General features: G+C 41.1%; 5 protein-coding genes across 9 annotated transcripts; 3 read left to right on the top strand and 2 right to left on the bottom strand.

Moving 5' to 3' along the window:
* Nucleotides 1–13,883: 13,883 nt before the first annotated feature.
* LOC4324176 (cytosolic isocitrate dehydrogenase [NADP]) lies at nucleotides 13,884–17,907 on the top strand. Its single transcript, XM_015756921.3, has 15 exons — nucleotides 13,884–14,041; nucleotides 14,767–14,810; nucleotides 14,929–15,038; nucleotides 15,300–15,337; nucleotides 15,433–15,510; nucleotides 15,611–15,664; nucleotides 15,743–15,844; nucleotides 15,935–16,020; nucleotides 16,100–16,203; nucleotides 16,337–16,405; nucleotides 16,482–16,597; nucleotides 16,718–16,752; nucleotides 16,903–17,045; nucleotides 17,254–17,379; nucleotides 17,498–17,907. Exons 1-15 carry the CDS (start codon nucleotides 13,993–13,995, stop codon nucleotides 17,580–17,582), a joined length of 1,239 nt encoding a protein of 412 aa, XP_015612407.1. The 5' UTR covers nucleotides 13,884–13,992; the 3' UTR covers nucleotides 17,583–17,907.
* A 610-nt stretch (nucleotides 17,908–18,517) lies between these two features.
* Nucleotides 18,518–18,995, top strand: LOC4324175 (uncharacterized). The gene has a single exon (XM_015756944.3). It carries the CDS (start codon nucleotides 18,590–18,592, stop codon nucleotides 18,839–18,841), a length of 252 nt encoding a protein of 83 aa, XP_015612430.1. The 5' UTR covers nucleotides 18,518–18,589; the 3' UTR covers nucleotides 18,842–18,995.
* Nucleotides 18,966–23,481, bottom strand: LOC4324174 (actin-related protein 2/3 complex subunit 2A). Its single transcript, XM_015756935.3, has 10 exons — nucleotides 23,244–23,481; nucleotides 23,094–23,160; nucleotides 22,256–22,463; nucleotides 21,550–21,719; nucleotides 21,292–21,369; nucleotides 20,870–21,002; nucleotides 20,695–20,786; nucleotides 20,029–20,085; nucleotides 19,476–19,547; nucleotides 18,966–19,405 (listed from the first exon to the last, which is right to left on the bottom strand). Exons 1-10 carry the CDS (start codon nucleotides 23,303–23,305, stop codon nucleotides 19,382–19,384), a joined length of 963 nt encoding a protein of 320 aa, XP_015612421.1. The 5' UTR covers nucleotides 23,306–23,481; the 3' UTR covers nucleotides 18,966–19,381.
* A 227-nt stretch (nucleotides 23,482–23,708) lies between these two features.
* Nucleotides 23,709–27,920, top strand: LOC4324173 (membrane-bound transcription factor site-2 protease homolog). Of its 4 annotated transcripts, none has more exons than XM_015766884.3 (10): nucleotides 23,709–23,841; nucleotides 24,534–24,599; nucleotides 25,011–25,077; nucleotides 25,360–25,434; nucleotides 25,507–25,610; nucleotides 25,773–25,920; nucleotides 26,214–26,291; nucleotides 26,367–26,798; nucleotides 26,923–27,252; nucleotides 27,710–27,920. In XM_015766884.3, the coding sequence occupies exons 1-10, from the start codon at nucleotides 23,741–23,743 to the stop codon at nucleotides 27,884–27,886; spliced, it is 1,578 nt and encodes a 525-aa protein (XP_015622370.1). In that variant the 5' UTR covers nucleotides 23,709–23,740; the 3' UTR covers nucleotides 27,887–27,920. The 4 variants fall into 4 exon arrangements, with proteins under 4 accessions (XP_015622370.1, XP_015622369.1, XP_015622372.1 ...); XM_015766883.3 differs by having other exon boundaries at nucleotides 25,486–25,610; XM_015766886.3 differs by lacking the exon at nucleotides 25,011–25,077.
* Nucleotides 27,921–29,317: 1,397 nt separating this feature from the next.
* Nucleotides 29,318–36,471, bottom strand: LOC4324172 (uncharacterized). 2 transcript variants are annotated; one of them, XM_015766772.3, is made up of 21 exons: nucleotides 36,167–36,471; nucleotides 34,795–34,874; nucleotides 34,513–34,599; nucleotides 33,776–33,826; nucleotides 33,574–33,691; nucleotides 33,348–33,404; nucleotides 33,193–33,257; nucleotides 32,635–32,718; nucleotides 32,481–32,531; nucleotides 32,336–32,398; nucleotides 32,210–32,256; nucleotides 32,039–32,117; nucleotides 31,845–31,907; nucleotides 31,422–31,511; nucleotides 31,302–31,340; nucleotides 30,991–31,218; nucleotides 30,815–30,900; nucleotides 30,674–30,722; nucleotides 30,506–30,586; nucleotides 30,320–30,413; nucleotides 29,318–29,884 (listed from the first exon to the last, which is right to left on the bottom strand). In XM_015766772.3, the coding sequence occupies exons 1-21, from the start codon at nucleotides 36,282–36,284 to the stop codon at nucleotides 29,706–29,708; spliced, it is 1,809 nt and encodes a 602-aa protein (XP_015622258.1). In that variant the 5' UTR covers nucleotides 36,285–36,471; the 3' UTR covers nucleotides 29,318–29,705. The 2 variants fall into 2 exon arrangements, with proteins under 2 accessions (XP_015622258.1, XP_025883338.1); XM_026027553.2 differs by having other exon boundaries at nucleotides 33,574–33,826.
* Between the last annotated feature and the right edge of the window lie 24,477 nt (nucleotides 36,472–60,948).

The following is a 60,948-nucleotide window of genomic DNA, read 5'->3' as shown; positions in this document are numbered from 1 at the left end:
CCCCGTGAACCGCCGCCCGGTGGGCCCCGCTTGCCAGCCGCGCCCCTCCCGCCTTGTGCCACTGCCCGGTGGGTCCCGCCTGCCAGCCGCCCCCTCTCCCTCTCTTAGTGTCACTGACCCGTGGGTCCCGCATGTCGGCGCCGCCCCACCCCTTGGATGACGTCAGCCCTGGGGCAATATTGCGCAATAATTAATTAAGGACTTTTTCTTTATTAGTAAAAAACACAGTGAATCTTCTAAAATTCATAACTAATTCATCCGAGCTCCGTTTAATCCCATTCAAGTCTCAGTAAATCAAGAAAAATGTGTAGAATCCATTAAAAATGGCTTTGTTATCTGTTTCAGTAGTCTTATAGCATGTTTTGCTTGTGTGCTTTGTTTGTCGCGTAGTTTTCGGCCGTTTCGTCGATTCGTGGTTTCTCGAAGACGTTGCTGTGGTTCCATCAGTGCGAGAGCAAGGCAAGTCATACATTGCAATTGATCATATTGTACCTAATTTACAAATGTCCCGCATTTCTATTAAATATTGCATTGTTTTACAATATCATGTGGGATGGGTCCTATTACTCAGCTATATGTTGTTTCCCTTATGCCATTGATAACTTGGGTATTAAAATGACTAGATGTTGGTTTAGGAGATGCTTAGTCATGCTTAGTTCAACTAGTGCACAAAAGGGGACCACATTAAAGCATAGACTTGATTATTGGCAATAGCTTTGGATTAGTGCCACCGCAATGGTGTTGGCTAATTAAAATACACTACATGGTGGGCTGTGGGTGCATGGTTTTGCTAGACGTGCCCATGGCGATTAAGGACCGGTTCGCGGGATGCCCTGGAAGAATTTATCGTACTTACCACAAGCCAGCGTGGGCAACGGCTGGGCTTGTAGTGTAGCTTTCCTCTAGCCGACGCATCCAGGCAAGGGTGGGCGTGATGGAGTTTGGATGGGCCCTGCGACGGCCTATGCGGCTTCCGGATTCACCTAGGCACGAGAGGGGACTGCCCGCTGCCTTGCGAGGAGTGGGGGTGAAACCTGAGGTGTGGTGTGCTTGGTTAGAGGGGGTTATGCGAATGGTCCTGTCACGGCCTCTTTCCGGTATGTCGTGGTGGCATGTCGGCGCACGGGAACGTGTCGTGGGGCTGTGTCTTGTGGGTACAGTTGTACACCTCTGATCAGAGTAAAACTATTCGAATAGCCGTGCCCGCGGTTATGGGCGGTCGACCAGATTCACCGTGATTAGTTTCACCCTAGTTAGCTTTTGGAACTGGTTAGTTCAGGTGGTGGTTTGGGCCTGTTGCAACGTGGTGTAACGTTGGACAGTGATTGGTTAATATGGATTAATTACTACAACTGTTTTACTGCTTTCAACTACTGCTTTGAAATGCCGGCTTTATGCAAAAGAACCTTTAGCCTCCCTTGGATATATCGTGCATCATACCTCCTCTTCCGGTATGACTTGCTGAGTACAGTGGGTAGTACTCAGTCTTGCTCTCTTTTCCCCCACATCAGAGTTGAAGTCCTTCTCAGTTGAAGATGTCTCGGAGAGGTTGGTTTCGTCGCTGCCGTCAAGGTTTGCCTGTGGAATGGAGTCGCCCGCTGCAGGAGTCAAGTCTTCAGGCTTAGCTCGCTTTTATCTTTTTCCGCTGCATTTGTAATCTTTTATATTTTTGTAAGACGTGGATCTGTATGTCAACAATTGTCGTTTGTGTACCCTGGCTGGTCCTGGACAGGGGTTTAATGCACATTCAGCTTAGAAATTCTGGTTCGTGAATTTCTGGGCGTGACAGAAGCCCCGACGCGTGAAGGTTGTCCCTGCCCAGAATAACTCTGCTGTACTAGCATCCAAGGCTCGTGTAAATCATGTCGCTGCTGCAGAAGCTCAAGATGCTCCAGATGTGATTTTGGGTACGTACCTTGTTAACTCAGTTCCTGCAACAGTACTTTTCGATTCTGGTGCTACACATTCATTCTTATCTATGAGTTTTGCGGGAAATCATGGGATGGAAGTAGAAGATCTTAGACGTCCTTTGATGGTTAGTACCCCAAGTAATCAAGCACTCTCTTTGCAACGTAGCCCCTCTGTCAGAATAGAAATTCAAGGAGTACCATTTCTGGCCAATCTTATCTTGTTAAAATCCAAAGACCTTGATGTCATCCTAGGGATGGACTGGTTAGCCAGACATAAAGGTGTGATAGACTGTGCCAACAGAAAAGTAACTCTCAACAGCTATGATGGTCGAGTTGTAACTGTTCATGCATTGTCATCTGAGTCTTTAAGGTCAAGACTGAACCAGATAACTTTGGAAGAGATTCCTATAGTCCGGGAGTATCCTGATGTGTTCCCAGATGATTTACCTGGTATGCCGCCTAAAAGGGATATAGAGTTCAGAATAGATTTGGTACCTGGAACAGCTCCGATCCATAAGAGACCTTATCGAATGGCAGCCAATGAGTTGGCAGAAGTTAAGAGGCAAGTAGATGATTTGCTACAGAAAGGATACATCAGACCGAGTTCATCACCATGGGGAGCTCCGGTTATTTTTGTGGAAAAGAAAGACCATACTCAGAGAATGTGTGTGGACTATCGTGCACTAAACGATGTGACTATCAAGAATAAGTATCCACTACCCAGGATTGATGATTTGTTTGATCAACTTAAAGGTGCCACTGTTTTCTCCAAGATAGATCTTCGATCAGGGTATCATCAGTTGAGAATCAAAGAGGAAGATATACCTAAGACAGCTTTTACCACTAGGTATGGGTTGTTCGAATGTACTGTTATGTCTTTTGGACTTACCAATGCCCCTGCTTTCTTCATGAACTTGATGAATAAGGTGTTTATGGAATACTTAGACAAGTTCGTGGTGGTCTTTATTGATGATATTCTTATCTACTCTCGAACCAAAGAAGAGCATGAAGAACATCTTCGCCTTGCACTAGAGAAGCTACGAGAACATCAACTGTATGCTAAGTTTAGCAAGTGTGAATTTTGGTTGTCTGAAGTGAAATTCCTTGGTCACGTCATCTCAGCCGGAGGAGTTGCCGTCGATCCTAGTAACGTGGAATCCGTAACCAATTGGAAGCAACCAAAGACAGTTTCAGAGATTCGCAGTTTCCTAGGCCTTTGCAGGATATTATCGGAGGTTTATAGAGAATTTTTCCAAGATTGCTAAGCCCATGACACGACTGCTTCAGAAAGATGTGAAGTACAAGTGGTCGGAAGAATGTGAACAGAGTTTTCAAGAATTGAAAAGTCGCTTAATATCAGCTCCTATTTTGATTTTGCCTGATCCAAAGAAGGGTTTTCAAGTGTATTGTGATGCATCCAAACTTGGGTTAGGTTGTGTTCTGATGCAAGATGGGAAGGTGGTTGCCTATGCATCTCGTCAGTTACGTCCGCATGAGAAGAACTACCCTACTCATGATATTGAGTTAGCTGCAGTCGTTCATGCATTGAAGATTTGGCGTCATTATCTTTTCGGTACTCGTACAGAAGTGTACACCGATCACAAGAGTTTAAAGTATATCTTTACTCAGCCGGATCTGAACATGAGACAACGGAGATGGTTGGAATTAATTAAGGATTATGACATGGGAATTCATTATCATCCGGGAAAGGCTAATGTTGTAGCAGACGCTCTTAGCAGAAAAGGCTATTGCAATGCTACAGAAGGACGACAGTTGCCATTGGAATTATGCAAGGAATTTGAAAGATTAAATTTGGGAATTGTCGATAGAGGTTTCGTTGCAGCCTTAGAAGCGAAGCCCACTCTAATTGATCAAGTTAGAGAAGCCCAAATTAATGATCCTGATATTCAAGAGATCAAGAAGAATATGAGAAGAGGAAAAGCTATTGGTTTCTTGGAGGATGAGCACGGAACTGTATGGTTGGGTGAGAGAATCTGTGTCCCCGACAACAAAGATTTAAAGGATGCAATTCTGAAAGAAGCTCATGATACTTTATACTCCATTCACCCTGGTAGTACTAAGATGTACCAGGATCTTAAGGAAAGATTTTGGTGGGCAAGTATGAAGCGTGAAATCGCAGAATACGTAGCAGTATGTGATGTTTGTCAGCGAGTCAAGGCAGAACATCAGAAACCCGCCGGTTTGTTGCAACCTTTGAAGATTCCTGAATGGAAATGGGAAGAAATTGGTATGGATTTTATTACTGGTTTACCCAGAACGTCATCAGGCCATGACTCTATTTGGGTGATAGTCGACAGACTTACCAAAGTGGCTCATTTCATTCCGGTAAAGACAACTTATTCCGGAAGTCGCTTAGCGGAATTGTATATGGCAAGGATTGTGTGTTTGCATGGCGTCCCTAAGAAGATAGTGTCTGATCGAGGCAGTCAGTTTACTTCAAATTTTTGGAAGAAACTTCAGGAAGAGATGGGTTCTAAGCTGAACTTTAGCACTGCTTATCATCCGCAGACAGACGGGCAAACCGAAAGGGTGAATCAGATTTTGGAAGACATGTTGAGAGCTTGTGCTCTAGATTTCGGTGGAAGTTGGGATAAGAATCTACCCTATGCAGAATTTTCGTACAACAACAGTTATCAAGCTAGTCTACAGATGGCTCCGTACGAAGCACTGTATGGTCGGAAGTGCCGCACTCCGCTTTTGTGGGATCAAACGGGAGAACGTCAGGTTTTTGGGACGGATATCCTAAGGGAAGCAGAAGAAAAGGTAAAGATCATTCAAGAAAGATTGCGAGTGGCTCAGTCTCGTCATAAGAGTTATGCCGACAATCGCTGCAGAGATTTGAGTTTTGAAGAGGGAGATTATGTGTATCTTCGTGTCACGCCTTTTCGAGGAGTTCATCGTTTTCATACCAAGGGAAAATTGGCACCGCGTTTTGTGGGACCTTATAAGATTGTCAGTAGAAGAGGAGAGGTTGCTTATCAGTTGGAGTTACCTCAATCTTTGGCAGGAGTACATAATGTGTTCCATGTGTCACAATTGAAAAAATGTTTAAGGGTACCTACCGAAGAAGCTAATATTGAGCAGATAGAAGTCCAAGAGGATTTGACTTATGTTGAGAAACCAATCCGTATCCTGGAAACAAGTGAGAGAAGAACCAGGAATCGAGTTATCCGTTTTTGCAAAGTCCAGTGGAGTAATCACTCGGAAGAAGAATCAACTTGGGAACGAGAAGATGAATTGAAGTCAGCTCATCCGCACCTGTTCGCCAGTTCTTCCGAATCTCGAGGACGAGATTCTGTTTAAGGGGGGTAGGTTTGTCACACCCCGAAAATTCAAAATATATAAATTGTTGTTTAAATGGAATTTCTAGAATTTATTTTTAAAAGTCTTGAAAAGAAAATCTAAGTTTAATTAATAAATTCCAATATAAAATTGGGCCAGATAAAATTTCATTAAATACTTTGCTTAATTCTATAATTCCTAGATTTTTCTGGGATTTATTTGAGCTAAGGAAGTATTTTTAATAAATAGAATTGCATTTAAGAAATAATTTTAATTGAAAAAGGTTTTAAAAAGTCTCTTTTGGCTTTGGGCCGAAAGTCGGCCCAAAACCGTTCTCTCTCTCCTCGGCCCAGTCCGGCCCAGTCCGCAGCCGCCCGCGCGAGCGCGCTGTCGCTGACAGGTGGGTCCCACCTGTCAGTCGTCGTCTACCTTCGGCCGCCGCCGCCCGAAACCCTAGTTTCGCGCCGCCGCCGTTTCCTTTCCAATCCGGCCGCTCCTTTCCTTCTCCGGCCGAATCAATAGAGGGGAAATGATCTCCGGGATCTCCTCTACCTTTTCTCCTTTGGAATCTTTGGCTAAATCGTTTTGGAAAGAGTTGGATTCGAGTTCGTCTCGGATTCGTTCTTCCCGATCTTTCCTTCGCCGTTGCCGTCGCCGTGGGCCTTCGCCGCCGCCTCCGAGCCCCTTTAAAAGGACCCCCGGTGTCTCCTCTACCCGTCGCAGCCCTCGCCTTCGCCTCTCGTCGTCGGAAGAGCTCTAGCGCCGTGTGCCCTAGCTTTGCCGTCGCCGCCGCCGCTTCAGCCGTGCTCCGCCGTCGCTCCAGCTGTCGCCGCCGCTCGGGAAGACCGCCGTCGTCATCGCCAAGTCGCCGCCGTCCTCGTCCGCCCCTTCGCAGCCGTCGAAACCCGCCGGAGCTTCGTCGCCGTCGACAACCCGAAGGTAGCCGCCGCTTCCTTCTCGTCGCCGTCGTCGTCCGTTCCTTTTCCGCCGCCGTTTTGGTCACCGGTGTGTTCGCCGCGTTGTCCTCTACGTGCTGGTGCCCTCCGTTGGTGCCGTGGTGCCGCCGTTCGCCGGCGAGTGTCCGCCGCCCGAGCCGTCTTCTTCGTCGAGCCGCCGCCGTCGTCGGTGATGTCATCGTTGACGTCATCGAGATCCTCTCCCGTGAGCCGGTCGTGGACCGATCAATCTCGGCCATCCGATTTGGATCGGATCAATCTCGGCCGTCCGTTCGCGTGAACCGCCGCCCGTGCGCCGGTCCACCCAAACCCTAGCCGCTGACGCAATAAATCCCCTTTTCCTTTTCAAAAATAATTCATTATTGCGTCATAATTCAATTTAAACCGATTTAAGTGTTTTAATCCGATTTAATCTTTAAAAATTCATAACTAATTCATCTTAGCTCCGATTTAGTTGGTTCAAGTCTCTAAATTTTTCTAAAATTGAGATCTACACATTAAAAATATCCACATGTACTGTTCATGCTTGTTTATGTGCTGTTTTGGTGATTTTTGCTCTTTTCTGCTTAGATTCCGTCGTTTCCGGAGAGTCCGTTTTCGCAGAAGAAGAGTTTGAAGAGTTCCAAGGCCAGCAAGGCAAGTCACACAGATCCCAAACAACCCTTTGAGCATGTTGATCCTATTTAAAGCTATTGTTTCTATTCAACTATTGCATCTATTTTCGAATGTCATTGGGTGGAATTGACCTATTCTTTGTTATGGCCCTTTTGTACATTGATTACCTTATTCCTTGATACCTTGGGTTATTACAATTTGACTAGTTGAGCTTTATTTATATTGATTCAACTAGATATTAGATATAATTGCTTAGCCCTGCTTAGAAACATTAGTACACTTATGGGATAACTAATGACTCACTATTATTTCATGATGGCTTATTGATAGTTCACGATGGTCAATCGTGATTAGTTAATTAATTAATGTGCCAACTAAAACCTGATAATGGTGGGTTGTGGGCACATGGTTTTGATGGTCGTGCTCATGACAATTAAGGACCGGTTCACGAGTTTCGGTTGTGAAACATTTATCGTGCCAACCACAAGCCAGCATGGGCAACGGCTTTATCTTTTGTATAGCATGGTTCATTGCGGGGCACCAGACTGAGAAGTGGCGGAGATAAGCCCACGGGGGTCGCTGGGGAGTCCATGCCTTGTTTATAAGGGGGTGATTATGATCCAGGAAGGTGCGCTGCAGTGGATTGTGTTATGCGAGGGGTATCGTCACAACTCCTTTCCGAGATACCGTGGTGGTATTGAGGCACATGGTGACATGATGTGGGGTTGTGTCTTGTGGGTACAGTGGTACACCTCTGGCCAGAGTAAAACTATTCGAATAGCCGTGCCCGCGGTTATGGGCGGGTCTAACAATGTCTTTCGTGATTAGTCTCACACCTCTCATCATAGTAAAAGATGCTATAACTGGTAATAATTTGATTAGCTCCTGGTTTGGAATGGTACATTCCTGGTTTGGAGATAGAACTGTGCAGCCGGGGTGGTTGTTCAGAATGGTTGGGCCTATACAACAGGGTATGTTGTATAGCGTTGGATTAATATTGTTTAATTATTACTTAACTGTTTTGTTAAAATTCTCAAATGTTTGCTAAATGCTGCTTTTGCAAATGGAACCCTATTATGCCATCCTTTGTTATCCTGTGCACTTGCATATTTGCTGCGTGGCTTGCTGAGTATGTCATATACTCACCTTGCAATCATTCATCAGAGGAAGAGTTCTACAATGAGGCTGATGGTGTGGAGGATTAGGTGTAGCCTTGGTCAAGCTGCCTGTGGAGTGGAGCCGTCTGCGCCGTTTATTTAATTTCCGCTGCTAGAACTTTATTGATTGAGAGGAACTATCTACCTCTGTAATGACATTTTATTCGTTTATTAATTAGAGTAATATTTGTACTCTATTATCAATTTGTTATTGTGTGCCTCGGCTGATTCCTGGACGAGGGTTCACACACATGTAAGCGTTTGGAATTTTGGATAGAAATTCCGGGCGTGACAAGCCCCAACCAGCTTAGAGTTGAAAAGACATAGACAAGACACCGACGCTGAGTCATTAGCGTTGGTGCTGCCCTGGACGTGTGTCCAACATGCCCAGTGCCACCTGGTTTAGCTAAACGGGTAAGAGTGAGACCAAACGTTGTCTCTCTCTAGCGGCGGCTCGTCTAGCGGGTCCATCAGAGTGTTGATGTTGGCTGTCGAGGACCACGCCGTTGGCTCACACTCCGCCGCCTTCGACTCGCCGACCGCCGGCGTCATCGCACTCCACTTAGCTTGGATTGTCTCCACCGCGTTCTTCGCTCTATCCACCATTGTGTCGCCCCGAACGCCCAGTGGGAGCAGAGAGGGGAAGACTAGGCTACACTAGTACCTAACCCTTCTGCCCTAAATGGTCTGCAAAAATCCGATTTTTCACGTGCGGGTGCTTATGTCGTCCGCGCATAAAAATAAAAATAAAAAAAATCAAACCACTAGGAATCTCGGCGGCGGTGGCACGGATCCGGCCATCGTGCATGTGGGGCGATGGATTCGGCTGCTGCGGGGCCGGCGACGCCTGTCCCAGCCGAGTCCTCATTGTCGTCGGCGGCGGCGGCACCGGGCGGGGACAGGGATGGTGCCGCTCCCGGCTGCCTCCCATCGAAGTCGCGTTGAGCCGTTGAGTAGACGCCTGCCCGAAGCTACGCCGCCACTTGCTGCCCACTCCCGACCGTCGTCCGAAGTTGCGCCGATCGCCTGCCCGCTCTCAGCCGCCGCCCGCCTACTCTTGGCCACCGCCTCGTCGGTGGTGGCGCCGAGCTAGCCGCCTCCCGCGCGCCACTTGCTCGGAGGAGAGGAGAGGAGAGGAGAGGAGAGGATAAGAAGAGATAGAGGAGAGAGAAATAGAGAAGAGGTGAGTGGAAATAAAAGGGAAAGGAAGAGAGAACAAAATTGAAGTGAGTGAGAGGGAAAAGAGAGAGGAGGAGAGAAAAAATATGTAAAGGAGAGAATATTTTTACATGCGGGCTACTTAAAGGGGCCCGCATACGAAAATAGGCTCATCTTCGTGTGCGGCTTCTCAAGAGGTCCACTTGAGAAAATAGATTTTTGCGTGCAGGCCACTTAAGTAGCCATATGCGAAAATGAAGTTCGATTTTGCAGACGCAACCAATTACAGAAAAATCGTTTTCGTAATAGTGCTACCACATATATGCCACATAAGCCAAAATCACCCTTATTGAGAAAGTTATTTTACACTGGTTTTAATAGTTTGAGGAGTTGTTATAACTTATAACCAGTTTTAACGGTTGAGGGCTGTGAATCCTATATTTTTATTAAGGGAGTCATGTTAGACTTTTTACTTGGACAACCCTGGCCTGCCAAGAGTCTTTATGACCTACCAGAGACTCTGCCCCGGAACCAGAAGCTATATAAACACTCCCCGCGATCGTTTAACTGCTCCAAAAAAATATAATACTAGTTAGTTAATTGTGGCCCTTGCCAACTGTCGGCCTGATCGATCTCGCCTCTATCTGTAGATGGGAACAGACAAGGTTGATCCTCCGCGCCGGCGCTTTCGTGACAAGATGCGCGAGATCCGCCTCAACGCCTGCGATATCGCAACGATCTTCTACACAGGTATTTTGAGATGCAATAGTGCAGTGAAAAGAGGCGCATGGTTTCAATTCCGATGTTCCGTGTTTAATCCATAATACGTTTGTAGATGTTCCGTGTTTAATCCATAATACGCTCATAATTATTTTTTAAGAAAATGTTTGGAGGGATGTCTCTCCTCTAAATCTCGTATTTTTTTCTACACATGTATTCTCACCGGGGTCATCTTTGTCATCGTGTTACGGGCGTACGTGACCAGCCGCACCACGCCAAACCTCTACCTCCGTATCGTCGGAGTTGAGGGGCTTGACCCCGGCGCCTCCTCGCCGCCGGGCCACGGAGCACCGCCACCAGCGTTCCACCTCGCCGTCGACGTGAGCGGGGTCCGCGAGGGGTACACGGCCTGCGTCGGGGGCATGCACGGCTGGCGGTCGTCCTTGCTGCGCGTCTCGTACCATGGCATGGTCCTGGCCTGGGGCATCGTGCCCTCGTTCTGCATCGACGGCCAGCGGCTGCGACCGGGCGGCGGCGCCGCCAGTAACGTGGCCGCGGTGTATGCCGTAGCGGCAGAGAGCGCGGTGCTACGTGAGGAGGAGCTGCACGGTATGGTGCGGACCGAGCAACACGTGACGGGGAAGGTGGATTTCGACGTGGAGGGTCATGTGGCGGGGCTCGGATATCTGAAGTGCAAGACCCCGTTCTTCGAGGGAGAGCACAAGAGTGTTGTGTATTCATGTGGAGTCTATCAACTCCTGGAAAAATGTACATAGAGTATAGGGAAAATATTATCTACTCCTACTATATAATAATTTATGATGCACCAAGTATAGGAAAAATATTAATATTTGCTCCTACTATATAATGATTTATTATGGTTTGGTACCTTTTTATATTTAGGATTTAACTTTTTGCCATGTATAGCAGTATGTTTTAGCGAAAAAAAAATCGAACAATCGTACTTCTAATTGATTCACGAAAAAATGTCACATGAACACTGCGGTTAGTGAACCGGACATATTTGATTAGAAGAACAGCGAAACTGGACAGATATTAATTGGAACAACGAAATTGAACTAATTTGTTGGTTCGAATCATCAAGTAAAAAGATTACTATCGCTATAGAAAACAAGTAAATACATATTATAGTGTGGTGTTGGGTGCTGTTTTTTTTTAAAGTACAAATGCATGCGTCCATAATGCTTGCACACTTCTCCCGGTGAACGTGCGCGCACACCCTACCTCTCTGAGCATCTTCGGAAGACTGGACCGGCATATCTTGAGATTGACGAAGTCACAACGGGCACCTCGCTGTCGATGGGTACATTGCCTACTCCTGAAAGAATAATTAGCCGTAAATGCGAGCATATGAATTTAAAATATGTTATTTGTATATGTCTGATTTTGGGCTTTCGATGATACACATTTTTTTAAGAATACATTTCAACAAAACCGTGTATGCTTTTTTTAATGAAATAAATCCCGACATCTGCTTCAAAGAAGTTACAACCATTTATTACAATATTATCTCAAAGAGATCAAACAATCAGACAACATTAAAAAGACTGAAATAAAAACCAACACATAAAGAGAAAGCAATTATTGAAATCCATTTGTAAACCTAATTTATTTATTTTTCTCTCAGTGGCACCGGTTGGTATATTGACAATAAATTTCTACTAGATCTACCACTTGCACCATCACCTCACTGGCCATCTACTAGCTTTGCCATTGCCATCTCTACCACTGCTGTCGTCAGCACCATCTGAGGGAGGCCGGATCTAACTATGGGAGACTAGACCCAGCTGTTCCCTACACCTCTTGCCTCTGCCTTTGCAGTCGCCTACAACTCATCACGCCGCTGTCATCGTCGACTCCAGCTTGCCTCGGACAACGACCATTGCTAGACCTTCTGCCGTATGAAACTTCAAGAGCTCGGGGAAAAGAGGAGGCCTTGGCGCCACCATCCTCGTCGCTGCATGGATTCCGGCAACCAGTTCCGGCGATAGTGAGTAGTGAAGGGAGGGTCGTGGTTGCCGCCCGAGTTGCCTGCTTAGGAGCGATGTGGGGGACCATGAGTTTCTTTCCTTTAGATAATATCTGATATGTGTTGCTAGATTCTGTTAGTCCATCTTCTGTTATAAGGCTATAAATTCTATTGTTGTCCTTTTCTTTTCTGAGGGAATGGTGCCTTGCTGAGTGTTGATCGTTCAAAAATCCAATTTCCAAATGTCATTGCCATGTTGGCTCTTCGGGCTGCCATTGGGCAGTGGCCAACACTAGCTGCTTGTCATGAAAAGGGCAGGTGATCTTTTCATGATTTTGACATTGCTTTAGCCGTTTGTAGATATTTTGTCCACGACGAATACACGATTCTATAGTAAAACCCTTTTAGCACAAATTAAAACCTGAAAGAATCAGAGAATGACATTCGACTATAAGAAAGCTACGCTTAACTAAACGGCATGATGTTGCTGAAAAGAGCTTCTGAAACACACATTTAGAGTTTGTTCGATTAATTTCCAAAAAGAAGGAGTCGAAAAGAATTGAGAAGAAATAATTTCACAACACAATAAAAGTAGAATAATTCCCTTCAAATCTCTCTAACCGAATAAGTCCTTATAGTATGTTTTATACTAAGTAGTTTAAAAGAGAAATAAGTTAAGATATGTGACAAATGTTTCTTTCATTCTATCTTTTTTTTTTGAGAGGTTTCATTCTATCGTTTTCCCCTTTGAGTTTGAGAGGAGAGCAGTGTTTTTGTTTTACACGTAGGAATGGGCTATGGAGTATGGAGTATGGAGTTGGTAACGTGGCAACTGGGAAGGAAATAGTAGGAGTAGGTGGGAAATTTGCTTTGCGCTGCATGACTGCATCCCACTTGATAGAGATGTTAATTGACTTGATGTTGTTTGCACATGAATACTGACACATGGGGCCACTACCTTGTGGGCCTACTTCTCAGTTCTCAGTCCCACCTAAACTGATTTTACGAACGGATTTCACGTAGGATTAGGGGCCCAAAAAGGTCGTTTTTACGATTTTATTTCTGATCAGAGGCTTTCAGCTAATAAAATTAAATTGCTGAGAGGTTTAGTAGAGTCTATACATATTCTTTTGCAGTTTGTTGTAACAGCAATGCAGAGGATCCTCGTTGATAGTACTACACACAAACACATTTTGTGAGCTGTGTGACGATAATTAGGGGCCTGTTCACTTTGATGCTATTTTTAACCTTACCAAATTTTGGTAAAGATAAAAAAAAGTGGCTATATTTAATTTGCTGCCAAATTTTAATTACTATATAAAAAATCCTGTTAAAATTTAGACAAGTTGTCAAAATTTTGACACCTATACCAAGTGAACAGGCCCTAGGTGCAGACAATAACCTACCTCCCCGGCCCAAAATGCTCGTGGAGTCGTTGTGTTCATGTCATTTGAGAATCTCATACCCGTGACGTGCTAATGCTAGGGTTAAACGCCTAAACTACGGCGCGGCCATGCATGTGCGCGGCGGATTGGTCACGCGCTGCGTGTCGGGTGCTATCAATTTTGTTGGATTTGATTGCAATCTCACACTCTCACAGGGTCACACCGTTTTTGGATTTGGGAAGAAAAATACTGAGGATTAGAGAGAGAGAGATTAATTTCGAGGTGTCACGAGAGAGAGACTACTATTTCTCCAGATAGTAGTAGTAACTCTTACGTCATGGACACTCCAATACACCAAATGGAGTTTCTACTAGTACCACCTAATCCAAATGATTGGTCAAACAAGAGACATCTACCAAAACTAATCGCTGCAAAAATCACCACTCCTCGAATAATACTCGCCGTGCCAAACGCTTTGGCCGCCGGAGTCCATCGCCCTACATTGCCCACCAACCGCACGCACCCAGATTCACATTCAAGTGGGCCCCACGCTCTGATCCCATAACCAACAATTATGCAGGCGAAAAATATTACTAACAAATGTAGTGTCTCAATGACAGGTGGGACCCATACCTCCCACCCGTCTGTTCTTTAAATGCGCTCGCCCAACTGCTCGCATCTTTCTCTCTGCCCGTGCCAATCTTCCTTTCCCACATCCTCCTCCGCCGCCGGCTGCTTCCCACCGGCTCCCGATCTCCGAGGCAAGCAGCGCCGCACCCGGCCGCTGCCGCCGCCGCCATGGCGTTCGAGAAGATCAAGGTCGCCAACCCCATCGTCGAGATGGACGGTTAGATCCCCCGCTTCCCTCTCCGCACCAGCAGATCTGTCCCGCGGACGAGGCGCCGTTCGCATGCGCTGGGTTTTGATATTTTTTGGTTCGTGGGTGTCGCGGAGAGATCCGCGTGATCCGGCAAATCGCTGTTGTTTTCCCGTCGAGGTTGCTTTTGTTTAGGCTAGGCGATGGTGCGTCGAGTTCGTGCGCGTAGGATTTTAGCGCGTAATCACTCTGTGGAGCCGAGCTGCCGCTGTATTAGTTTGTGGACACGCGGGAGACGATTTGCTGCCGTGTTAGAGGCCGGATTTAAGCATGTAGAGATATATGCATATATGCGATGCCCCGATGGATGATCTATGTGCAGCTGACGAAAGTATTGTGAATTGGATGCATGATGTGAAAATTTTGAATAGTGGGTTTGGAGTCCAGAATTCTGGTTGTCGTTTAGATATTGGTTATGTACTTTTGTGAGGCTATTTCCATATGCAATTGATCATGTTTGATGTCCAAACATCATCAGGACTCGTCCGAACTGTTCCTTTGTTTTTTAAATATAACGAAGGGAAGATCTCTAATGAAAAATTGTTGCAAACACTGCACATACTTATAAGTATATCAGGAATTAAGGGTATACGGCACTGTGTTTGTAATGAGTCAGAGATTATTTGCACATAATATATCAGTGAGCCTCTGTTTCATCTTATGGAACTAACTGATTTGTAATTCACCTACTCCAGGTGATGAGATGACCAGGATATTCTGGCAGTCTATCAAGGACAAGGTAATGAATATATCTCCTTATCTGTGTTGTGATTAATCTGATGTACTTGCTAATTTTTTTGTGTGTTTTTCCTGTTTTTCTCTTGTATATATTAAGCTGACAATCTTGTTTATTTCAGCTTATCTTTCCATTTTTGGATCTGGACATTAAGTACTATGACTTGGGAGTTCTCCACCGTGATGCAACTGATGACAAGGTCACCGTGGAGGCTGCAGAGGCTACTCTCAAGTAAGGAATTTAAGATATTTTAAAGTCCGTGCTAAGAAGACAATTTGTGATCACACTGTTTTCATTGATTTGTGTGGAATTTAGTTTGGTGTGTCCATCTTTAATTATTAGTAAACGACAATTTGTGTATTGTGGTAGATACTCGTAGGACCTTTCTGGATGTGTAGCTATAATAGTACACACTTTTATCGTACAACTATACCGTTTGTATGTTTCACTATTTTTGTATATCTCTTATCTTTCTAATCAAATGCCGTGCAGGTACAATGTGGCTATTAAGTGTGCGACGATTACTCCAGGTAAAAGATATATTAAGTGGCCTTTTATCTTATGCAGCTAAAAAGATATATTCTTCATTTGACTCTTATCTCTTTCTATTTCAACACTATTCCAGATGAGGCTCGGGTTAAGGAGTTCAACCTAAAGCAAATGTGGAAGAGCCCCAATGGCACAATTAGGAATATTATCAATGGTATGCTGGTACCATTAGTTTGATATAACACACAGAAATTGGCTGTTGACATTTCCCTTTCTTGTTACCTTTGACATTTCGCTTTCGTTTTACCTTTCAGGCACTGTATTCAGAGAGCCAATTATATGCAAAAATGTCCCAAGGCTTGTTCCAGGTATTTAAGAGGATATGAATCTATTCTTTATTGAATGAACTAAGTTCATCTGTAACATTGAACCATTGATGAAACCAGGATGGACTAAGCCCATTTGCATTGGAAGGCATGCTTTTGGTGATCAGTACCGAGCAACTGATGCAGTTCTGAAGGGGCCTGGCAAGCTCAAGCTGGTTTTTGGTATGGTTGCTTGGCTACACTTTATTATTTGTTCTTCACTGAACTGATATGAGTAAAATTTGATCTCGTTATATCTGTCTGTTCTTACAGAGGGAAAGGATGAGCAGATTGATCTGGAGGTGTTCAACTTCACTGGTGCTGGAGGAGTTGCTTTGTCTATGTACAACACTGATGAGGTGCTGTAAACTCCATATTTAGTTTTCTTTAGTTGAAAAGTAATGTATTTTTCTGACCATTCCTGTAACTGTTTTATAGTCAATCCGAGCTTTTGCTGAAGCTTCTATGACAACTGCTTATGAGAAGAAATGGCCGCTTTATCTTAGCACCAAAAACACAATCCTGAAGAAATATGATGGAAGGTAGTACATTTTTGCACATTTGCACCTACTATTTATTCAAATCTTGGTTTATGTATCCAGGCTATGATTGTGTATCTGACTAATCTTTTCAGGTGACATATATAACTGGTGTAATATTTTTTTGATGATGCAGGTTCAAGGATATTTTCCAGGAGGTCTATGAAGCTGGGTGGAAATCCAAGTTTGAGGCTGCCGGAATATGGTAGGTAACTTGTTTTGTTGTTTAAAATTCTCTGAGAAGCTTTTCTCACATGTGTCATGATCTTGACTTCTGGTAGGTATGAGCATCGTCTCATCGATGACATGGTTGCTTATGCACTTAAGAGTGAAGGGGGCTATGTGTGGGCTTGCAAGAATTACGATGGAGATGTGCAGAGTGATTTCTTAGCTCAAGGTACGAATATGCTAACTTCTGAACCATGAATTTCATGGGCAAAAAATGTTATCCTTTTTCCTAGTTGCATGATAAACGATGCTGACTGTTAAATAATTCACTGGATCTATAAATGTGCAGGCTTTGGTTCATTGGGTTTGATGACATCAGTATTGGTATGTAACTATGTATATTACTTCTACTTTATTGTTCATGACTAAATATTAAATATATTGTTTTAGGGTGTTGTCTTCTGTACAGTGGAAAGCCTTAATTTTGGTTGAACCCTGCCTAATATATATGACACTACTTTGTTTAATATGTAGGTGTGCCCTGATGGAAAAACAATTGAAGCTGAAGCTGCCCATGGCACGGTTACCCGTCATTTCCGTGTTCACCAGAAGGGAGGTGAAACCAGCACAAACAGCATTGCTTCAATCTTTGCTTGGACCAGAGGACTTGCACACAGGTACAAGTCCTACCTACTTTATGTCTCTAGCACTTGGAATTATTTGTTAGAAGTATTATCTTTGGTCAGCTATATGGTGAATTAGCATCATCTTATTGTTTCGCCAAATACCGAAAATAGCGAAGTAGCTCATGTCGTTCTATGCTTGGGTCTGGCTCTCTGAGTTGGATGATTAACTCATGGCAAATGCACTGTTTGTGCACTGCAGGGCAAAGCTTGACGACAATGCTAGACTTCTTGACTTTGCACTAAAACTTGAAGCTGCTTGCGTTGGAACCGTGGAATCTGGGAAGATGACCAAAGACCTTGCTCTTCTTATTCACGGGTCTTCAAAGTATGTTATGCTGTTTCAGTTTTTGCCTCATGCACTTCAGTTGTGTTTTTCTGCAAAGTTTTGTAGCTATGATAAAAGAACTCATTCTGTTTAATTTATTTTCCTTTTTGACTTGTAGCGTCACAAGAAGCCATTACCTGAACACTGAAGAGTTCATTGATGCGGTTGCTGCGGAGCTCCGGTCAAGACTGGCAGCCAACTGAGCTTTTTACAAGATACTCTTGCCAACTTCAGTGCTTCATTTCCCTTCTTTTAAAGTCATTTTGGCTGTATCACCATTACCATTCGAGTTCTCATTCTGGACTGAATGAACATTTACAGCATCGGTACAAATTGTTGTCGATCCAAGCAGTCCATAGATGCTGATATCACGTAGACGGGACCTCCCAAATAAAGGATATATAGAACAATCTGTCATTGCTGATAGTTGTTTTATCCCTATCAGTTAGCGTCCGACTGGAAAATTATCTATGTTCCTCATTTGGATGGTTTGATAATTTCTTGATTGATAATTCGTACCTTGGAATCTGGGCTGAAGGAAGCATGGTGCACAATTCGAAGTTTAATTGTGTTGTCGTAAAGAGGTTGAAGTAAGGTTTTAACTGTGAAGCTTCTGTAAATGCTTCTAGCAGCAGCGTATGATCTTTCAGCCTTGCAGAGCCCTCATGCCAGCCGTGCAGGGGGACGATATCTTCTGAACTCACAGGATTTTTCCAAACTGTAACGCGTCAGCCTATACCTATCGACTTGCTGTCGTGCTGGGATTGTGCCATTGTGGCTTTATTCATTGTCGTATGCCCCAAATGGCAGCACGCGCTCTCACCCCTCACCCGCCGGATAACAACCAGGCCAGGTGGTTTATCCTGCACGCCGGCCATTATCCCAGATGTGCAGACCTTGGGTTGTGATGTTTATCCTGCTGCATGACTACTGGGCGCCGGCCAAATCGTACGTCACGGTCGCCTGAGCTGCGCTGCCGCGACACGAGTCCAGCGGCCGACGCCGATGTGTCCCGCCACGTTCCTCCTGACCCATGCCACGCGCCGCCGTGCCGCCTCCTCACGTGCACGCAGCACACCTCCCGCGCGACATCGCAGCCCGGCTATATATACGCTTCTCCCGGCGAGGCGTCACCCTCAGCAGCCACACGAGACTACGAGAGTTCAGCGTAAAGGAAGGAAGCAGCAGCCGAGCCAAGCCTTTTGCAGCAATGTCGGGGGCGCAGGGCGCGCAGCCGATGGGCGAGACGACGCCGACGACGTACGAGTCGGTGGGCGGCGGGGAGAACCGCACGCGCACGGACCTGCGTTCGCGGGAGGACCAGGGCGCCATCCAGATCGACAAGGTGCAGGACAAGGTCGACGAGCCCGCCGCGCGCAAGGTGGACGACCGCGCCTTCGACGCCAAGCAGGTCGGCCACGGCGCCGGCGCCGACGCCGGGGCCACCGGGACCGGCGCGTGATATCGTTCACGTGAAGACCGTGCGGTAGAAAGAATGGTGCTGCTACTTTGTTGTTGTACGTGCGCCTAGAGTGTTCTTCTGTTTGTAAGAGCACCATGTGTGTGAGCCTGTAACAATAATGATGTAATAAAACTGCTCTTGAGTTTCCATTTCAGCACAGCTACAATGAAAATAACAATCATCTGACAGGCTATAGAAAACAATATTTTACAAAATCGAACTCATAATAGCCTAGACTGACTTGGGCCGATGGATCAATCAACAAACATAGAAGGAAGTGTAGAAAGATGGATCGATGTAGGAGGGCCAACAAGAAATGAGCGTCCTCAGGTGATACGCCGTTATGGTGTCGCAAGTCACTAAGGTCAATTCAGTTTAATCTATTCCTCACCCTCAATTCAGCAAGGTAGAATATCCTCCCGGAAAAAAAGAAACAAGCGATGAACAGCCGGATGCTGATTCTGTTTCACCAGCTGCGGCTCTATGGTCCCAGGATATAAAAGGTCTTCTACTGACACACCGACAGCATCTTCGCTGACGCTAGTTGCCGTCATTATTCAAGCTCTGCGAGGAGAGTCTTAATCAGTGAAAGAAAAGATGGGTTTAAGCACGAATTCAAGGTATTTGCACAAACCAGCCTTTTGAAAGATCCACCATTCACCAACTTCTTCAACTTCTCTGCATCAGATTTTGCACGATCCAAAGCCTGCACGTAAGGTCGATCAGCAAAACAATAGTTATGCAGTGCTGTTCTTCATGGGACAAGTCACTATGTTATTTCACAACATGATACCATGATACCTCCATGAATCATAGCAGTAGCTCTCAAATAGTTATCGATTAGATGCGAGCAATCGTAATTTAGTTTCTTTGAAAGCCCGAAAACCGTCATGACCAATTTCCTAGCACACTAAATATACTCAGTTTAAGGCATGGAGTGATATGGCCTATCAGTTTATTTCAGGTGGTCTCGGTGCATCACCAGCTTTCAGCCTTTTAGCAAGGAAAAACCAGTAAACTGAAATTAACAGCAATGATTTGTAGTCTATTTGTTTCATGATACTAAACCCGCATCTGCCGCTACACAACCACTCAAAGCTGAGAGCGAAAGGTGCTGAATAAAGGTAACAAATAATCCATAGGATATATTGAAGGAAATCAATTTAGTACGGATATGTTTGTATTACCTGGATCAGCGTCTCAACTCTACGTCTCATCCTGGTGTGCATGAATCCTTCAGAACACTGCCATACAGGAAACAGAAGGGACTGAGAACTTGTGAAGTTAAAAACCACAAGTCATGGAAGAGTAAAAATCATGTATATAAGCCAAAGAGAAATGTTTCACAAGCGAGCACAAGAGAACTGTGGCAAGGTTAAAATATGTCCCAATAAAGTACCGTGTCAACTACTGAATCATGAAAATCTTAAAATCCCATGCTGAAGGTGGCTTAAGAAAAATGTTCCAATTTGTTCCAAGGTGGCTTTCTGCAATAGCAATATCAGCTGTCTTGGGCAAATCAGATATTTTTCATCTTTGGAAAAAAAATTCACCCAGAATAGACTTAGGAAAATTTGATGGTATTTTGGCAGGAATCTGGTCAAAAGATCCAAATAGTGTGTTCCTTGGGGCCATTTGCAACCAAAAGAATATTATCTTCTTGGAAATAGTCCATAACAGTAGAGCTCAGTATTAAACAATGGATTTTCATCTTCACTAAGCCAAATTTAACCCATTGATGGAAAATCTGCGCATTGGATGCAATTGGTTGATTCACAATTATGGATGACAGATGCACGGACTTGATTAATTGAGAAGTATGGATCAGCCAACATAAGAAAAAAGGACCTTACCTTCACATGGTAGCTTACATAAGCATGAAAAGTCAACAAACTCCAAACTGTTTTGTCCAATTTTTTACCCTCAACATGCCGCGGGAAAACAACTGCATAAAGATGAGTTAGTGAGACAAAAAAGGGGTCTTCAATAGAAAAGAAAAACAGAAGAAAACGCTTAAATGCATATTACCAAAAGTAACAAAACCGGCATTTGCATTTAGTGCATCAGAAGGTACTCCTTTTAACTCAAGAGGTGGTACTGGAGACCACAAGCAGGAAGGGGCGTTGTTAAGAGCGCTAGTCCGCCTTGCTTCCACAAATTCCTAGATTTAACCAGAAAAGTTTAAAACAAAATAGGCAGAGCTGCCCCATCATATTGTGTCCTTCCATAAGTTGCTTCTCATAATATGGTTATGCCATCAAGAAATGGCCTCAAGACAAACTTTCACAAAACCATTAAGTTAAGGCATATATCCGTTCAAGTCTTAATGAAAGTAGTGCTAAATGCCTAAAGATCGGTTTGTTGAAGATGTCTATAAATGATCATAAAAAAACTAGAAAATGAATTGCTTGAAGCAGATAAAAGAGACAAGAAGGAAGTGTCCAAAATACCTGCAGAAAGGAAGTTGCTAAAACTATATCAATGGAATCCTGGAACCTCATAGGGTATACTACTGTAACTTTGTCTGCCTGTGAAAAAGAAATTAATCTCATGGACTGTATGAACTGAAAGTAAACGTCAAATACATAACTCTTAAATAGATTAATCTAGATTGATATATCTAAGAACCTACCTAGCTGTTCATTGCCAAAGGAAAACTATGCTTTGAAGTATGATAGATACATTTATAGGAGTTCTCAAATTTATACCTGGGGAGCAACGAAAAAGGATTCATTAGGACGGTGAACAAGAGCAACAAGCTTGTCAACATTAGGAGCCACCGTCTTTGAAGCTAGATGCTTCAGCAGAAGTTTCAGTGGTGCACCCAGCACCACCTCTCTCACAGATGCAATTTGAGTCAAGACAGCATTCCTTTGCTCTGGAATACATTAAAGTGTTAGCCGGATAATGGTTACAAGATACACATAGAGATTCCATGATTTTGATAGGCCTGACCAAAATAAATAATCACAAACAGTAATTTGATCCATTACCATGTTTGGAAGAATATGTGCAAGTATCTACAAGCAAATATATGAAGTCTGACAGTATAACAGAAATATGAGAATTCCTTCTATCAACAAGAAATGGACTTGTTCAATGGACTGCCCAAAACCTACTGACTTCCATTTCTCTTTCATTTACAGAAGGCATCAAAATCAATCCATATAGCTAAAAGATTCTACAATTAGCCAATTTATGGTCTGAGAAGCCCATGATAATTAAATGCACTATACATAACATATTTGACATTTTCGTAAAGCATCTATTTGTAAACGATGAATCCATTTCTAACCATTAGCTTGCACCAAAGTTCTATCAATGGATGACATCTCAAGGTACATAGAACCATCATCTAATTCAATCATGTAGCACAACAAGACAATGGTAACCTTGGAAAGGGAACTCTAGAACCTTCATCTGGCGGAAGCTTTGTCAAGTTTATCTTCATTGTGAGATCAAAGCCATCCTTTGGAGGATCAAGAATTTGAACGACTGGTCCATAAGCTGCCTTTATTGCCTCGATAGCACCAAGTGGAAGTCCATCATATAGCATGGCCTCAGGAGGTGGGAGGGGCAATGCTACTGATAGCACCATTACCTTTGGATTCCTCATAGAAAACTGGAACCAAAGACCAGCATTCATTAGGAAATCAAATATGAAGCAGGTAATAGTTGATCCCAACACCCAAAACATGTATAATGAAGTAATGTCAAGAGTTCAATAAATTCATAAAAGAAAAAGGAAATATGATAATTAAGCTTCTAAGGAGTTTATCTTGATTAAAGGTGAAATACAGAACCCTCCAAGCAAGGTATAATATTATATGCTCATAAGTGAAAATGATCACCAATATTATGGAAGGCTGCTTATACAAAAGATATGCGGGCAGCCTCATTATCTTGATTAGAAGGTGAAATACAATCCACTCCAATATATGATGCCAATTTTACCAAATTATTATAGAACAATTTCATTACCACAGTAGCAACAATGACTTGGATAGCATGAGATCGTGGAGCAATTCAGCACCAGAAAACAGGTCAGTTCTTTAGTTCAGGTGTTTCTGGTATTATTTTCGTGCATACAACATACCAATAACTGAACGAAGCTCTGCACCGAAATATTTAACATAGCATAACACATTCTACACATGCAGCAATGTATAGATAGCAAGCTCAATTTTAACATTAAATCTTAAGGCGGCACACAAGAATGGATATCCAGATTCGGCAGTACGGTACTACTTACCTGGATATGATACCGCACATCGTCGAATTCCACCGTGTGGCAATCGATGTCCACGCCCTTGTCGCCACTGCAAACCACACAAAACCCGCATGAGCTAAGGGCGACGAGCGGGATCAAGAAAAGGGGATGGTCGGCCGCGCAGCGACGTACCTGAGGACGCGATCCTGCAGGATCTGGAGCAGGAACCTGGACGGCGACTGGAGAAGTATCATCCCCACCTCTCTCCTCCTTCCGACCAATCTTTCTTCTTCCGCTCCTCTGCTCGACCCGACCGATTCCTCCTCGAATCAGACGAAAATCCTCCACCGTGATAGCAGCCTCGCTCGAGCTACCACTGGATCAGGGGCGCGGCTGGATCTGTCGATGTGGCTGCGAATCGGAGACGGACGAGCAGAATGGGAAGAGGAAGGAAGAAGACGAGGAGGAGGAGGGTGGAGATGTAAATCTGGTGAAATTGGAGGGGCTCCTTTGCTAAATGTGACAATGCGAGAGCCAATCAGCCAAAGCAGTCGGCGTAGTGGAATCCATCGCTAATATGAACCCTCCGATCTGAATCGGACGGCTGAGATTTCCGCCCTGCGCAGTTAATCCCCCCCCCCCCCCCCCCCAAAACTTGCCGTGTCCAAGCCGTCGCCGTCGCCGCTGGAATGATCGGCGGCGTCGGCCGCAGCAGGCGGCGTGGCCGTGCGCCGCCAGTTCTGCCCTCGAGCGCCGCCGCCCGCCGCGCCGAGCACTCCGTCTCTTGCTGGTCAGTGAAGTAGAGAGATTCTGACTCAAAACCGCTCGATCTAGTCAGATTTTAGTAGTACTAGTTAGCTTCTTACCCTCACCAAACCCTAAGTCGCGGCTAAATCGAGCCTATGCTTGCGTTCTTCGTAATTATTTTCCCAGTACTTTTACATTGGTTTCTTGTAGAGCAGAGCTTGATTTAGAGCTTGTAGGATGCGGGCAACCGTTAGGCGAAATTATAAAGCTTGATTTGGAAATTTAACATGGGTTGGCAATGTTGTAGTTTCCATTCTTCTAGTAGTACACTTTCAACAGTTGGTGAAAATTCGATTTGTGTGTTGTATCGATTTACCAAATTTCAGTGATGTATCCTGTTGGGTTCACTGGTTCAGACCTGCTGTTGGGATACACCATTCATCCTCAGCCCTAATCCTGATAAATTGAATTGTCTCCCCTGCATCTAGCCATCCGCAGAATGGTTTTAATTTTCAGGACAACAAGTTTCTCTGTTCCTTTTAAATCTGCTTATCAGCTTATCATGGAAAAATTGCATTCGACTCTATATAGTACTGCATGAGATGTTGGACACGTATTTTATCTTTCATTTATTCTTCAATTTCTTGTATATTTCAATGCAGTTTACTCCTGTCATTTTGTATTAGTGGAGGCAATGATTATTATATTCACTTACTGTGCTTATACAAAATTTAGGTACTGTGACTGCAAAATATATTCCTTCAATGACATCATATTTAATTTGGGATGGAGATATGCTAGGTATGCTTTATCTTAACTTTTGACCTTTTATCTTCTTTAATTACTCAGTGTTTCTTTGATGTGCATATTGTACCCTTTTTCCCCGCGAAAAGAGGAATATATTTATATAATTACCCATGGACTTTTACATACTATAAACAAGAATATAGCCAAGTTAGCACCTTATTTCATTTTTGTACATAAGATGCAAAGGTTTCTTTTCTTTAAAAAGAATGAGAAAAAATGCACTCTAGGAGCCATCTGTACCATTTGGAGTTAAATTTCTTCGCTGTTGCTGAAAGTTTTAGCTCATGCCCCTTTGGGGAGGTGTAATCTGATGGGGTAACCATATTGATAGTTTCCTTGCTGCTCACTATGCTGATGCCAAGATATTTGAAGTTATGGTAAATTAGTTAACTTTCTTTTTGGCAGATACATGAGAGCATGGTTTTCTGCAGGGGTTTATTTCTCTGTTGTTGCTTTAGTTGGAATATCAGTGGTAAGTTCAGTGTCGAATAATTACCAATACTCTGAAATACGTATGCCAACTAAAAAATGTTCATTACCTTACCTATATCATGAATCTGTTGACATTGTTGCTTAAATCGTTAGAACAGCCAGCACACCCTATCAATCTCGACATTTGTTTTTATGAACTGTGTAGGATATCACTGGGATAGTAGTGGTCTTCATCCTTTCTTTAAAATTTTGGAAAGTTTCATATGTTGTACTTGCCTTGAAATGTGCACGTTTATGTACTGTGGTCTGTTGCATGTTTCAGATGCTATTGTGGGACTCAATTGGTGCAGTTTATTTCAGTGGTCGGTCATTTAGTACCTGGCTACAAAATCTACTGGTGACTACAATTTGTCCCTTCATTTTTCAACTTCTAACATCAACCATTCAGCATGCCCTTAATCTATTGCAGGCTTCCAGCTTTGGCATATCAATAATGGACATCGCAGCAATCATAGCATCAACAGTTTTTTCTATTGCTTTTCACGAATTTGGACATGCTGTTGCAGCTGCAAGGTCCTTATTTGCTGACCTACATTTTCTACGAGATGTTCTGCATGTGTTTGCATTCATTTGCAGAAGGCATACTTTATATGTTGACTTACAATATTAACTTTCACCCGCTTACAGTATTCCTTTCGCACATTGCTGACACATTCATTGCTAAATATGCAACAGCGAGGGCATACAGATTGAGTATGTTGCGGTATTCGTAGCTGCACTTTTTCCTGGGGCATTAATTGCTCTGAACTGTGACCAGCTGCAAAATTTACCTCTTTTTTCTATGCTTCGGATTTATTGTGCAGGGATTTGGCATAATGTTATGGTAAGTAACGCTGGCGTGCATGGATTATTTTTTTTTAAAAAAGAAGTAAAATATCTTGATTTTATTTGACCATATATTTCTATTCCTTTTAATTTTAAAGCGCATTTCCATCTATTTTCAGTATTTGTGGCATGCATGCTAACCTATAGAGACCAGAAGTTGTGAATTAAAAAAAGGAGCACATTTGAGAAATGCCAGTTCGGCAGTTCTGCATTACTGCTGCAGCTTCTTATCATATTTTTGTAAGCACGTTCATTCATAATGATGTTTATTTATGATTTCATGTCTAATAGTTATGTGGAGTATGTGTCATCATGGCATTATTACTACCTGTGGTGCTGTATCCTCTCTTTGTGACTGGTGGTCTTATGGTAAGTCTGTTTCTTTGAACTTGTCCTTATTTAGATCTCCATGATCCTTCATGTTCTAAAAGGCTGTCAGAACAGATTACAGGAGTCCCAGAAGCATCTCCTCTGTCAGGATACTTGTCTGCTCACAATTTTATCCTTTCTGTGGATGGATTGAACATAACAAGAGCTGATGAATGGATGAAAATGCTTACTCAGGACAATGTAGTACAAATAAGCAGCCGTGATCTCCTTGAAGGCTCTGAAGGCTATCGTGCCACTGGTTCTAGAAAGGGTTACTGTGTTCCCAACTCATGGATGGATGCAAGCAAGAATCTTTGGCAGATAAATGACAAGCTATCTTGCCCAGATGATCTGGTAGCCTTTCAAAGAATGAGTGAGAAAGGTATTGGCAAGAAGGAAGTTGAAGACAAATATTGTTTGATTGCAAAAGATGTTGTCAAGCTTAAAAAATGTGGAAATGGATGGCGGGGGGCCGAAGATGGCAGAAGCAACTTTGCATGTTTGGAGGTAAAATAACACTGAATTAGAGCCCTTAGGAATAATCCTGGAGGATTGGTTCCTTATTATAGTATCGCTTATCCTTTTGCATTACCTTTCTCTTATTTATACATTTTTTGATCGATTCTGACAGGATGAGTACTGTTTGGTGCCTGTTCTAGGCCCTGGGATTTCATGGATAGAGATCTCTTATGCCAGACCTTATTCTTTGGAGTGCTTACAGAAAGAAAGGAACTCATCATTGCTGCATGATGGAAATAATAACCCTGGATTGGGTCCTTGCCAGGGAACTTTTGTTTATGCGGGTGATCTGTTATCAGCAGCACATTCTATTAAGTTATCCTCTTACCGACCTCGATGGCCTCTCTTGCTTTTCATTGCAGATGTTCCTCGTATCTTGCAAGATGGTTTAAGTTGTTTATTTCGTGTGTCTGCAGCATTGGCTGTAGTCAATTGCTTACCAGTATGTTCTCTATTGAAGTTTCATTCTTTATTGTTCATCTTACATTCTCACATCATGCCTCAGTGCCTCATGACATTGCCCTACATGTAGGATTTCCTTCTTTTTTTATCTTATTCTTTGCAGCAAAGGAATTTGGCAAATAATTTGAGAAAAGTAAAAACATGCATGATATGATAGTTGAAAGTTGAAAGCTGAAACCCTTGAAGTACTGATATTTGCTAGAAACCTGCCGTTTGGCCTATTGTTGTTGCTATTTGCTTAAGCTCCTCCTTGTATTCTTCTGAAACCCCAACATATACAAATCAATTGGTTACAGAATGCTTTAGCTTTCTATGCTCTTCTTTTCTGAAGTCACTTCGATTTTGTAGCACCTGGCTTAAATTTACACTGCATTAAAGTAACATACTGCGTGCACAGTATAGTACTTTTTTTAGCACCTAACCATGAAACGCTGCAGGTGTACTTTCTTGACGGGGAAGCGATTTTGGAGACTATGTTAAGCTACTTTTCTTGGTTTACTCGGAGACAGCAGCGCAATATTCTTAAGGTTTGCCGCTTTTTGTGGACGATCTTGTCCATTGTTTTGTTCTCAAGAACCCTGTATTCCATGACACTATATTATGGCTTTGTATAACTCCTTTATATGGAAATGTCTCTTTTTTTTTTTTGAGTTTATCTTATCATAATACCATAGATCTGATCAACTGTATGAGATCATACACAATACTGGTAATATGTAAGACGGATGCTCTCCTGGTCTCCTGACAAAATTGCAGGCCAGCATTGTTACAGAACAAAGTGGCCTTAACTTTAGTGAGTTTATGATTAAAATTTAGACAATTCCCGAGCCCTCATGCTTGTAGAATATTTTGACCCAAGATATGAGTGGGTTTGTGGGTATGCACCTCACTGTTGTAAGTTAAAACGGGAATATCAAATTTCAATTGATCTCAACATGTTTCGGTGGAGATCTGTTTGATTTTGGTAGTGAACATGTCAAACTGTTATTGTCATGATTCTAAATTTGGTGCACTTTATTTAGAGAACAAATCGTCATTGCAGGCATATCTTTCTGATCAACTAGGCAAATGTTTAAATTTTAAACAATAGGAAAATAAGTGTACTCTCTCCATCTCCATCCCAAAATATAGGCCATGTTTAGTTCGGTGCCAAATTTTTTTTGACGTATTTGACACACATTTGAAGTATTAAACGTAGACTAATAACAAAACAAATTACAGATTTGGACTGTCAACTGCGAGACGAATCTTTTGAGCCTAATTAATCCATAATTAGTAAATGTGGGTTACTGTAGCACTTATGGCTAATCATGGCGTAATTAGGTTTAAAAGATTCGTCTCGCAATTTACATGCAAACTGTGCAATTGGTTTTTTTTCTTCCACATTTAATGCTTCATGCATATGTCTAAACATTTGATGTGATGGAAAAATTGGAAGTTTGAAGAAATAAGGCTGTGTTTAGATTGGCCCAAAGTTTAGAATTTGGTTGAAATTGGAGACGATGTGACTGAAAAGTTGTGTGTGTATAAAAGGTTTGATGTGATGGAAAGTTGGAAGTTTGGAAAAAAACTTTGGAACCAAACACACCCTAAGTAGGAATCTAAACACAGCCATAGTAACCGATTAGACACTACCTATTACTACGAATCTAAACCTAGTAGTACTATATCAGAGTAGACATCATCTAATACTGGGAACAGAGGGAGTACATTTACAGTTTTACTTGACATTTTTGCCTAAAACTACGTCACACTTCAACTAATCGCACCAATCTATCACTACATTACAATAGCGTGTCGATTCATTAAATAGGCAACTGCATCAAAAATCACCCTGGGAAACCATGCAATAGGCCATGCACAGTGAGAAACGATTGTCCTAAAATATTAGTATTGCCGTCTAAAATATAAGGGATTTTGGAACGTATTGTATCCAGATAATATCCAGGTGCATCCCCATAATCGACAGAGGTAGTACTTAGCATATTCATGTCTCAGATCGCCTGCTGTTAAAAGAAAAGGATACAGAGATGCCCAACTCTTCATTGAAGTAAGCAATCTTGGCCAAGCATTTGTATATTCAGTACTTAGGTAGGTTTTTTTCCCAATGTACAAATAGTTGAGATGCCAGGCTATACTAAAGCTACCAATACATTTCCAGCCTTAATTGAGGCCTCAGCAGGAAATAAACAGCACACTACACCACCCTATAGCTAAACTTTGCTTCAACATGACCGGAGGACGTTTCCTCTTAAAACATGGGAACCGTGTATCTGGAGCTTGCAACTCTTAGCCTTCTCAGTTGAGCAGAGACAAATACAAAGCCAAAAAAAAAACACGAAAACGAAGAAGAAGAAAAGATTAGGGTTCAAGCAGAAAACCGTAGAAACAAATCTCAAACAAGGCCTCGCTTAGGATTTGCACAACTGCTAATCAAGTGTGGATGACGTTGCCATTTGCAAAGTATCCGTTTACCAAGCTGTCCAGTGGCTTCTTGGCATGGTAAATCGTCTTTTTGGGAATGGGAAATCTGGGCATAGGATTTGGATTGACAATGTTGGAACTTGGTTGGAGCAAAGTTTCTAGTTGTCCAGATGCTGCTGCTATTAATCCTGTTAGCAGAGATGCAATGTTAGTTCAAAAAGGAGGAGCTTTTGCCTGCACCTTTCATATACAGAATAAAGTCAATCATGGAGAATCGAAATGAACAACCGCAGTGAATATGAAACTGAAAACAATGTTCCTTGGCCATATTTGGTACATCACTACACAAGCATCATAGTAGAGGTTAAGACCCCGTTCTGGCTGAGATTATTTGCGATTATCCTTGCCATGCTTCCAAAATTACAATGTCTCCAAAAACTTTGTATTCACATTGCTTAGACCACTTATTCTAAGCTATTTGTTAGGTTTATAATATGTAACGTTTATTCTTTCCTATAAATAAATCGATCATTCATCAGCTTCATCCTCATACAAATTGATGTCATAACACAGTAGATGCAAGCAGAAGCATCAGAATATTTGTCTGAGTAAAACTGCATTACCTAAGAAAAGTGGAGATGGCTTCCCTGGTCTTGACTTGAATTCAGGATGGAACTGTACTCCAATGAAAAATTTATGACTGGGTAGTTCAATAATCTGCATAGAGTAGAGCATCATATGTTAAGTAATACAAAATGTTTTTGCATAGACTTTTTGTGAAGATTGAAGCAACTGTTTTCCAATTCTACCTCCATGCGTCTTCCACTCTCATCCTTGCCAACAAATGAAAGTCCGGCCTTCTCAAACTCTGGTACCATTTCAGGATTTACCTGAAAAACAGTGAAGTCTTCACTGTTATACAGTGAAGAATGGGAACATGGAATGATCTATGAATGAATTTTTTTTGTTTGGCTAACCTCATATCTGTGTCGATGTCTTTCGTCTACGAATCTAGCATTACCATACCTAAGATAATGCATCCCATTATTTATCCATAGTAAACATCAAATGCACAATATACAAAACACAAGCAAAGAAGTCCAGGATTATTATCTTACAGCTTTGCAGATTTGCATGCAGTGGCATGGAAATATGTTCTCCTTGATCCAAGCCGCATAGTTGCCCCCATATGGGTTTTGGAACCCTACGTAATAGTTATGCAAATTATATGGATCAATGCTGATGCTTAATAGATAGTAATAGTTACCAAAACTGTAAAGGGAATGTAATCTACCTCTGGCATGAAAATGACGCAGGGTGACATTGTATCTGGGTCAAACTCTGTGCTATTTGCACCCGGTAATTTCATGATAGAACAGGCAAAATCAATCACTGCAATTTGCATACCCAAGCAAATGCCGAGATAAGGAACATTATTTTCTCGTGCATATTTTGCAGCAAGAATTTTTCCCTGAACACCTCTATCTCCAAAGCCTCCAGGGACAAGTATACCCTCTGCACCCTGAAATGTAAATTTTCTTCAAATGGCTGAGCATAACTTATCAAAAATTCAAGGGGCCATTCGAGTATGTAAACTGTGTTAACCTTGAGTAGCTTCCATGCTTTTTTATGGGCTTCAGGGGTCTGTACAAATAAACATATCCAAGACATTAGTAGGAACTACATTGAGGAAAACAAAATCACTGAAGTCCAAACCGCACTAACCTCTTTGGCTGCAGAATCTTCAAGATCACAGGAAGGAACCCACTCCACTACAAGCTTTCTTCCCATAGCAACCGATGCATGCAAAAGTGCCTGAAATAAGGGTCATTAAGATAAATCAGTGAACAAGAACAGTCAATATTGTCATATATTTGTAACCTCACATATTCAGCTGAACATTTAAGACATGCATGTATGATTTATAATACCTGCACATGCCTACAATGAAGTTATAAGTTCACATCACAATTAAAGAATTGGAAAGGCATACAATCTAAATAAACTTAAATGCTTTTAGCTTAGTATCGTTTTACTATTTGTAATCAAGTGTCGAGTCATGTCTATCTAGTTATCATCTAGAAAATTCAAATTAAGAATCATGCTGATCTTGGATGCAAATACAAGTGCATTTATTAGTAACTTGACCTTTAGAACAGACAGGTAGGAATCGGACAGCCCAGTATATTTTCCAACCATCGCAATCTTAACCTGGAACATTGCACAGTAATGATCAGTTTTCAACAAAAATTTTGACAAAAAAAAAACTAAGTGGTAAAACTCTACTAAGACCCCAATAACAACAATAATAACATGAAGTGAACAAATAAATATATATATACCGTAGCCTTCAACTTGTCAAACTTGCTGGCTCTTTCGGTCCATTCAACCAACTTGGGTTCTCGTGGTACTTTACCGACACTGCATACATGAACGAAGGAAGCCATCAGAATTTCTTTTTGAGGCATTGAACTGATGAATGAACTTATTACATAACCATGGAAAATACATACAATTGAAGGTCTAGAACTTTCAGAATAGCTTCATGGGCCCTTTGGTCCTACAAGATCCATTGCAGATGATTAAATATGCAACATGCAAAACTTGAATATATGCATTGCAACATAGGCGTATTATACCCTTAGCAACAAGGGGATGTGCCAAATGTTTGTAACGTCATGGAGATTAATAATACTTGAGACCTGCAACATAAGTTGCATTGTCAGCATGAAGTTAAGACATAAAACCTAAAAGAAACCTTGAAACCGCAAGAATTATCCTTACTGGAACGTGACAAAATTGTGAGAGCTTTGCTTTCACGTTTTCTTCCAGTGGCTGTCAAAAGCATTGAGATGATCAATATAACAATTTTTGGGACAAAAGGAAATGAACCACTGAATGCTCTGACGAATGAAAAAAAAATGACTAGATAATGTACCTCGGTACTGCGACATGCTAAAATGTCAGGTGCCAATCCAAGGCCTCTTAGCCCACGAACACTATGCTGGGTAGGTTTAGTTTTCTACATGAGAAAAAAAAATCATCATTTGCAAGAGAACATCACACTGCAGCGAGTTCACATAACAGTTACACTATTTTGAAAGGCTCAACAACACTTCAGTACATTGAAAGTTCTTTTGTTTATGTTTCTACTTTTTGCCACCTCTTTTTTTTTTTTTAAAAAAAGAAGCAACTCTGTGAAAACAACTGTAGGTAAGATTAAGACTTTATAATTCAGGCAAATTGTTACTTTCAGAAACTAGAGTTTAGAGAAAACAGCCATCTACAAGCCAACCAGATGTAGATCAACCAAGAAAAGAAAAAAAAAAAGAAAAGGTCAACTAACTGAAAATCTCACAACCACCATCCTTAACAGGAAACAGGAAGTATGTTTTTTAATATAATTAAAAACGTGTCATGAACCCTAATAAACTGCAAATATTATAACCTCTCATATGTTTGATATGTCTCGTTGTTTCAGATAAGCAGAACTTACCTGTTCACCAACTACATTTAAAACTGGAACAAGACTGACATGGACCAGACAGAAGTTTCCAGGTCCTACAACATAGAATGACGTAGGAAAAATGTTAACTGAAACTAAACCGAGACCATAATAAACATATAGGCAAGATTTAGTTGTTTTCTCACCAACACGGTAGGAAAATTGACCTAATGCTTCAATAAAGGGCATTGATTCAATATCCCCTGCATCAAGAATGCCACTGTCATTATGCGACGAAAAGATTTTGTCCCCTGCAGCGGCATACTTACACAACTTTGGGAACATTTGAGCAGAAATAAACTACACTAGAGTGTTTGAAGTACAAGATTTTGTGATTTCAGATTTAGTAGATAGAATTGTTTTTTTCTTTACCTATGGTGCCACCAAGTTCTATGACACAAACATCAGGAGGTCCTTCTTTACCATCGACCGGATTCATCGCTACACGTTCAATCCAATCTTGAATTTCATCTGTAATATGTGGCACAACCTGAAAAGGAAAATATGGACAAATTAAGTAATAAACATAGATATTTCTCACATTAAAGCTTCCCACCACATACTGGTCACACACCTGAATGGTTTTCCCCAAGTAGTCTCCTCTCCTTTCTTTGTTAATGACTGACTGGTTTGAGCATTAAAAAAAATGCCATTAACTTCCAGAGGATGAAATCAGCAGCTAGAGTTGATGTTAAAAAGGAATTTCACAGGCACCATCAACAAAAAATCACATAAAAACCGTATCAAAAGAGCTGTATTACATTTACTCTAACTTACATGGTAACAACACAGCTAACTGCTACTAGGGTGGGTTTCAACAGTATTTTTACTGTTGTAGACCTAGTTACCTAGTCTAATCTTCATCCTGTACAAAATTCAGGTAACCAGTAGAAGAAAGATTATTTATTGGCAAATGACAGAAGCAGCCAACAAAGCATCGGCTCTACAATTAAGCACCATGTGACAGGTTGAATCTTATCAGTAGCTTCCGACAACAGTGGCAGACTGAGGCCCAGATGATTCTGCACATGCATAATTGTACTGCAGTGGATCTTACGATGAAACATAAAGTGACTCAATAAAGATTTGTGGGCTCCATGCACATTCAGTCAATCAAACGTTCAATATAACTGGCGGGTACCCATGAACCATGCTGGTTTCTTATTGTCAATTTTTTTAGTATAAAAAAGGGGAAAACTTTTCTCCTGCTTCTTAAGAAAGGAAGTACAAACCAAAACTTTTTGACTTGATTACACAATGTTCATTAGAATTGTCGACTGTGCATGGACAAGGGCTATCAGATTCAGTTACCTGATATATTTTTCCCGTGGTTATGTTGTTATCACGGGTCAATTTGATGTCCAGAAAACGTTCGTAATTTCCAAGGTCCAAGTCCACCTTCAAGAAAGAAGAGGAAAGAAAGTCCAATTATCCAAAGAGATCACATCCATAAAACCCATTTTTAATAAGCATGGGAACTGTGCAACAAGAAAATATGTTCAGAAAACTGCCATGGTCATCCATCAACAGCATGGAATTTCTGGTAAGAGAGGCACAAAAATGGGAGACGTTGGGTGGCTTGTAGTTAGTTACCTCTCCACCATCGTCCAAAACGAAGACCTCACCATGCTCGAACGGAGACATGGTTCCAGCATCAGTGTTGAGGTATGGGTCTGCAGATGGGTAGCCATAAATGAGAATAGGTAAGAAATTGAGAGCAGGGGGTACTAATTGACTCTTCAGGAAACAGAAGTTAGAGAACTAAATGGTTTCTTCAGTGCGTTCACCAACTTCTTGTACTATAAAGACCTTGCAGCTAAATCTTGTACGGAGTAAATGGTTTCTTCAGTGTGTTAGAGGTATGGGAGAAGTTGATGGTTCAGCCATTGTTTTCTCAAAAATATATGTTACATATCGGTTTTAATGAAAAGAAACGAATATCTTCCTTCAAAAACGCTACAGGAAAAATGGATGAGATGACAAACTTGCTTTCAACAACTTCAGATTTCGTCTCTTTGAAGGAACTAAGATTGTGACACCAACTCAAGATCAGATATCCACTTCATCAAGACAATAACGAGTAACCAAAATCTAAAAAAACAAATATTTAATGAGCAGAAAGTGGATGGAAACACCGAGAAAAACTTGAGTCACCAAAAGCATATAATTAGGGGGGAAATGCAAAGTTTAACATAGTGATGCAGATGAGTAGAAAACTCAGGATTGTCTGCTCACATGTACAGAACAAAAATAGATATACATTAAGTACAAGCGGCCGATAATTAACTCGTCTGTAGCTCAAAACAAGAGGCAGTGACAAAGAAATGCTAAAATGGCGCGAAATAGACAACTGTAAGAACTAAGAACCCATGTATAACGAACAGAGAAGCAAAAGCTTAATGTGTTGACAGACAAACGAGTGAGTGTTCATCCAAATGCACTTGTGTTGTGCATAGCAGCCATGTCGGAAGAACATCAAAGCTTCAAAGCTCAAACATTGCACAAAGCCGCTCGTTGAGCCCATTTTATTTCAGCATAATATTTTAGACAAATTTCAGCTTAATTTGTAGAAAAATTTCCAGCTTAATTAACATCACGATGTATAAGCTCGCCAGCAACCAAACGTGTTCACTCTGGCAGTTGCCACGCGGCCACAGACAGGAGACAGCGCCCAAAGTATTCGGGAATGCTGCTGCTTCCTTTTCCCCAAAAACAACACTTGCTCCACAACTGCAACGACAAAAACAAGGTAGTAGTACTATTCCTTTCTGAACCCTGTGGGTTCCAAATTTCAATCGAGACGAGGGAAGGCGTAAAAATCCAAACTTTTCCGCGGGGAAAAAGAAAATAAATCCGCCCTTGTTGGTTTCTACGCTCGCGGCGGGCCATTCTCGCGCCAGAAATGCCCCCAAAAAAAAAGACGGGGCATGAACGAAACGGAGGGGGAGAAGAACCAATGGCTAACCAATCTTGATGGTGGTGACGCGGAGCCCGCAGGCCTTGAGCACGACGCCGATGCTGCTCGCGGTCACGCCCTTGCCGAGGCCGCTCACCACCCCTCCTGTCACCAGCACGTACTTCATGGTGGGAGCTCAAATTAGCTCTTTGGCTATGTTTTCTCTGCAAGAACAGCTTGGTGAGGACTGAGGAGAAGCTGGCAAAGAGACCACGAGCTCTCTGCTGCTCAGTTCTTGGCTCAGGGGCAGAGCTGGAGTGGGAGGAGATGAGAAGAAGAACCAAGAAGGGAGAGAGGTTCTGCAATGGGGATGTGAGGAGCACTCGAGGTGAGGGCTTTTAAATAGGCAATCCTCAGCTCAGCGCCTCAGCGCAGCGGGCCTGGAGGAGGGGGACAGCCCTTACTACAACTCAAGTCCCTCCGTTTGACACGACTTTTTAAGTACGTATTTGACCATTCGTCTTATTTAAAAAATTTAAGTAATTATTTATTCTTTTCATATCATTTGATTCATTGTTAAATATACTTTTATGTACACGTATAGTCTTACATATTTTATAAATTTTGTTAATAAGATAAACGGTTAAATATGTGCTAAAAAGTTAACGGTGTCAAATATTTTAAAACGGGGAGAGTATTAAATTAATTAATTTTTATATAAATCGATCATGAAATGCGAAATTTATACTAAAACCTCCCTCACGTAGGGATGTAAGCGTGCAGCCCGCTATCCCACGTTAGGCTGCGTTGTAACTTTCCCTACTTCTCATCTGCTTGGAGCACACATTTCACAAACTACTAAATATATATATTTTAAACGAATTATATAAAAAAAAGGTTTTAAAAGATCTTATTAATTGATTTTTAAGTTTTTTAAGTAATAATACTTAATTAATCTAGGTTCCCAGCGTTCCAAAAGAACATAGCTGCTATGTTAGAGTTAATTTGATTCAGCAACTTGGATGAGCAACTCCCTCATTTATTATTGGCACGTTTCTTAAAATGTTAAACGATACATTTTGTGAATATATATATATATATATATATATATATATATATATATATATATATATATATATATATATATATATATATTTCTTGAAAAATAAAATAAATCCTTTTCACATTTATAATGGTTAATAGTTAATTAGTCACTTGTTAATGATATTCCTCTTTTTTGTGCCACTAAAAATTCAGCCTTCTTACTATATAGTAGTAGTAGTTTATTTTCAGAAAAGCTAAAAATGTGGCGACAGTTTTTTCTCAACAAATCTGTCGATCTTTTGTCCATCAGATCGGTGTTGTGATTCGTGCTAGAGTATGGGAGGAACAAAATCAAACCTCATGCAAGCACAAGAAATCGAGCTTAGAACCTCCTTGTCATAAACATCACGCGTCCACCGCTAATTGAAACAAAACTTACATACTACTTACACCCCACTTACACCACTTACATATGTAATTAGCATGTAATTTTGTGATTTACACATGCAATTTAGGAATTACATATGTAATTTTAGAACTTACATTGTAAATATACTAAAATTATATATGTAATTTAGGGACTTACAATGTAAATAAATAAATACATGCCTACTGTTTTTTTGTGAAAAATATGACGCCATAAATATAGCTACTCCCTTTATTTTTTACTCACTAGTCTTGTCCATGCGTTACAATGGAACTGAAATTATGAGATTTGATATTATTTTTGTCTTGTTTCTAAAGTAGATTTTTGTGTGAAAGCACTGGTTTTTTAAGTGGGTGGTCTTTTATGCATTGCAACAAGATTAGAATTGTGGGGTTTAGGACTTTTTTCTATCCTTTTTTTGTGTGATTTTTGCTTGGAGAACTGTTTTTGGGGAATGGTTTTTGAGACGGTTTTTTTATCTGAGAAACTATTCCCCGAGAACGATTCCACTTATAAAATAGTATGGACAAGTAAAGTAATAATAGTAATAAAATATAACACCAATTGTGATTTAGCAGGCCTTACAAAGCCCGCAAACCTACCCTGCTTCTGGCATGAAAAGGAAAAACAGAATGTACAAGAATGAAAGAAAATATTTGTGCTGAGGGGATACAATGTCTCTATAAAACGTATTATAGCGAACATCTATTTTTCAAGAAAAGGAGTTATCACTTAACGTGCCATTTTCAAAAGGTCTGAAATAAGTCTTGGATGTAGCGGAAAGGAGCTGTGTGTAAATCTGCAAAAGAAAAAAGAATCAATTTCCGATTATGTGTCAAGATTTTAAAACAATGGGTACTGCCGTGCGACGCATGATGAAGTGCCGTGGTTTATCGTTTCTTAATTTTTTATTTTTTTTGGCAACACATCAAAACTACTCGTAGACTCTTACAATCGTTTACTAGTAAAAATAAAATCCAAGAGACTAAAGCTCAGTATGTGGAATACTATGTTTGTCGAACGACGAACCATCTTAGCTTCAAAATCTGAAAGTTCATCAATACGGCTTTGAGATCTTGGATCATCAATCCATGGACCGACCTATTAATCTCCCTATGTTTCACTATCTTGATAATCTCCAAGGAATCAGACCCTTTTTAGATGGGATTAAAACTTTTAAGTCCCTATCACATCGGATGTTTGGATACTAATTATAAATATTAAACGTAGACTATTAATAAAACCCATCCATAATCTTGGACTAATTCACGAGACGAATCTATTAAGCCTAATTAATCCATGATTAGTCTATGTGATGCTACAGTAAACATTCTCTAATTATGGATTAATTAGGCTTAAAAATTTGTCTCACAAATTAGCTTTCATTTATGTAATTAGTTTTGTAAGTAGTCTATATTTAATACTCTAAATTAGTGTCTAAGTACAAAGATTAAAGTTAAGTCCCTAGATCCAAACACCACCTTAGTCTCTATTACCAACTCTGCCCCCAACCCTACCACCCGTTTACATCGAGGATTTCTACGCTCGTCGCATCCCTGATCCCACTGTAAACCTGAACAGCAGCCGCCATAGATTCTCCCTTCTCATTTCTCATTACCATCCCTTTATTTTCATTTTTCAAAAAAGCTCCTTCCACATTCATTTTTACTCACCCCTCTTCTTTCGGTTTTTTCCAACGTTGTGTTGGACGGGCTACTAAACCCTTTTTTTTTTTGACATTCGTCTATTCCTCTGACTATACCCATGTTTTTCATCTTAAAATATAGAACGGATGCAAAATTGAATTTCTGCAGGCCTTTTCAAGCTTCGAGTGACACATCCATAATTTATTTTGGAATTTTTAATGTTGCATCAACTATTTTTTGCCCCCACCATCGGTTAGCTAGCCTAGCTAGGTGGCGTACATGTTACTGTACGTAGCACTTGATTGTGGTTTGATGTGGATTTGTGTTGAGGGTGAGAAAGACATTAGTACTGGATATTGTTGACGTCCAAACAATGGTTGCTTCATGCTAGTCTTTTTAAAAGTCCAATGGTATTCACAGGAACTGTAAAAAAACACGTGCAATCTTTATGTTATTATGGACTAGCCTTGGATTTTAATTACTAAATAATTCATAGGAAAAACATATGAAAAGGAATTATGCGTCATGAGGATGACTGTGAGATCAGCAATATGAATTTGTGGTGAGTTGTATATTGGTATTTCTTGCGAATAGATAATGGGTCTTTCCACGGAATGTGTGAGAAAAAATGACTATTTTAGCTACCACGGAAAGGGTGTGTGGTCAAACCTTTCTGCCATCGGTCATTGTAATAAATTTTTAAATGATTCGATATATTGAGCACTAGAAAACCACATAACATGAAATGTTCACTTCGTCTTTAAAAAGAAATTATTTTTAAACTGGAGCATTTGTCTCAAAAGTCATATTTTGTCAACGGAGTAGATCGCGACTACGGTATTTGCAGAGTATGGGAATTATTTGTGCCAGAGTATTTGTAAATCGAGGTAAAAGAGACGAAGATAAGGATGACCCCTTATCTGTTAGGTAATAGCCCTACTCCTGTTGGCCGAAGCCGATGTTGCTCTCATATATATGATATCAGAATCACACGAGTACAATATATAGTGGAACCTAATATAGTCGTTGTCAACTTCGCGGCATAGAACACCACACGTAGTCAATGATAGGGTAGTTTTCTTTCTCGAATATAAACTCGGCGTGATCAGAGATAGCGCTAGATCCCTCTTGTTGGCCTCTATGGCTGCAAATTGGGTATGTCTAGCCTATCTCTGATGTCGATGTTGACGGTGTGTATTGGTGTCTATTCTGACTGAGCCTCTCCCATCTCCTCCTAGGTTCCTAGGGGGTCTTGCATTTACACCGCAGATATTCCCTTTTGCAGGTAGAACTAGGGAAGACAAATATGGATACGATTCGAGTAGTCATTTTAGTTTCTAACTTGAACTCTGTCTTTCCTTTCTTATCCAAAACACTTTCTGCATATGAGGTATAATTTTGTATAAGACTTGGTATACGGTGGGTCCCGCTAAGTTCAACACAAGATCATGGAGTATGCCTTATCTATAACCTTGACATATTTAAAGTACATTTAATAATAAAACAAGTTATAAAAAAATTACTTACATATAATTTTAATAAGAGGAGTGATTAAACATCGTATTTAAAAATCAGCATCATCATATATTTAAAAAACAAATGTATTAATTATGATATTCATGTAAGCATTATGATATGTATATATAGCTACTCTCTTCATTCACAATAATAAGGGATTTTATCATTTTTGGAAAAAATTGAGATAGTAACAAAAGGTACAATTGAGGTGATGTTTGTTGTACTTTCGGCAAATTTAACATAGAAAAAGTACAAAATGAAGTGACATGTTAAGAGATTAAATGCATGATTGAGATTTTTCTCCTTGAGATCTCAAGATCTCTTAGGTTTATGGACAGATCATTTATATTTGTGAACAAAGAGAAATATCTAAGAGTTGCATTATCTTTTTATATAGAAAGAAAAATTATGGGGATATAGCATATATACACAGATGATAGAGAAGTTGTGAGAGAACCTTTAGTCCGGGAGGAATCGAACTCGGGCTGACGGAATACTCCTGGGCAGCTCTCTTCCAGCTGAGAGCTGAGCTACACGTTGTTCTCTAAGAGTCGCATTATCACATTGCAATAATGCAATCTAAGAACAGGTGCCACAAATTGCATTTGGCTTTTACACTGTGTTGAAGTACGATACTACATTACATCTGTCATCTCGTCTAATATTATTTTTCTTTAGGGAATCATATTCTTACGATGATATAAGCAAATATTTTACAAAAGTTAAAACCCCTTTGAAACTTTTCTGCGTTTGCACTTTGTAGTTGTCCTAATTAAAAGCGTACCCGGCCTTCTAGACAAGAAAACTCCATATATTTTTTTTTCTCAAAGAGAACCGGATTCTAGCCTACGTAAGAGAGCATTTCGATCACAACAAAAAAAATCTCTTTTTTTTTCAGATACCCAATGCTGCCTGGACTGAAACATGCGGACTAAAAGCTGGCTGTTGTTGTCAAAAACAAGTCATAATCTGTGGGGTTTAGCCACTCTTCTTTTCCTTCTAATTAGCTTATGCTCTAATCTTTTGTACTTCGATCTCTTTCTGCGAACACTTTTAATTACAATTCGAAAGTTTTGCTTCAGAGCTACTTTTTCCCAGGTTTTCCATCTTTTCCGTTTCACATTGGTCTCCGAGAAAAGACGAATGAGATTATGAGAACAGTGTATCCCGTCATGGATCCAAGATTAATCAGTCTAACCTGTCGACTTGTCATTTGTGATGTTAATTCAAATCAATTACACTAGCAGAGAGTAGTGACAGCTAACAACTTAACGGTACCTAGGTAGTAATTAAGATATTTCTTACGCATTTTAATTATTTCTCTTTTATATATATTGCTACTTTGAAACATATGAATTCCCCCATAATATTAATCGTGTGCGTACTATATATGAGAACAAGATGCGTACGTTTGCTTACTTACAGTACAATTTGTATAGTACTTTCGCTGCATATATAGTTGATTATCCGTAATTCCTTTGTGCTACTATATAGACAGCGTTAGTGCAAATTATATTAGAAGAGTTTTTAAAAAATATATCAGAAGACTTAAATTAATAGTCAAATTAAAGCACGTGCTCAGCTTAACATGAAGTTAGATCTCTACTACTCCGTTCCCAAGATATTAACTTTGTGTAGTATTAACAGAGGTACATGTTAAGATTTACATAATTACATGTTAAGAGTTAGGCACGTGTTAAGATTTACATGTGTATGTAAGTGTGTATTCGTGTGCCTGGCATTGTTAATAAAGTATTTTTTTAACTGTTCCCATAGTAGTGAAGTTGTAAGTTTATACTTCACCTATCAGGTTTAGAGATTTGGTCCCATGCCCACAGTTAAATGGCGGTGTGCATGTACATTTTTAATTGGTGTGGAGACTAAGTAGTGTTCTTTTCTTCTGAAAATAAAGATGAATATGAAGATTAAGTTTTTTTTATGTAAAATGATGTGATATTAACGTATGATTGATTGAGTTTTAATTATTGCCAACTTGAAAAATAGATTAATATGATATTTTAGAACAACTTTTTTATAGAAAATTTTCGCACGAAACGCACCGTTTAGCAGTTTGAAAAGCGTGCCACGAAAATCTTAATCTTCATCCAACTCTTGTTGGACAAAAGAACTCTAGGTAACTTCATTTCTCTACTACTTTAAGGATGCATTTGTAGTTGGTGTAGAGACTAGGAGAGTTCATTTCTCTACTACTTTAAGGGGGTCTTTAGATCCCACCCCTAAATTTTACACCCTATCACATCGAACGTTTTAACATCTACATGAAGTATTAAATATAGACTAAAAAAACTAATTGCACATATTACGACTACTTTGCGAGATAAATCTTTTAAGCCTAATTGCTTCATGATTTGATAATGTTGTGCTACAGTAAATATGTGCTAACGACGGATTAATTACGCTTAATAATTTCGTCTCACGGTTTACTGACGGATACTGTAATTAGTTTTTTTTATTATTGTCCAAACACCACATACGATACTCTATAAAATACATGATGTGACACGCCAAAACTTTACACCCCTAAATCTAAACACCACCTAAGAAAGCAATTTTCCTCGTTCCACCTACCACACGCAGCACGAGAAAATCCCATATAAATCAGCCCGCCAAAAGAACTAGTGATTCCATGTGAAAATGAACCCACCTAAAAGACGGAATAGAAAAAACTGAACCCTACAAAACTATCTGATTGTATTCATCCAGATCACGTTACAACTCACAGGCACTGCACTAATATTAAAATTAAGAAGGCTTGTTCATTTCATATATTAATTAATGTATGTAATAATCTGCAAACATTTTCCGCTTATGTGGATAACATGTGAAGCTAATTGAATTATAATTTGCCACGGCACTAAGTTAGCTTGTTGAAAAGTTGCAAAAAAAAAGTTAGCTTGTTGAATTTAAAAGTACATAAGATCAATCAGCCACTCACATTAAGAGAAAAGAAATAAATCAGCCACACACACAAACTTCCAACTTTTCCGTCACATCGTTCTAATTTTAACTAAACTTTTAATTTTGGCGTGAAGTAAACACACCACTAGAATTTTGATTCTTAAGTAAAGTGGGATATATATAGACACACACTTATCGTTCAATGAAGGGGATATCGTACAAACTTGGCGACAAAGGCTCATCACCAGTACTGCCTATCAAAGTCAAACCCGGTAGTGGATGGAGCATTTATCAGCCTAACTGTCAGAGGATTTGGTTAAGAGCACCCGCAATGGTAAAGTAATGTGCTTTATATAAAACATGTACATTTCAGCAATAGACTAGATTAATAGTAAACCACCTCAATAGTATGTCTACATGGGTATCTATAGCTCTCTCATGCCTTGCCTCGTTTTTCTCTATAGACTATCTCTAAGTTAGTAGATAGCTTTGCTCTCTCTCTTCATTTAATATCTTCCAAGTAGGAAAATATGCTGATATAGATCTCTTGTAGAGAGCCTATAGATAACCATTGTGGGTGCCCTAAGATCTTTGATGCAGATTAGTTATAGCGGATGCATCATCACCCTTTTTAACTTGTCATTTCTGACAATCACACTCTCACACTGATATATTTGGCCATTATCTTGCATCATTCTTCATGGGAAGTTTTAAGAGTGTCACATCATCTAGAGAAGTTTGGGTTGATGAATACAAGTCTCCAATGTATAGTTTCGTTTCATGATTTTATATGTTAGCTATAGCATTTAATTGTTCATTGTGTTGTCACTGGTGGAGAAACCCTTTGTAGTCCCGGTTCGTAACCCCCCTTTAGTCCCGGTTTCCAAACCGGGAGTACCAATCCAGGACTAAAGATCGCTATCTTTAGTCCCGGGTGAAATAACCGGGAGTAAAGATCGATCTTTAGTCCCGGTTGGTAACACCAACCGGGACTAAAGATCGAGCTGACCTTTTTTTTTGCATGCCCCTGTTGCTGCATGGTTTATATATATATATATATATATATATATATATATATATATATATATATATATATATATATATATATATATATATATATATATATATATATATATATATATATATATATATATATAAACCATGCATATATATGTTTCAATACATATATATGCATACATATATATATATATATATATTATATTATATTATATTATATGTATATACATGCATAATATATATGTATTTATACATATATATGTTATGCAAATGCATATGTATATAGATATATATATGAACAAAATATATTTACATTATAGAAAATGTGTACACATGCATATAGAAACATATGTAGTCATGTATTAATTACAATCCATTATATGTCCTAGCTAGCTACGATTTCGACGTAGTAGTACTCGCTGCTAGCTCAGAAGCTAAGGACCGGTGAATTGTGTTTCCGTCGTAGTAGAATTCACCCTTGGGATCAAGGATTTCTTCGTTGATGAATCCCATGAGTTGTTCTTGAACCGCCGCGATAAATTCCTTGTGTGTGGTCAGGTTATCCCTCATGCGAATAAACTATACGAATGTATGAAATTGATTAGTAATTAAACAAGAAATCGCTACGTAATGAAATTTTGAATTTATTTGTACGTACATCGAGCTCTCTTGTGGTGATGATTTGGTCTGCAAGGCAGTGGCAATACTCGCACACGTAATAGCCGCACAAGTTAGTTCCCTGCTTTTGCTTTGCGCACTACAAATAAATGACAAACAACGAGAGATCTAATTAATATACACTTGTATGTATTTGAATCGGAGAAATATAAATGTAGAGCATGTGTACTCACAGGAAATTTGAACTTCCGCCTAAGTCTTTCTCTCCATTTGCCGCGGACCAAATGACGGAACCGATACCAAGCCCTACATGGAGTTTAAAGCTATGATTCGTAGTAGCAATTAACATAACAAGATTTTCTTAATTAACAAAGGAACTTATGACGGTACCTGTCTATAAGTTCGAAAACCTTGTCAAACGTAGACTCTTTTTTATCCATTGAGTCATATACGTTGACGGTGCAGGCCTCCAGGTCGATGAGTAAAAGCACCCAGTGGAATCTGCAATGTGCGTGGGATGCATTACATATGAAACACTTAGCAAGTTCGTACGGGAATGAAATTTGGTATGTAGGAAGACAGTAAAATTAAACTAACTCTGTGTTGTATGGCAACAGTATAAACGTCTTGTAATGCTGCGCCTTCAGGAGATGGACGAGATTGTCCTCTGTTTCTTGTGGATATTGGTCGAGCATTGCGACGTTTACTTTCCGAGGGTCGATGAATCCAGTATCGAAAACCCTCCGCCGTCGGGCCCTTTGAATCTCCATTCTACAACGATAAAAGGGAGTATATTATTTTCTATGGTATACTTATATACAAGGACCTAATTAATTAAAGGAGACGTATAGTAAGAAATCTAACTGAACGATATACTTACAAAATCCAGCAACTCATAATAGAGACGTCGAGGGCGTCCAGCTGGTATAGTTCGTAGATTCCCCTGAAATTGATCCAGAGAATGTCATCTCCTTGCAAGAAGTCCGTGTCCCTGATCCTCGCTCCGATCATCTCTCTACCGGTGGCGCTCATCTCCATGTACAGCTGATGGAACTTGTACATTTGTGTGGGTAGGGACTGCAGCAGCTCAGGCTTGACAAGCGGTTTACCGAGTTCGTACATGTATTTCACTTCCGCCTTTTCGATTGGTGCGACTCCTAGCAATTGATCCGTAGTTAGACCGGTGTCAGTAATAAATTGTTCTATCGTCATTTCTTTACCGGTCACCAATGGCTCGATCTCCTGGTTTGGTTGCTCTCCAAGCTGAGGGACTGGTTTGGACTTTCCAGAAGATGCTTTCTTCAGCGTTCGCTCATAGTCCGATAGCTTGATGGCCTCCTTGACAGATGCAGACATACCCCTGAAGAAGTTCCTGACACTGGGGTCTATAGGAATCTTCTTTTCTGGACTTCGAGGCTTGAATTGTCTCTTGACTTCTGATGCAACGTAAGCGTCAAGCTCCTCTTGCGTGCAATCGTACCCCGGGTCCTTGTTCTTGGCGGCGTCAACTTTCGCCTTCTTCGTTGCCCTTGTGTGGGCAGGCGGTGCAGCTGGGGGGGCCCTTGACTTTGAAGGTGCCGGAAGAGGAGCTTGCGGGGGAGTAGGTGTAGGAGCACGAGGAGGAGTCGGTGCAGGATCCTGAGGAGGAGTCGATGCTGGAGCCTGAGGTGGAGACGGTGCTGGCGGAGCATGAGGAGGAGACGGTGCAGGATCATGAGGAGGAGATGGCGGAGCCGGAGGAGATGGTGCACGAGACGCCGCTTGTCGCCCAGGGAGGATGATGTACCGCCTGCGCCATAGAATAATGGCATGGCATGTGTCTCGTAGATGCGTCTCACCGTCTCCTGCAGGGAAATCCAGCTCGAGGTCCTCGTACGCGCCTTCGACCAACTCAACTTCGACCTTGGAGTATCCTGCTGGAATCGGCCTGCAGTGGTAAGTACCTGAAGGGTCCGTTGGGATGGCCATGCCCGACGCCACCTTCATGTTGTGAGAGATTATTTATTAGTAATCAACATATATAAGCAGCAACTAGCGGAATGGCTAAATCTTACCTTTATTGATAAGTTCTTGAAAGGAATATGCAGCTCACATGGTGTCCGCTGAATGATGTCATCAACGGGACAGGTCGATTCGTCCTGTGTTTGCATGGCGTCCATGCTCTGTGATCCTACCTGCCCCGTTGAGGCGCAGCTGCTACGGTTTCCTGACGGGCTCACCATTGCAGGAGGAATGGTCGGCTGGGGATCATGGGACCGATGTGCGGCCATGCGTTCATCAACCTTCCTTGCCACCTCCTCTTGCATGTTGAGTTCGTAGCTCGATACCCGGAACTCTAGGTCTGCAATCTTCGCCTCGGTATCTCTCTTGCTCCTCATCCGACTCCTGTACGTGTGGATGTCCTCCTTGAAACCAATCTTCCAAGGAATCACCCCTTTCCCTCGAGTTCGTCCTGGATGCTCTGGAGTCTGCAGGGCGAGTGTCAGCTCGTCCCTATCTCTGTCTGGTCGGAACGTGCCCTGAGAGGAGGCTTCCACTGCATCTGTTAGTCGTCGCGCAACCTCTTGTATCTGATAGCCGAAGACCAGTGAGCCATCAGCTGGGTTGAGCGTTCCACCGTGAGCATAGTACCAGAACTTCGATCGTTCCGGCCAATTGGCTGTTGCCGGTTTGATACCCCTCTCAATCAAGCTAGCCTCCATCTGCTCCCACTTCGGCATCGCGACGCTATAGCCTCCTGACCCCAAGTGGTGATGGTACTTCTTCTTGGCGGCATTTTCTTTGTTTTTTTCCATCATCGCCTGCCCTTGTTCACCTGTCTTATATGCAACGAACTCGTCCCAGTGATCCCTTAGCTTTGGGAATGTGTCGAAGTTCGGTGTCTGCCCCTTCAGTATATACTTCTGGTACAGATCTCCCTTGAAGCTCTGAAACTGTTCTGCCATTTTCTTCAGAGTCCACCTTTTCACTTTGTCCTCTGTACCCGCAGGAAGGGTGAATGTCTCGAGCATTGTGGTCCACAGCATCTCTTTCTCCGAATCTGGGACAAAGCTCTCATGATCTCCGCGTGCCCTTGTTCTTCGCCAGTACACCGTACTGACAGGCACGTTATCCCGCACAACCCAACCGCTGTGACGTACATAGTTCTTGGCGGCTTCGGCCGGGGCACTAGGACGTCCATCTTCTTCCACTTCCGTTATGATGTGCCGACCCTCAAGCTTCTTCGCTGCACCTCGTTGCCCGCGTGCCCTCTTCTGTCCAACGGAGGGTTGACTACCACTAGCCTCCTCCTCCTGGTTCCCCTCCACATCCCTTTCCACGTGCCCCTGCTGGTTCCCCTCCGCATCCCTCTCCACGTTCCCTTCCTCGTTCAAGTACTGGTTTGGATCCTCGTTCCCCTCTTCTTCATTCCAGTACTGGCTGCTTCCCTCCGCGATTGTATCGTACAATATCTGTTTCTCATCGCGGTCAGCCATCTGTTGATACAAGAAACATCTGCTAAGTCACGAGACATTTATGTTTTAACAATCTAAGTCATGTATGCTAAGTGTAAATGTCGTACATTAGAACCCTACACAACCTTACGTGCTAAGTCTAATTACAAATCGTGATATAAGCTAAGTCTAGGTGAGGTATATTATACAACCCTAGCTAGTAAATAATTATATACTAAGTCTAATTACAAATAAAATAATCTTATATTAAAACTCAAATAATATTACATGCTAAGACTAAAATAGTCATGTATATGCTAAGTGTTTCGTGCGTATATGCTAAGTCTAATTAAGACTACAATAGTCAATTGCTACTTGTCGCACCAATTCTGTAGTCAATAATTACATACCAAGTCTAATTACAAATAAAGTAATATTATATTAAAACTCAAATAATATTACATGCTAAGACTAAAATAGTAATGTATGCTAAGTGTTTCGTGCGTATATGCTAAGTCTAATTAAGACTACAATAGTCAATTGCTAGGAGTCACACCAATTCCTTAGTCAATAATGTCATACTAAGTCTAATTTGCAATAAAATAATCTTATATTAAAACTCAAATAATATTAGAACACTACACGATCTTATATGATAAGTCTAATTACAGGTCTAATAATCTTAATTAATTGCATTACAAATATAACAATCATTTATATTATTACGTCACTTGCCTGCTCCAATTCCTTCTAGGGCTAGCTCTTCCACTCAGGCTTGACGGACGACTCCGACAACACGTCTTTTCTGCAAGATACAAAAAAATGTATTAGGATAAATGCGAAGTAACATATATATATACATATATACATATATATATATATATACATATATACATATATATATGTATATATATATATTGCATTTCACGTTAACGATCGTCCTCGTTCGTTCGCTCTTTCACGTTCCCTAGCTCGTTCACGTTCGTTCGCTCGTTCTCATTCACGTTCGTTCGCTTGTTCTCATTCACGTTCGTTCCCTCGTTCTCGCTTGTCTTCGTTCGATCGTTCTCGTTCTCGCTCTCATTCGTTCGATCGTTCTCGTTCTCGTTCACGTTGTCGCGGCAACGTACGTTGACGTGTTCGTTCTCGCTCTCGTTCGTTCGATCGTTCTCGTTCTCGTTCGTTAACGGCGGTGTGGCGGCATCGGGGCGGCGGTTGGCGCGGCGGCGTGGCGTTGTGGGGCCGTGGCGGCGGCGGCGTGGCGTGGCGGCGGTGGCGTGGCGTGGCGTGGCGGCGGCGGCATTGCGCGCGCGCGCGGCGAAGGCGGCGGCGGCGTGGCGACGGCGGCGGCGGCGTGGCGTTGGCATGCGGCGGCGGCGTTGCGCGGCGTCGAAGGCGGCGGCGTGGCGCGTCGTCGTCGAGGCGCGGCGTCTCGTGGCGGGTGGCGCGACGGAGAGAGATCGAGATCGGAGAGATCGAGATGCATGAAGGGAGATCTGGCGGCGGCGGCTCTCACCCCAGAGATGCGGCGGCAGCGGAGGAGGCGGCGGCGGCGGCGAGGACGACGAGCTCGAGACGACGGCGAGATACGGCGGCGTCGGCGCGGGGATTTGCCCTAGGCAGTGGCGGCGAAGGAGAGAGGCCGAGAGAGATCGATCGGCCGAAAACGTTTAAGTGTTGGTGAAGAAGACGAGGGCGCACCGGGAATATATATACCCCTGGATCTTTACTCCCGGTTGTTGAGAACAACCGGGACTAAAGATATCTTGATATCTTTAGTCCCGGTTGTTCTCAACAACCGGGAGTAAAGAAAAGATATGTACTTCCGGTTGTTCTCAACAACCGGGACTAAAGATATCTTTAGTCCCGGTTGTTCTCAACAACCGGGAGTAAATATCTTTTCCCGCTATTTCGAAATTCTTTTTAAACCCGGTTAGGGTTAAGAACCGGGACTAAAGATTATAGCACTGCATATGATTTTCGCTTACATATGTGTTTATAAAATAGAAGTTAATGCATTAACATTATTTAAAGTACAAAGATTAATGACAATTACTTCGAAAAATTATTTTTGGCTGTAATAAATTAAGTGGATAAATCGTAATAAGCAAATATAATTAATAAAAATTCCAATAATCATATATACTTAGCATATATATGAATGATATTATTATATTGGTAAAAACTCTAATTAAGATATGTATGTACATACTGCATGATTTAAAATTAATAAAAATTGTAATCATCATATGTACTTAGCGTAGGAATTATATTAAATTAAATGCTAAAAACTCTAATTAACATATGTAAATGCCACATGCATGATTTTAACCTTTTAAAAATTCGAATAGTCATATATAAGTAGCATATGAAAGATAGTAAATTAAATTGTGAAAAACTCTAATATATGAATGATAGTTTTAAAAATATATTAAATTTAATACTTTTAAAAATTCTCCAGTCAATTATAATTAGCATATGAATGATAGTAAATTAAATGTTAAAAACTCTAATTAACATATGAAATTGCCACTTGCGTGATTTAAAACTTTTAAAAATCCTCTAGTCAATTATAATTAGCATATGAATGCTAGTAAATTAAATGTTAAAAACTCTAATTAACATACATATGAAATTGCCACCTGTGTGATTTAAAACTTTTAAAAATTGTAAGTATCACATATAACTAGCATATACATGATTTAAACTTGTTGAAACCTCTAATAATCGTGCGTAATTAACATATGCCATACATCAATTGATTTATATGGATAATCAATACATCCAAAATAGTTTACATCGTGTACACAATAATTACGGCACGTACTTTCTCCTCACTATTGTTCCCTCCTTGTGATCGCTGCGTGAGTAAGGGGTGTCTTCATTTGATAGGAGGATGCTAGGGTCAATCGTCACCGTGAAAGGGGGTTGCCCATCCAACTGATCGTAATCCTCGTCAGTCTTGTCCTCAACTCCGACGATTTTTCTTTTGCCTGGGAGAACCACTTGACGCTTAGGCTCATCAGGCCCTCTGCCCTTCTTTCCTTTGCTAGACATGTCCTTCACGAAAAAGACTTGCGTTACATCATTGGCAAGGACAAAAGGTTCGTCCGAGTATCCAACCTTGTTAAGGTCAACAGTTGTCATCCCACTGTCATCAATCATTACGCCTCCACCAGTCAACCTAACCCATTGGCACCGGAATAGAGGAACCTTGAGAGGACCATAGTCAAGTTCCCATATGTCCTCGATGGCACCGTAATACGTGGCAGTTGTTCCATCGTGTCCCATGGCATCGACACGAACAGCGCTGTTTTGGTTCGTGCTCTTCATGTCATGGGCTCTCGTGTAGAATGTGTACCCATTGATCTCATATCCCTGGAATGTCGCGATCGACCCAGACGGTCCCCTCGCCAGGAAGGCAAGTTGTTGGTTGATCGACTCGTTACCCATGAGATGTTGTCGTAGCCACGCGGGGAAAGTATCAATGTGATGCCGTGTAATCCATGCATCGGACTTACCGATGTTCCTGGCGCGAACTAGAGCCAAGTGCTCCTCGATGTAAGGAGCTACCAATGAAGAGTGTTGCAGAACAGTGAAATGGGCTTTACGGAATAAATTGTTGTCTACCGTTGTTATTGCTTTCCTTCCGAGAGTTCCCTTTCCCCGTAGTCTCCCTTCATGGCGTGATTCAGGTACCCCGATTGGGCGAAGGTCTTCGATAAATTCTACGCAAAATTCGATGACCTCCTCTGTTCCATAACCCTTGGCGATGCTTGCCTCTGGACGAGCACGGTTACGAACATACTTCTTCAGAACGCCCATGTACCTCTCGAAATGAAACATGTTGTGTAGGTACATAGGCCCGAGAATACGGATCTCTTTCACAAGGTGACAAAGCAGATGCGTCATTATATTGAAAAATGAAGGTGGAAATATCAACTCAAAACTGACGAGACATTGCACCACTTCATTCTGAAGGGCTTCTAATCTATCCGGATCGATGACCTTCTGCGAAATTGCGTTCATGAATGCACATATCTTTGTTATTGTTGCCCGGACATTGTCTGGAAGGATACCCCTTATTACAACTGGTAGCAGTTGTGTCATCAACACGTGACAGTCATGAGACTTTAGGTTTGTGAACTTCTTCTCCTTCGTGCTTATTATTCGCTTGATATTCGTGGAGTATCCAGACGGTACCTTTATGCTCTCCAAGCATTCAAACATACTTTCCTTCTCTGCCTTGCTAAGAGTGTAGCTGGCTGGACTCAAGTAATGGCTTCCTTTCTCCTTTGGTTCCGGGTGAAGGTCGCCGCGTTGTTCCATATGCTTCAGATCATTACGTGCTTCCAGTGTATCTTTCGACTTTCCATATACACCTAGGAAGCCAAGAAGGTTTACGCAAAGGTTCTTAGTGAGGTGCATCACGTCGATTGCGTGGCGTACGTCCAAGAATTCCCAATATGGTAACTCCCAAAATATAGAGTTCTTTTTCCACATCGCCGCGTGACCATCTTCGCTCTCTATATGCTGGCTTCCAGGCCCCTTTCCGAACACTACTTTAAGATCTTTAACCATAGCAAACACTGTTTTCCCGCTGCGATGTTTAGGCTTCGTACGGTGGTCGGCCTTATGTTCGAAGTGCTTGCCTTTCTTCCGTACCGGGTGGTTTGCTGCAAGGAATCGACGATGACCCATGTATACAACCTTCCTACAGTGCTTAAGATATGTACTTTCTGTTTCATCCATACAGTGAGTGCAAGCCTTGTACCCCTTGTTGGACTGTCCGGATAGGTTGCTAAGTGCAGGCCAATCGTTGATGGTTACGAACAGCAGCGCTCGTAGGTTAAACTCCTCCTGTTTGTCCTCGTCCCACACGGGGACACCTTCCTTCTTCCACAACTGTTTAAGATCTTCGACCAGTGGTCTTAGGTACACGTCGATGTCGTTACCAGGTTGCTTGGGGCCTTGAATAATAATCGGCATCATTATGTACTTCCTCTTCATGCATAGCCAGGGGGGAGGTTGTAGATACACATCGTAACGGGCCAAGTGCTATGGCCGCTGCTCATCTCTCCAAAAGGATTCATGCCATCCGTACTCAAACCAAACCGTATGTTTCGTGCGTCCTTTCCAAATTCTTTAAATTTTCTGTCGATGTTTCGCCACTGCGAACCATCGGCGGGGTGTCTCAGCATCCCGTCCTGTTGACGCTCTTCAGCGTGCCATCGCAACATTCTAGCATTCCCCTTGTTCCTGAAAAAACGCCTTAGCCATGGTATTATAGGGAAATACCACATCACTTTAGCAGGAATTCTCTTCTTTGTTAGCTGCCCGTCAACTTCTCCTGGATCATCCCGTCTAATCTTGTATCGTAGTGCTTTGCAAACAGGGCATGCTTCTAGGTTCTCATACTCCTCACCGCGATATAGGATACAATCGTTCGGACATGCGTGAATCTTATGAACTTCCAGTCCTAACGGGCAGACTATCTTCTTAGCCTCGTACGTTGTCTCGGGCAATTTGTTTCCCCCGGAAGAATGTTCTTGACGAGTTTCAATAAATCGCCAAATGCCTTGTCACTAACCCCATTTTTTGCCTTCCATTGCAACAACTCCAGAGTGGTATCCAACTTTTTGTGCCCCTGCTCGCAACCTGGGTACAACGAAGTTCTGTGGTCCTCCAACATCTTGTCCAATTTATGGGCCTCCTTTTCACTTTCGCAGTCCTCCCTGGCGTCCTGCAACATCTGACCAAGATCATCCGCAACGTCGTTACCATCAGCAGCTATTTCCTCCTCGCCCGTTTGATTTCCTTCAAATCCAACATACTGAGCAAAGTCCGGAATATTGTCGTCTTCCACTTCATCTTCTTCCATTTCAACACCTTGCTCTCTGTGGGATGTCCAACAATTATAGCTTGGCACGAACCCCGACTCAAACAAGTGGAAATGAATAGTCCTGGATGCAGAATACTCCTTCTGATTCTTACACTTATTGCATGGACAACAAATAAAACCCCTTTGCCTGTTAGCTTCGGCCACTTTCAAAAAATAGTGCACGCCGTCAATAAACTCTTTGGACCGCCGGTCAGCGTACATCCATTGCCGATCCATCTACATGAGTCAAAAAAACCGCACACAAATAATTATTCTTACAATAATGACAGTCATACAATAATTATAAGATATCTTTATTCATACAAAAATCATAAAATATTACACCAAATAATTCTTAAAAACTATTTGTAAAGTTTTAAACTAATTTTAATGTGTTTTACTTCTTTTAATTTTCATTTTAGTTTGTTTTCTATTATTTAAGATTAACTTTCACTAGAGTTTTCCTTCTCAACTATTTTATAAAACCTTGTTTAGCAAATGAACTAAATTTCTATATATTCTTTCTTCCCCACACACATTTTCTCTCTCATCAACTTACAACTAAATTTTGGAGACAAAAAAAAGTGTGCAAAACATAGGTGCAAATGTAGTATGACAAAAAAAACATTGGAGGATGAAGTTGCAAACCTTTTAGGCACCTCCGATTTGTATGTAATCACCAAAATAAATTCAATAGAAATTTTGGCATGACCTCCCTTCTTTTTTGAAGTAATTTTGAAGCTTGCTCGGGCAGCTGGAGGAGGAAGAAGACATATATATAGGGGTGGGACTTTAGTCCCGGTTGGTAGCACCAACCGGGGCTAAAGATCACCAGGATCATTAGTCCCGGTTGGTATTACCAACCGGGGCTAAAGTTAAGATCTTTAGTCCCGGTTGGTAACACCAACCGGGGCTAAAGATCACCGGGATCTTTAGTCCCGGTTGGTAAGTTAAGATCTTTAGTCCCGGTTGGTGTTACCAACCGGGACTAAAGATCCCGGGGGGGCCTGACAGGTCCTGACAGCATTCGAACCGGGACTAAAGATGATGGTAACACAAACCGGGACTAAAGATCAAATATGCCCGTTTCCCTTTTGAACCGGGACTAAAGATCATCTTTAGCCCCGGTTTTTATTGCATCCGGGACTATTGTGGAAATCGGCCGACCGACGAAAGATGGTTTCTCCACCAGTGTGTGAAATGATTTGATCGTAATAGGCTTTTATTTCCATTTTCCGTATTCCTATGATTGGAAATCCTATAAGTCCTAAGAAATCATCAAAAGAATATGGCCGGTGGTATCATATTTGTGGTTAATATTAAAGTTATTAGGCGCGTATGAAGAGATAAGAAAATTAATTAGTTTAACATTAAAATTGTACACAAGCATAGCTCGATATCCCAAATTAATAATTAATAAATTGTAGTTTGGGGCATATTTTATTACAAAAAAATTATTTTAGAATATCAATTATTTAACATTTTAACTTTATGACTAGGTAAATTTACTTTTGTGTCACATTGGATCACCCTAGCTCTCTTATCCATTCACATACAACTCATTGTATATGTTGAGATGTGGTCTACATATAACTTCAACAGTTAACCGGTATGCAAAAGCATATACTTGAGAAGAAAGCTAAGAGTGGTTTAAAGTGACGCAAAGGTAAAATTATCTATTTTAAAGTGAAAAGATTGCTTATTGAAGGATATTAATTTAAAACAAAACTTTGGAAATAAAAGATAGCTCTAATTGTAATTTACTTTTAACTAAGTGGACATGTTAGAAAAATAGAAAGAGAACAAAGATTAACTGATCTTTGGTAGGAGCAAATTATGATGCAACAGAGAAAGTTGGCAAATGATCCATTTGAACGGCATTTCAGGAGCGTGATCACGGCGACGATAAAACGATTGGATTATTTTATTAGTTGGTGTCATTGTGCTCTACCTCCTTCATCCCAATACACAGCAACCTAACATAAGATATTATATAAGCGTCTAGATTCGTAGTGCTAAATAGTTCTTACTCCATATTGAAACTCGTCAACTTATTGCACATTTTTTTCGAAGTTCTTGCGCATATTTGAGATGCTGGTGTTGATTTTTGCATAATTACCTAATCAATGGTTCTAGATGTTCGCTGCGTGGACTACTACTTAATTAATGGTTCAAAATCAACGTGTATACACGTAGCATCTTTTGGCCAGATTAATCAGTACTATAACAATTTACTGGGTGGCCATGATGCTTCGGCCATGAAAAATTTTAGGGAAGCTTTTGACAGCTATAATTTTTTTCGACATGAGTTTTTTAAACGGTTCAAATTTTTTATGTAATTTTTATTGGAAGTATGTACTTCCGATAATATGTACAAATATATACAATTTTATCATACATTGAGAATAAAAAAATCCCAACAGATTTATACTATCTCTTAAAACTATCATTTTTCTTTTTTTTTTTGTTATGGATAAAATATGATGTATATATTTGAAGTTGAGACTATACATATATTGGTAATATTATTGAAAGTGCAATTTTCTTATAATTTTTGACATTTGTTATAATCGATGTGCATGGTGTGTGTACCTAGGCTTATATGCACAAGATACATTTCCATTGGTAGATAACCAGAACTACTGTATTAAAGCGGGTTGTACTTTTGAAAAAAAAAAGGAACATAACGGTTTCTCTACATAAAGTCATTTTAGAAGTATATATCTACCAATAAAAATTGTGTGCTTTTCTTTCTCCTGGTTAAAAAATGTGTTGCGATATATGTCTCTATCAGAAGGAACCATGGCGGTACATATCCACGGATAAGGATCCGGTGTAGTCAGGCCATTCCCAACCCATCCATAACATTAAATAAGTTGCCACCTAGAATAAAAAATAATGTGGCAAGTGAATAAATGAGAAAATAGAAGGGTTTCTACACAACATATAAGACATCATGCATGTGATATAAGTAGCATTAAATTGAGACATGGAAAAGTAGTGTCTAGTACTAGTTTAATTTCTTGATGATGTGGAGTTTATGGAAACTATATCTAGTGTGATGGGTTGGGAATGGCCTCATAGACTTAGTTGAAATCGTTTTCCGTAATTGGATCAAGGCAATCAACAGTCGAAACAGATACTACAGTAACTAACTGCTACACTACCTGCTACAGGAACGAGCTTTGTGCGGTCTTCAGCGAACAGTATTCAGGAAAGATCTAGGACGTCAATTTCTGATCCAATGGTGGATGTAGAACTGCTTAAATTGCAATAGGCTATAGCCACTGCAGCTGGTCCCAATCCCATATGCACGTATGTGAGTCGTAAGCCCTGAACCCGTCCATGCATGTTGTTGTACTGTGGACATTATATTGGACCAAACCCTGACCAGGCTCTGAGTCATCTCGGAGACCTTGCGCTGCAAATGCTTAATTTCTCCCATTCAATTCTCGACCTGCCAACCATGACCCTGCACACCAACTAGGCAACTACTTGCAGTATATGGATCGAGGATTTTAATGGAATGCCGGCTCGTGTTTGCATTGCTAGTCTGCTGCTTCTTGTCCTCGATATGATCCTGCTGAGTTTGTGCCAATACGGATCCACGTAATCCATCGAACACCACCATCTTCCCTAGTCGCATTAAGACTAGGTTCGGGCGTGCTATCATTTTTTAAATAGAAAGGTTGGGCGTTATCATTTGACAAGTACCTTTTTTTTATGCCAAAGATTACAGCTGATATTTTTTTTCGAAACTCTATATAGGCGCGCATATATATAAACGTGCATGCACTTACCTATATAAACACGCACACTTACCACTATAAGAGCAGGTACAATAGCAGGCTATAAGCTAGCTGCAAATATATTTTAAGGAGATAAATGAGAAGAGAGAAGGGCAGCGGGCTACAGATTTATAGCCAGCTGCAGCACGGACTCCAAGACGTAGTGTGTGTATGATAGGTGAGACCAGGTATTATAATAGTGTATTATGTAACTATTGTATGAATGAGCTATTAGATTGGCTATAGATGAATTAGAGCTAGTAGTTGGCTAACTATTAAACTTGCTCTAAGCATATAAAAAAATGGGATGATAGGTTTTGAGATTAACAAAATCACCAAAGACATATCGCATTGTCGATGTATATGTCACCTACACAAACATAAATGATGCAAAAAGTTCTTTTTTATTGGTAATGTTACAAAAGGTTCTAAAAATTCATACTTGTGCTTATAATCTTATTAAACCTATATACAAAATTTGAAATTTAAATTCATTATATTTTCGTGATAGCAAAAGAGAGAAAAACATGATATAGTTTTTAATTGTGCAAAAAATTGTGAGTTTTTCTCTCCTTTTTTTTTCCTTTCTTATTATGTGTAATGAATTTGAACTTCAAATTTTACATCATAAAAAAAGGAACCTAAAATCCCTACTATTATAAAAATTAAAAATATTTATACCCAAATTTTTTTGGCACGTCATCCTATTTCGATACGATATCGGTGTACGAGTACGTGATTTTTATTTCTATATCTACTTAAAAGAATGTGTAAGGTTTCTAGTGAATTTTTCACTCGTCGTCCAGCTTTCCAAGTCTCGGGTCCCCACTAGCATCACCCGAACCCATTGCCAACTCGCGCTCGTCGACCCATCCTTGCCGACGCTAGCTTCCAATGCCCATCGGTTCCTCCACGGTCGCCGCCCAAATCTGCCTTCACTCCTGTTCGGGCCGCGCATCGTTGATGCAGGGCAAGCTACAACATGACCGCCGCCAAGGACATCGGTTCCTCCACCTCAACTTCCTCCGGCTAGGTTGTCTTCACCAAGCTCATCACGTCGACCCATCCCACCATGCTATCACCGCCTAGTGCTAGCGCAGGTCGGCCCCACCGCCACGGCACCCTCTCCACCGCCGGCGCACAGAGGGAATCATCTTGTCGGGTCGCCCCCTCCCCTGCTCTTCCCTAACCTTTGCGCAGACCGCGGGTCGCCGTTAGGCCGCTAGTACTTTCCTACAGCTATCCACCAACCTCGCCGACAGGGCCCTACCCCCTGCACCCCCCCCCCCCCCCCGCAACTCCTCTCCGACATCATCTGCATGTTTGCGTCCTCCCCCGACCTTTGCGCTCAAGACGCCACCATTTGGTTGTTGATGCCTAAGGTGAGAGGCGATCTCATGTGCCCCGTGGTCCCTCGATAGCTTCGCCGCTCCGTGCAGGCCACCACCAGCTGTCACATGCTTTCGAGTGTGTTGTTGTCGCCTGCTCGAGGTTGGGTGAGGGACTCCCGTTCGGCTGGCCTGGTCTGCTCTGTATCCTATGCTCCCTTGCTGCTCTCTTGTTGTGTACTATGAAAATGTGCTTCTGCTAATGGAAAAGAGAGCATAGATTATGACTTGGTCAAGGCTGGTTGTGGAGGTCCCGGAGGACTAGAGGGAACAGAGGATGTTGAATTACTACTATTGTATCATTTTCTCCGATGTTACTTTCCTTCGAACAGAGTTTGGGGTTTATGTTTTTTGTATTTTAAAATTTTAATTTGATAACTTTTTAAAATATATTCATCCATTGCAACGCATGGGTCTAGTTTTACATATAAGTAGAAGGAAAGTACAAGTATATACGGAATATATTTTACTCCTTTATGGCATATACTCTATCCATTTTATATTATAAGTCACTTTGTCTTTTTTTAAGTCAAACTTTTTTTTATGTTTGGTCAAGTTTATATAAAAATGTAGCAATATTTTGAACACAAAAAAAATATGTTATCAAAATATATTTAATGTTACATTTAATAAAACTAATTTGATTTATAGATGTTGCTAAATTTATCCATAAACTTGGTCAAACCTAAAGAAGTTTGATTAGGAAAAAAAGTCAAAACTACTCATAATAGTTAGTGTTCGTCGTATGTAAGTGCACATATAGGACACTTTGGTTACGTGATAATACGTTAAAACTCAATATGATCATTATTCTAACATGCATGTTCATCTCAATTGGACAGAAAAAGAATTTAGAAATAACACTTTAGCCCCATGCCAAGTTACAGACTCAGCCATTACAGTTTTATCATGAACTGTGGAATCAAAATATTTCTGAAATTTCAAAAGAATTTGGACAGAAAAATGTTAGTTCGAACAAACTCTGGGAGAATTATTTTTTCTGCAAAACTCAAAAGTCATCCCAAATTAAGGAAAATAAAATACATTTTAGAGAGTGATAGAAAGGGATTTTCTGTATTTAAATTGGGGGGGGGGAGGGGGGAGGAGGGGCCAAAAACCCACAAATTTAGAAATTACATCTACGAAATTAGTAATATAGAACATTGATATG

Source organism: Oryza sativa, chromosome 1, assembly GCF_034140825.1.
Source record: "Oryza sativa Japonica Group chromosome 1, ASM3414082v1".
Taxonomy (NCBI): domain Eukaryota; kingdom Viridiplantae; phylum Streptophyta; class Magnoliopsida; order Poales; family Poaceae; genus Oryza; species Oryza sativa.
Note: the sequence above shows the minus strand (reverse complement) of the source record. Positions and strands in the feature narration are given on the sequence as shown.

Coding starts and splice junctions, on each gene's coding strand:
- LOC4324175 (XM_015756944.3), top strand. CDS start 18,590: ATGTCGGGGGCGCAGGGCGCGCAGCCGATGGGCGAGACGACGCCGACG.
- LOC4324174 (XM_015756935.3), bottom strand. CDS start 23,305: ATGATACTTCTCCAGTCGCCGTCCAGGTTCCTGCTCCAGATCCTGCAG. Junction 21,720..22,255: donor AAAGCTTCCGCCAGATGAAG/GTTCTAGAGTTC, acceptor AATGTATTCCAG/AGCAAAGGAATGCTGTCTTG. Junction 21,003..21,291: donor TAGCAACTTCCTTTCTGCAG/GTATTTTGGACA, acceptor GGTTAAATCTAG/GAATTTGTGGAAGCAAGGCG.
- LOC4324172 (XM_026027553.2), bottom strand. CDS start 36,284: ATGAAGTACGTGCTGGTGACAGGAGGGGTGGTGAGCGGCCTCGGCAAG. Junction 32,399..32,480: donor CACAATTTTGTCACGTTCCA/GTAAGGATAATT, acceptor CTTATGTTGCAG/GTCTCAAGTATTATTAATCT. Junction 30,723..30,814: donor GCATGCAAATCTGCAAAGCT/GTAAGATAATAA, acceptor GCATTATCTTAG/GTATGGTAATGCTAGATTCG.
- LOC4324173 (XM_015766883.3), top strand. CDS start 23,741: ATGATCGGCGGCGTCGGCCGCAGCAGGCGGCGTGGCCGTGCGCCGCCA. Junction 23,842..24,533: donor GAGCACTCCGTCTCTTGCTG/GTCAGTGAAGTA, acceptor TACAAAATTTAG/GTACTGTGACTGCAAAATAT. Junction 26,292..26,366: donor TTGTGACTGGTGGTCTTATG/GTAAGTCTGTTT, acceptor CTGTCAGAACAG/ATTACAGGAGTCCCAGAAGC.
- LOC4324176 (XM_015756921.3), top strand. CDS start 13,993: ATGGCGTTCGAGAAGATCAAGGTCGCCAACCCCATCGTCGAGATGGAC. Junction 14,042..14,766: donor CCCCATCGTCGAGATGGACG/GTTAGATCCCCC, acceptor CACCTACTCCAG/GTGATGAGATGACCAGGATA. Junction 15,338..15,432: donor GTGTGCGACGATTACTCCAG/GTAAAAGATATA, acceptor ACACTATTCCAG/ATGAGGCTCGGGTTAAGGAG.